General features: G+C 40.0%; 3 protein-coding genes across 3 annotated transcripts; all 3 read right to left on the reverse strand.

Moving 5' to 3' along the window:
• Positions 1–11,163: 11,163 nt before the first annotated feature.
• On the reverse strand, positions 11,164–19,501 carry LOC131197074 (vomeronasal type-2 receptor 26-like). The gene is made up of 5 exons (XM_058180703.1): positions 19,305–19,501; positions 18,446–18,737; positions 14,972–15,835; positions 12,197–12,323; positions 11,164–12,062 (listed from the first exon to the last, which is right to left on the reverse strand). The coding sequence occupies exons 1-5, from the start codon at positions 19,499–19,501 to the stop codon at positions 11,164–11,166; spliced, it is 2,379 nt and encodes a 792-aa protein (XP_058036686.1).
• Positions 19,502–24,303: 4,802 nt separating this feature from the next.
• LOC131197075 (vomeronasal type-2 receptor 26-like) lies at positions 24,304–32,905 on the reverse strand. The gene is made up of 5 exons (XM_058180704.1): positions 32,709–32,905; positions 30,372–30,663; positions 27,220–28,083; positions 25,337–25,463; positions 24,304–25,202 (listed from the first exon to the last, which is right to left on the reverse strand). Exons 1-5 carry the CDS (start codon positions 32,903–32,905, stop codon positions 24,304–24,306), a joined length of 2,379 nt encoding a protein of 792 aa, XP_058036687.1.
• Positions 32,906–44,187: 11,282 nt separating this feature from the next.
• On the reverse strand, positions 44,188–56,831 carry LOC131197076 (vomeronasal type-2 receptor 26-like). The gene is made up of 7 exons (XM_058180705.1): positions 56,611–56,831; positions 55,178–55,469; positions 48,744–48,974; positions 47,183–48,046; positions 45,823–46,020; positions 45,221–45,347; positions 44,188–45,086 (listed from the first exon to the last, which is right to left on the reverse strand). The coding sequence occupies exons 1-7, from the start codon at positions 56,829–56,831 to the stop codon at positions 44,188–44,190; spliced, it is 2,832 nt and encodes a 943-aa protein (XP_058036688.1).
• Between the last annotated feature and the right edge of the window lie 10,507 nt (positions 56,832–67,338).

Raw genomic sequence — 67,338 nt, forward strand, 5'->3', positions numbered from 1 at the left:
AGGAAAATAGAGGGAGGAAAGTTGTAGCAATGACTCAGAGTCAGAGTTATTATCCTTGTGGCAAACTCCCTGGAGTTCAAGATACATTGATTGTTGTTGAATTGAAATAACCTTCTGTGCAGTCTTTCATGTTTTTTTCTAGTGAAGAAAATATGGTGATTCCTGTAGGAGATAATTACTCTGTTTTTGAGGAAAGAATAAATTTCTGATGTTCAAATGCTTTTTGAAATGCACAATTGCTAATAAAATGTACTGGGGAAATTTTTAGTACAAAATACACTTCTTTTATGAAATTTATGTTGTTTTTACTATGAAGGATAATTGCAGTTCACCTTCCTTTGTATAGTATTAATGTGCATAGATATTTTGGTATTCTTTCATTTTAAGAAGTTTTCCATTAGAATAGAATAGAATAGAATAGAATAGAATAGAATAGAATAGAATAGAATAGAATAGAATAGAATAGAATAGAATTTTTTATTGGCCAAGTGTGATTGGACACATAAGGAATTTGTCTTGGTGCATATGCTCTCAGTGTACATAAAAGAAAAGATACGTTCATCAAGGTACAACATTTACAACACAAATGATGGTAAATATATCAATATAAATCATAAGGATTGCCAGCAACAAAGCTACAGTCATACAGTCATAAGTGGAAAGAGATTGGTGATGGGAATGATGAGAATTAATCATAATTAATAGTAGTGCAGATTCAGTAAATAGTTTGTCAGTGTTGAGGGAATTATTTGTTTAGCAGACTGACGGCCTTCGGGAAAAAACTGTTCTTGTGTCTAGTTGTTTCCAGATCTCCAGATTTCCAGATCTCCCTAGAAGGGAAGGGGATACCTCTTTTGTTTCCAGAATGTACTTCTTGAGATCTTTCTAAGATTTTTTTCTTTGAAATCTCTGTCCCTTACTTTAATTTTCTATATATTACAGCAGAGGCAATTTCTGTGCTGCTATGAAAACCGTTAAGGAGCTCAGTAGTACATTCAGAGCATGATTAAATAGACAGATAGCTAATTCTGGAATATATGATGAAGCTAATCATTTGCCATGTGCGAGGGAGCAAAATATCAGGAAGAGCCACTTTTCATTTGCTTCCCTGTTCTAGGCTAATTTTATGAGTAGCTAAGTACCAATGAGACAGCAAAATGCAGAGAGGAATTCCAATATGGGAAGGAAGCCATCTTCTATAATATCTACTCTTTCCTCAGAGATGAATTGTGAACTCAAAAGCTCAACTTCCAAACAATTTATCCTGATAGGTTGTGAATATTGAAAATTTCCTCAGAGATCCAGATGGGACTGTTAAAATGGCTGCGGAACCATAATTTTGTTTTGCTACATGCATGGTTTTCAGCTGTCATGAAGGAAGGGAGGGAGGGAGGGAGGGAGGGAGGGAGGAAGGAAGGAAGGAAGGAAGGAAGGAAAGAAAGAAAGAAAGAAAGAAAGAAAGAAAGAAAGAAAGAAAGAAAGAAAGAAAGAAAGAAAGAAAGAAGCTCTAAATTAATTCAGGTTCTTGTTTGAACCTTGCATTCCTAGAGCTTCTTTTTATATCATTGGGCTTATGCAAATATCACCATGAAGTACTCCCCTTTAAAAGGAGAGTCCTGATTTTGGACTTTACATTTTCTTCAAATTGCATATGTCAAGTTGCAGGAAATTCATTTAAAGATACACTTTGAAATTCTTGCTGTTTTTCTTTTCTCTGATAGCCATGCCAAAATGTGCAGACATAATTGTAAAGATTTCATTTCCCAATGTATGCCAATTCTAATTTTATTCTAATTTTCTTCTTTAGGGTTCCTTTCTGATGTACAACTTCTTTCATCCGGGCTGGCAAAAATCTCAATTTGTTCTGTAAGGTTATTGTTATCTCCATCACTAAGAGTAACTATGGTTGGGACTGGATCCATCAGTCTCCAGGAAACTTTTATTTATTTATTTTATTTATAATCCAATTTCTATACCACCCTTCTCCCGAAGGACTCAGGGCAGTTTACAGCCGTATTAAAAACACAAGAGTACACATAATATAAATAACAAATTTAAAACACATTTAAAACGAATATTTAATTGGCCAATTTACTAAAACAGTCAAGACCGACATAAAACCCTTTAAAATTTAAAAACTATAAATAAAATGCATTTAGGCTAGTCCCGCACGATTAAATAATAAAGTTTTCAATTCGCGCTTGAAGGTTCGGAGGTTGGGGAGTTGGCGTAACCCCGGAGGTTACTCGTTCCAAAGGGCCGGTGCTGCCACAGAGAAGGCTCTCCCTCTGGGGTCCGCCAACCGACATTGTTTGGTCGATAGCACCCTGAGCAGGCCCACTCTGTGGGAGCGCACAGGTCGTTGGGAGGCTATCGGTGGCAGAAGGCGGTCTCGTAGATAACCCGATCCTAAGCCATGGAGCTCTTTGAAGGTGGTCACTAAACTGGATTAGCAAAATCCATCCCTCTATGATGGTAGCAAATGGTATTCATCGTCTCTTCAAAGCCACGGGACCATTGCTTTAGACAATGCCAAGAATGAGTTTTCCCTTCAGTTGAATGTGTCAGCTGCTGACGCTGCCCTATATTATTGTATCAGAGAACAACACAGACTAATTTTACCTGATCTTCTGAGCAAAACCAGGAAGCTGATTCTGACAGAGAATTTTTGTTCCATCCACCTGATCAAAATTCAGATAATGAAATCAGTAAACCCCTGGAGGACTGTATCTCCCAGAAGACTATCAGAAAAGAGTGTGTCAGGGTTCCAAGCAACATACCCAACGCAGTCAAAACTCCAAGGCCAAGGTGCTCCTCAAAGTCCAAATTTATTAGGCATGTCATATTGGCACATTAAGGGACACGGTGGCTCAGGGGCTAGGACGTTGAGCTTGTCGATCAAAAGGTCGGCAGCTCAGCAGTTCGAATCCCTAGTGCTGCCGTGTAACGGGGTGAGCTCCCATTACTTGTCCTAGCTTCTGCCAACCTCGCAGTTTCGAAAGCACGTAAAAATGCAAATAGAAAAAATAAGGACCACCTCCGGTGGGAAGGTAACAGCATTCCGTGTGCCTTTGGTGTTGAGTCATGCCGGCCACATGACCACGGAGACGTCTTCGGACAGCGCTGGCACTTCGGCTTTGAAATGGAGATGAGCACCACCCCCTAGAGTCAGCAACAATTAGCATGTATGTGCGAGGGGAACCTTTACGTTTACCTTTATTGGCACATTTATTTATTTATTATTTAAATTTCTATACCGCCCTTCTCCCGAAGGACTCAGGGCGGTTCACAGCCAAATAAAATACACAATAATGTTACAATATAAACACAATTAAAATACAATTAAAAAACTTATTCAATTGGGCCGAAATTAAAAATTTAGAATAAATAATAAAAACCCAATTAAAACCCATAAATTTAAGAAACTAACCCAGTCCTGCGCAGATGAATAAATGCGTTTTAAGCTCGCGACGAAAGGTTCGGAGGTCCGAAAGTTGACGGAGTCCCGGGGGGAGTTCGTTCCAGAGGGCGGGAGCCCCCACAGAGAAGGCCCTTCCCCTGGGCGTCGCCAGACGACACTGACGCGCCGACGGCACCCTGAGGAGTCCCTCTCTGTGAGAGCGCACGGGTCGGTGGGAGGTATTCGGTAGCAGTAGGCGGTCCCGTAAATAGCCTGGCCCTATGCTATGGAGCGCTTTGAAGACGTTCACCAAAACCTTGAATGTTTCACCAAAACATTTGGTGAAAACCCGACTCTGGAACTCCAGTGGTTTTCCCCACCCAAATTAAAAGTCAAAATTCTTTCCCCCATCCCACATATCCATCGCATGGTCTAATCCAGTCACTATCCCAACTCCAGTTGCTTTCAATCCAAGCCTCCCCAGCACCTGGTGAGAAGGTCCTTGGTTCCCAGGAGAAAGGGAACCAAGGCTACAAACCCCCAGCTATCTCTATCTCCCCCTTCCCGTTCCAACAGCTCTAGCCAGCTCTACTGTGGCAGCCCTGAAGAAGCTCCAAAATGGCTTCACGGTTTACAGAGTGGACCCAGCCAAGAAGTTCAAGTCAAGTCAAGGAGAGGTTAAAAAAAACCCAACCTTCTTCTGAATTGATCCAGCTGGCTGTGTCCACTCTAAAGAATTTAGGTTGATTATTCATGGGAATTTTAATAAAGCATAACAGTCAACCTATTATTGATGGCATGGAAATGACCTCCTTTTGTGCAGTTCAATATGTAGTTAACAATTGGATTGAATTTATATCACAATGCCATCACACACGTTCCATCTTCTAATCCTTCTCACTTGTCACATCAGATTTATTTTATTTTACTTGATTTTTATTTTACTTTTTTTTATTTTACTTTTTTTTTACATTATATTTCACCTTTATTATTTCTACAGAATACCAGAGTTGGAAGGGACCTTGGAGGTCTTCTAGTCCAACCCCCTGCTCAGGCAGGAAGCCCTATACCATTTCAGACAAATGGTTGTCCAATCTCTTCTTATAAACTTATTTATTTATTTATTTATTTATTTAATTAATTAAACTTTTATACGGCCCTTCTCCCGAAGGACTCAGGGCGGTGTACAGCCTGCATTAAAACAATTTATATACACATTAAAATAACAATTAAAAAACTTATTCCATAAAGGCCGAAATTAAAACCGTCCAATTGACCATATAAAATACCCAATAAAATACAATTAAAATTTAAAATTTAAAAATTTAAAAAAATTAACATTTAAAAATCAGGCTACTCCCGCTTGAATAAATAAATAAGTTTTCAGTTCCCGGCGAAAGGTCCGAAGGTCAGGCAATTGGCATAAACTGGGGGGAAGTTTGTTCCAGAAAGTAGGTGCTCCCACAGAGAAGGCCCTTCCCCTGGGGGCCGCCAGCCGACCCTGCTTGGCGGACGGCACCCTGAGAAGACCCTCTCTGTGAGAGCGCATGGGTCGGTGGGAGGCATGTGGTAACAGCAGGCGGTCCCGTAAGTACCCGGGCCCTAAGCCATGGAGCGCTTTGAAGGTGGTAACCAAAACCTTGAAACGCACCCAGAAGACCACAGGTAGCCAGTGCAGACTGCGCAGGAGTGGTGTTACCCGGGAGCAACGTGGTGCTCCCTCAATCACCCGCGCAGCTGCATTCTGGACTAGCTGAAGTCTCCGAGTGCACCTCAGGGGTAGCCCCATGTAGAGAGTATTGCAATAATCCAGGCGAGAAGTGACGAGAGCATGAGTGACCGTGCATAAGGCATCCCGGTCCAGAAAGGGGCGCAACTGGAGAACCAGGCGAACCTGGTAAAAAGCTCTCCTGGAGACGGCCGCCACATGGTCTTCAAATGACAGCCGTCCATCCAGGAGAACGCCCAAGTTGCGCACCCTTTCCGTCGGGGCCAGTGACTCGCCCCCAACAGTCAGCTGCGGTTGCAGCTGACTGTACCAAGATGCCGGCATCCACAGCCACTCCGTCTTGGATGGATTGAGTCTGAGTCTGTTTCTCCCCATCCAGACCCATACGGCCTCCAGACAATGGGACAGCACTTCGACAGCTTCGCTGGGGTGGCCTGGGGTGGAAAAGTACAGCTGAGTATCATCAGCGTACAGATGATAACTCACCCCAAAGCCACTGATGACCTCGCCCAACAGCTTCATATAGATGTTGAACAGGAGAGGTGAGAGAATCGACCCCTGCGGCACCCCACAAGTGAGGTGCCTCGCGGTCGATCTCTGCCCCCCTGTCAACACCGTCTGCGACCGGTCAGAGAGGTAGGAGGAGAACCACCGATAAACGTACCTCCCACTCCCAACCCCTCCAACCGGCGCAGCAAGATACCATGGTCGATGGTATCAAAAGCCGATGAGAGATCTAACAGGACCAAGGCAGAGGAACAACCCCTGTCCCTGGCCCTCCAGAGGTCATCCACCAACGCGACCAAAGCTGTCTCCGTGCTATGCCCGGGCCGGAAGCCGGACTGGAATGGGTCTAGATAGATAGCTTCCTCCAGGTACTGAGGAAACTGCCATGCCACCACACTCTCTACAACCTTCGCCACAAAGCGAAGGTTGGAGACTAAACGGTAATTACCCAAAATAGCTGGGTCCAGGGAAGGCTTCTTGAGGAGGGGTCTCACCACCGCCTCTTTCAAGGCGGCAGGGAAGATCCCCTCCATCAAAGAAGCATTTATAATCCCCCGGAGCCAGCCTCGTGTCACCTCCTGAGTGGCCAGCACCAGCCAGGAGGGGCACAGGTCCAGTAAACATGTAGTGGCATGCAGCCTCCCCAGCAACCTGTCCACATCCTCGGGAGTCACAGAATCAAACTCATCCCAAACGGTATCAACAAGACGCGCCTCAGTCATCTCATCCGGATCATCGCAATCTTGGTCCAAGCTATCCCGGAGCTGAGCGATTTTATCGTATAGATAACCGCTAAACTCCTCGGCACATCCCTGTAAGGGGTCATCCCGCTCCCCCTGGTGAAGGAGGGAACGGGTTACCCGAAACAGGGCGGCCGGGTGGTTATCTGCCGACGCAATGAGGGAGGAAGCGTAGGAACGCCTCGCCACCCTCAGTGCCACTAGGTAGGTCTTTGAAAAAGACCTAACTAGTGTCCGATCAGCTTCGGAATGGCTGGACCTCCAAACACTCTCTAGGCGTCTTCTCCGGCGTTTCATCTCTCTCAGCTCCTCAGAGAACCAAAGAGCTAATTGAGATCTGCGCCGGGTCAGAGGCCGCAAAGGCACGACACGTTCCAAAGCCCCAGCCGCGGCCTGTTCCCAGGCCGCAACTAGTTTTTCAGTCGTGCCGTGGGCAAGATCCTCAGGAAACGGCCCAAGCTCCATCTGGAACCTCTCAGGGTCCATCAGGTGCCTGGGACGGAACCAACTTATTGGTTCTGTCTCCCTGCGGTGGTGAGTAGCTTCCAGGGTTGGAGCACTCAACATTTCTGGAGGCAGGTCGTTCCACTGATTAATTGTTCTAACTGTCATGAAATTTCTCTTTAGTTCTAGTTTTATCTTCTCCTTTATTAGTTTCCATCCATTGCTTCTTGTCCTACACTCAGGTGCTTTGGAGAATAGCCCCCCCCCTTCTTTATGGCAACCCCTTTTGTATTGGGACACTCCTGTAATGTCACTCCTAGTCCTTCTTTTTATCAAACTAGACATACCCGATTCCAGCAACCATTTCTCATGCCTTTTTCTTTAGTCATCATGGCAATGCTAATAAACTTCTCCTCTCAAAGATTAGGGTAGTACTATTCTGTCCTTTGCTTTAAAAGCCCTACTCAAATGAAAATGAGGATATGTAGTCTGATGGGGCTTCTTGGCGGTGGTCCCTGGTTGCCCCTAAACACTGTTTGAGGATTTTCTGTGTTTTGATTCAGGTAAATAAGTACTGTGGTGTCTCTTAACTGACATGGGGTACTATATCTAAGCGGGTATTTTAGCTCCACCCCACAGGACTGGGTCTATGGCAAAGATGTGGTCTTTATGTGGGGAAAAGACTGCTTCTTCTTCTCTCCAAAAACATCTAGAAAATCTGTGTATTTAACTGGTAACTTGGTTCTTTCCCATTTGGGGTGTTCTGCCAGTTACTGTAAGGGTTCTTCTGGTCTGCTTGTACTTAGAGAAGCTGGTAAGTTGGAGCTATAAAAAACAGAGTTCCAGTCTCCATTTTTTAATGGGATTTGAAGTTTCAGCCACTTTGTTCCCATGATCCGAAAGGGAAGGTGGCTGGTGACATACAGGGTAAACTGTTGAATATGATGGCCTACTGCTATTTGCTATCCTATTTATAATTGGACCAACTTTTAAATTTTGTGATGTATTGTTTCTACTTGCATTGGAGTATCTAGAAGGACTGTAGGGATTTATAAAATGTTAACCATCGTGAAGTCTATACAGTCAATTCTTGCCCCAGAATCCACTAACACTGCAGTCCCTTATTTCTATTTGTTTGAGAGGGTCAAGGCGATATAAATTTCCAGCAACGTGTATTCATTTAGATGGTGTTGCTCTCTCTTTAATGTTTGAATAGACCCTTTTGTGACCTCTTGTGAGAAGAGCGGTTCTGTGTTCAGCACAGTGCTCTCCATGCTCTGGCTGAGAGGTCTTTCTCCTCTTCTAGAGGCTCTGGTTAGACACACTCTCAATACATGCCCTGACCCTCCAGAGTTAAAAACAGAATGCCAGGACTCTGCACCTCTGTCTTTCTTCAGCTGCCACTCATCTCTTTATGGGGCTATTCTCAGGGCTTGGTCTCCCCTTGGGTGAGTCCTTTTCTCAGGGCTTGGTCTCCCCTTGGGTGAATCCTTTTCAGTAATAAGGGAGCTAATTAATTTAGTAATAAGGGAGCTTCTGCGCCAACTCAGTAAGCTCAAACTGCCCAAGGAGCTGCTGATTCAGTTCTACAGAGGAATTATTGAGTCTGTCATTTGCACCTCTATAACTGTCTGGTTCGGTTCTGCAACCCAACAAGAAAGACACAGACTTCAGAGTTCTAATTAGAACTGCAGAAAAAATAATTGCTACCAACCTGCCTTTCATTGAGGACCTGTATACTGCATGAATCAAGAAGAGGGCCGTGAAAATATTTACAGATCCCTCACATCCAGGACATAAACTGTTTCAACTCCTACCCTCAAAACGACACTATAAAGCACTGCACACCAGAACAACTAGACACAAGAACAGTTTTTTCCCGAAGGCCATCACTCTGCTAAACAAATAATTCCATCAACACTGTCAAACTATTTACTGAATCTGCACTACTATTAATATTCTCATTGTTCCCATCACCAATCTCTTTCCATTTATGACTGTATGACTGTAACTTTGTTGCTGGCAATCCTTATGATTTATATTGATATATTGACCATCATTTGTGTTGTAAATGTTGTACCTTGATGAACATATCTTTTCTTTTATGTACACTGAGAGCATATGCACCAAGACAAATTCCTTGTGTGTCCAATCACACTTGGCCAATAAAAAATTCTATTCTATTCTATTCTATTCTATTCTATTCTATTCTATTCTATTCTATTCTATTCTATTCTATTCTATGATATCAGCTGTCTCTGACATCGTGAATTGGCTTTGAATCACTTCCAAGCATGAGTGTATGATAATAGAAATGCAGTAGATTTGGTCCACTATCTGTTGATGTCCTTGCCTTATGATTTCAGTGCCAATTTGGTTATTCAGTCCCTATCTTTAAAATAAAGCAATTACAATTACCTTATTGTACTCTAGACCTGCTGTGATTAACTTGTATTTGGTATGTGCAGTCTGACCTTTCTATTACCCTGCTCGAACTAATGGAATTTGCACATTATTATACTCTGCGTATCGGATTTTCGAAGTGGCCTCTGAAGGTGTCTATAAAGCTGTGATAGTGATCCATAACTGAGGCATTATCTAAGTGATGTAAGTGCTAAATGAGCTGCTGAGGCCATCAATAGACTCAGAATGAAGGAGACTCATGACTGATGGATCGGGAATTCGACTGCTCAGTTTCCCACAAGCAACCCTCCTTGTGCTTTGAAGGTTCTCATCCATTATGATTCTCCTCTGAATCTTTCTGGTGAGCTTCCATGATTCCTTTGCAACGTGGATTATAGTTCTGAGGCTGCTGCTGGTGTCAGAGGATCAAAGAGTGCAAGTTGCACCAAATTATGCATTAATTAAACAGTTGGAGAAAAGTTGCACAAATTGAACACACAGTGCAGGAGAGTGTCCACTGTCCTGTAGTCAGACACTGCTTCTGCTTGTAGGTCAGATGTCTTCTCGTCTGGATTATTGCAATGCTCTCTACATGGGGCTACCCCTGAAGTGCACTCGGAGGCTTCAGTTAGTCCAGAATGCAGCTGCACGGGTGATTGAGGGAGCCACACATTGTTCCCGGGTAACACCGCCACTGCGCAGTCTGCACTGGCTACCGGTGGTCTTTCGGGTGCGCTTCAAGGTGTTGGTTATCACCTTTAAAGTGCTCCATGGCTTAGGGCCCAGGTACTTACGGGACTGCCTGCTGTTACCTTATGCCTCTCACTGACCCGTACGCTCACACAGAGAGGGTCTTCTCAGGGTGCCGTCCGCCAAGCAATGTCGGCTGGCAGCCCCCAGGGGAAGGGCCTTCTCTGTTGGAGCACCTACCCTCTGAAACGAACTTCCCCCTGGTTTGGGTCAATTACCTGACCTTCGGACCTTTCGCCGTGAATTGAAAACGTACCTATTTATCCAAGCAGGACTGGCTTAATTTTTAAAGTTTTAAATTTTTAAATTTTTTCGAATTTTAATAATTTTAATTGGGGTATTTTGTTCATGGGTCAAATTTGACGGTTTTAATTTTCGGCCATTATAGAATATGTTATTTTAACTGTGGTTTTAATTTGTATATTGTACTGTTTTAATCTGGCTGTACACTGCCCTGAGTTCTTCGGGAGAAGGGCGGTATAAAAATCTAAATAATAAATAAATAAATAAATAGATGTAATGTTGGTTGCTTCTGTTACTCCCCAAAAATTTTTCTGGGAGTGGAAATCAATGTCAGACAGCAAAAAAACAGCTCCACACATCAAGGTTTAAATAACCTAGTTTATTGCTTAAAGTCTATGCAGAGGAATATACTCAAATAATGGTCATCCTTTTCTAAAATGCAGTTAAGCTTACAAGAATCACAAACTCAATGTATTTTACATTTGAAAGAACACTAACAAATCCAAAATTAATATGCTTTGATACTGTGTTAAGTACGTTTTTAAATTGGAAACCAGTTTTTTACTGTATTTATGTAATGCTTTAGGAATTCAAAGTATAAGATCCATGAAATGTCTTTGCAAACATGAGACGTCATTTGAGCCAATTTCTGAAATATCCTAACAGGGAATAAGAAAGATGGATGACCAAAATCAAATTCAATGGATATGTTGAAAAGGAGAAGGGATTAGGTTAAAGAATCTTGGAAAATGGTGAACAGCAGCATGAGCACAGATTTTGGAATGGGCAATCATAATAAACCTTAATAATCATAAATATCCTACACAAATCTGTCTTTGACAGAAATAAAAACTGCTATGTTCCTGTCACTTCTGTTTTATATAGATAATAGTCTTTCTATTCATTTTTTCAACAATTTCTCTAAGACAGAAAAATCCCAGGATGTGCTAATTTCTCTTTATGAGTTTCACCCTGTGGTTGAAGTCAGGTCGGAAAACAATGATGTAGCACTTTGGCAGAAATATGCATCCCAGTAATGCAGCACTGGAGGCCAAGATGGAGAAGACCTCCACAGCTACCATGGCTTTGCCTTTTGTGCTCAGATAGGCTGGAAAGAAGGAGAGCCACACACTGCAGAAGGCCAACATGCTGAAGGTGATGAACTTGGCTTCATTAAAGCTGTCAGGTAATTTACGGGCAAGGAAAGCCACAATAAAGCTGGCAATGGCCAAGATACCCATGTAGCCCAAGACACAATAAAAGAAGAAAGCTGATCCCTCGTTGCATTGTAAAATCATTTCTTGGAGCTCTGAGTGCATGTCCAACTCAGGGAATGGAGGAGATGTCGACAACCAAAGAATACAAATACATACTTGGAAGAGAGAGCAAGAGAGGACAATAGAAAAGGCCAATCTTTTCCCCACCCATCTCCTCATCTGAGATCCTGGTTTAGTGGCCATGAAAGCCACAACCACAATTATGGTTTTGGCCAGTACACTAGAAATGGCCACTGAGAAAGTGATGCCAAAAGCTGATTGTCGGAGAAGGCAGGTAACCTTGCCAGGCTGGCTGAGGAAGAAGAAAGAGGAGAGGAAACAGAGCAGAAGAGAGACAAGCAGGGTGTAGGTGAGGGACCGGTTGTTGGCTTTGACAATGGGAGTATCCCTGTGCTTAATAAAAGTTCCAAGTACCCAAGATGTCAAGAAGAAGAAACAAAGAGCTGCTGAGGATAAACCAATTCCTAATGTTTCTTCAAAGGTTAGAAATACCACCAGTTTCAGGATACAACCTTTCTTTTCTTTATTTGGATAATGATCTTCTGAACATTCAAAACAATCTTCCATATCTGAAAGGAAAATCAAGGAGTTTTTTCACCTATGCATTCCATAATACTGAAAATCAGTTTATTAATTTTATACATCAAGTAATTTATTAAAGTTTGCTTAAGTCTAAGGAAAAATGGTCGAATTCCTACCCTACCATTTTGATTTGAAATCTTCCCTTCTGGGCAGGGAACACAGTCATAGCAGCAGAACTGATCCCCTTCAATCCCCTTCTTCCAGGATCCAGGGAAACAAGGGTCATTGCACTGAGAAAGTGGAGGAACCTGGTGATAATCATATCGATTTGAAAATGAATCAAATAAATTTGAAAATGGAGATATTTAAAACTGATCGTATTTTTCTTTATATAGGTAAATTATTTTTGACTTCCCAAAAGAATACTGAATTTATTAATTTCATCCACAACTTAAAAAGATGTAGAAACTTCATTGATGTAGAAAAGATCCTGTTTGAAGGGCAGGGAGAGTAAATAATTACACAGGGTGGCAATTTCATGAAAAAATGGACACTCTTGTGATTTTAAATGGAAATGCAAACCAAATGTCTAAATATGTCTTTTGTATTGTAATATCATTTTGTCACATTGATGAGTGCTGGATCATCAACAGCATTTGAAAAGAATGTGCCACTCTTTATTTTAAAAAAACAGAAATGATATTTCAAAATGAATTGTGTTCAATATTGGATCATATTGGATTAAAATATATTTGATACAATAATTCATAAACCTGATTAAAATTTGGGTTCCAGAAGATCACATCTTCATCAATGAATAATTCCTTCCCTTTCAGAGTCTCTAGATCCAGCTTTCCAACTCTAAGTCTCTGAAGGGATCTGTTTGGAAAAATGATCAGGTTGGTGATGTCGAATCCACCTGTTGCTTCTCTTTTCTCATTCAGGAACACTCTCTCCCCAGCTGAATTGTTAAAAGAAATGCCTTGAAGGAATGGATGGAGCTAATTGAAAGAGATGAAATAGACAGTTGAAAGCAATATAACAGAGAAGAGAACAACATATTCAAGTTTCATTCACTCATTTTTCATGTTCAGATAACTATTATTAAATATGTATGCTTAGAAATTTGATCATCAATATTGCGTGGAAATGTACATGTCCACTCCATTATTTATTTATTTTTTATTTTTTATTTTTTTATTTGCATTTATATCCCACCCTTCTCCGAAGACTCAGGGCGGCTTACACTATGTTAGCAATAATCATCATCCTATTTGTATATTTATATACAAAGTCAACTTATTGCCCCCAACAATCTGGGTCCTCATTTTACCTACCTTATAAGGGATGGAAGGCTGAGTCAACCTTTGGCCTGGTGGGACTAGAACCTGCAGTAATTGCATGCAGCTGTGTTAATAACAGACTGTCTTACCAATCTGAACCACAGAGGCCCTTTGATTAATTTAATTTTTAATTTAATTTTAATTTTATTTGCATTTATATCCCGCCCTTCTCCGAAGACTCAGGGCGGCTTACACTATGTCAAGCAATAGTCTTTATCCATTTGTATATTATATACAAAGTCAACTTATTGCCCCCAACAATCTGGTTCCTCATTTTACCTACCTTATAAGGGATGGAAGGCTGAGTCAACCTTGATAATAATTTAGAATAGAATAGAATTTTTAGAATAGAATTTTTATTGGCCAAGTGTGATTGGACACACAAGGAATTTGTCTTGGTGCATATGCTCTCAGTGTACATAAAAAAAAAATTATTTGAAATAAATAATTTGGGGCCGGTTTAGCTCAGGCTGGTAAAGCCTGTTATTAAGAACACAAAGCCTGCAATTACTGCAGGTTCAAGCCCGGCCCAAGGTTGACTCAGCCTTCCATCCTTTATAAGGTAGGTAAAATGAGGACCCAGATTGTTGGGGGGGCAATAAGTTGACTTTGTAAAAATATACAAATAGAATGAGACTATTGCCTTATACACTGTAAGCCGCCCTGAGTCTTCGGAGAAGGGTGGGGTATAAATGTAAACAAAAAAAAAATTGATATTATTATAAGGAAAGATACAGGAATAAACTGAAGAACAATGAAAATAGGCTTTTGGAATTTTTTCAGGTCCTTCAATTATGTTTTATGTCCACTACTTAAACAAGTAATTTAAAGATAAATCATATCTAATCTTTCCTCACTGGTACAAAGCTATTTGCGGGTCCAATTAATTTCTTTTAGCCAGATTTTGGAATCTGAGACTTAAGCATTCTTTGATAGATAAGTGGGAAACAGAGACTATAGAGTTGTTTCAAACTATGGATGTCACATCTAAGGAGGACCACCACTTTATTGCTCTAAATCTCTGATAGAGACAGAAATCTCAGCATGTCACTCATGAAAAGTTCATGAGCACACAAAAGTTCTTGGAGAATTGATTACCTTTTGGAAAAATCAATGAAAGGTAATGTAAATTATCATTTTAACTAACTCTTATTGTCCAATCTATGGAGATTTATTAAATAACTCCTACTGCTACCTAAATCATGATTTTTACAGCCAGTTCTGGGTGATCACAATAGAAGAATATGTGAGCGGCAAAATAAGAACACATACCAGTTTTTCTCTATCTGTTTTATACAACACAACAGAGTTGGAAGGGACTTTGGGGGTCTTCTAGCACACCATCCCCCTCAAGGAGAATAACCTACAATGATATAGACAAATGCCTCTCCAATCATTTCATTAAAATCTCCAGATATGTAGCACTCAGGATTTCTGAAGGCAAATTTTTGAATTGTTCTATCAAGAAATTCTTCCATACTTCTATGTTTTTCACATACTTAACTTGATTCTACATGCAGAAAATATCAAAACTTTCCAGAATGGGTTTAAAACATAATTCTACATCAAACTGCTTACTGAAATAAAAGAAGAGTCCAATTCAAATAGAATACCTGCCAAGCCTGCAGATGTGGAAGATCAGTCTTTTTACCCATCATAGTTTCCTTCCTATTGAAACCCAACATGTATAGAGCCTGCAAAGCATGAGCCACAGCAGAAACAGCATTGTAGACACTGTAGCTGTGCCCAGTCATTTCCATTTCAAACACGGCCCCAGGAAGATCCTCCAGCTTCATCTCCTCAGTGCACAGTCTACTGTCTGTTTCTTGTAATTCTGGTTTTGGAAAAGTACATTCAAATGATTGTTCCCAAACATTCTGCCGAAACCCATCTCTGTAGTCTGAAAGAAGATTTGTGGTCTGAAGAAACTCCTTGAAACCTACAACTTCTGTTGAGTGAACAGTGAAGGAAATAGCCCCATTGTACATCTTCAGATCCCATCTGATATGAGTGCCTGGTAATACAAAATCAATCTGTGCAGTCATGATCCACACCTTTCTTAATGATGCAGTTTCCTTGCTTTCAGGATCTACCAGAAATGTTATAAATCTTAGCCATATAATCGTCCTGGCTCCTCCGTAGACAAGAAACACATTGGCTTTGCTATTCATCATATTAAAGGAAATAATGGAGATCATTTGAGAAAGTTCTGAGAATCTTTCCAAGTGGAGTTGTTGAGCAAGGCTTTCTATAAACGCTACACAGATTCCGTTCTCTGAAAATAAAGGCCCCATTTTCTGTAAGAAATTTTCTCCATTATTGTTATCAATAGAAAATATCCCAATCCACGTCCACCTGAAATGACGAAGCAGTTGGATAATCCCAATGTATTGATGGTCCTCTTTGAGGACCATGAAATATAGTGAAGAGAGCTTACTAGTCTGAAATTCCTCTTGTGCTAATGAGCCATATGTCAGCTGAAAGAAAATTTAGTAGTATTCTTTAGAGTCTTTAGAGTAAATTTAATTTAATTTTTCTATCTTGTTTTCGTATACAATATATCCAAAGAACAAGGTCAAGCAAGCAAAATGTTGGATAGCCATTTGTCTGAAATGGTGTAGGGTTTCCTGCCTTGGCAGGGGGTTGGACTAGAAGACCTCCAAGGTCCCTTCCAACTCTGTTATTATGTTATGTTATAGTGAGTGCCATACCAAGTGTACTAATCAAACAAGTTAGTGCTCTTGGTATAGCCAGCACTCCAGAAGATAGGCTCAAGATACAGAAGGATATTGATAGACTTGAACATTTGGCGCTAATTAACCAAATGAAATTCAACAGTGAAAAAAGTAAGGTTCTACATTTAGGCAAAAAAACAAAACGCACAGGTACCGTATATGTGGTACCTTGCTCAATAGTAGTAACTGTGAGAGGGATCTTGGAGTCCTAGTGGATAACCATTTAGATATGAGCCAGCAGTGTGCAGCAGCTGCTAAAAAAGCCAACACAGTTCTGGGCTGCATAAACAGAGGGATAGAATCAAGATCATGTGAAGTGTTAATACCACTTTATAATGCCTTAGTAAGGCCACACTTGGAATATTTCATTCAGTTTTGGTCGCCACGATGTAAAAAAGATGTTGAGACTCTAGAAAGAGTGCAGAGAAGAGCAACAAAGGTGATTAGGGGACTGGAGGCTAAAACATATGAAGAATGGTTGCAGGAACTCTGAATGTCTAGTTTAATGAAAAGAAGGATTAGGGGAGACATGATAGTAGTGTTCCAATATCTCAGGGGTTGCCACAAAGGAGGGGGAGTCGGGCTGTTCTCCAAAGCACCTGAGGGTAGAACAAGGAGCAATGGGTGGAAACTAATCAAGGAGAGAAGCAACTTAGAACTAAGGAGAAATTTCCTGACAGTTAGAACAATCAATAAGTGGAACAACTTGCCTCCAGAAGATGTGAATGCTCCAACACTGGAATTTTTAAAGAAAATGTTGGATAACCATCTGTCTGAGATGGTATAGAGTTTCCTGCCTGGGCAGGGGGTTGGAGTAGAAGACCTTCAAGGTCCCTTCCAACTCTGTTATTATGTTATGTTATGTTAAGTGGCAAGAAAATAGGGGCATTTAGGTACAACACAGGTTATATAGTCAGTAAACACAGGATCAATCAAAATGGATTCAAATATCTATACACCAATGCCCAGAGTATGAAGAATAAACAAGATGAATTAGAAATTCAAGTAAATGAGATATGATATTGTTGCCATTACAGAAACTTGGTGGGTGAAACCCACAAATGGAATAAATGAAGCAGACAACTTTGTTTCCCAAAAGGTAGAGAAGGAACAAGGGGATCAGCCAAAATAGACTTAATTCTCTCTAACGGAGATGAAATGATAGAAGGTGTTGAAGCTACAGGAACCTTGGGGGAAAGTGATCATGCAATATTGGGATTCAATATTATGCAAGCATAAGTAGTAGAACACAGTCAAACTAGAGTCTTGGACTTTAAGAGTGCTAATTTCAATGAATTTAAAGATCTTGGGAAGAATTCAATGGATGACAATCCTAAGGGGGAAAACAATTCAAGAAGCTTGGAAAATTTTGAAAAGTGAGATTATAAAAGCCCAATCTAGCACAATACCAGTGAAGAAGAAAAATAACAGCTCTCAAAAGAAATCAGCATGACTGCATAAAGAACTCTCTGACAAATTGAAAGACAAGAAGGACAAGTATACAAATGGATAGAGGGGCAAATAACTAAGACAGAATATCAACAAATAGCCCGACCCTGTAAAGATTAAGTGAGGAAAGCTAAGGATCGCAATGTACAAAGGCTAGTGACAAAGTAAAAATATAACAAACAAAAAAAAAATCTTCTTCCAACATGTTAAAACCAAGAAAAAAGTCACGGAAACAATTGGTCCATTGCTGGGAGAAAGTGGCAAGAAGGTGACAAACAACAGAGAGAAAGAACTACTTAACTCGTTTCTTGCATCTGTCTTTACAGAAAAGGAAAAAAACAGCACCAAAAACAAGATTAGAAACACAAGTTAAAATCGTGAAGAAAATAGTAAGTGAACACCTGTCTACCCTAGACAAGTTCAAATCACAAAGAACCAGATGGATTACACCTCAAAGTTCTGAAGGAACTGGCAGATGAACCACTGAACTATATCTTGCAAATATCCTGGAGCACAGCGGACTTGCAGAGGACTAGAAAAGAGCTGATATAATTCCCATCTTCAAAAAAGGGGAAAAACAACAACTAGGAAATTACATACCTATCGGCCTGACCTCAATACTGGGGAAGTAATAACCAAAAACCAACATGGGTTTGTCCAAAACAGATCATGCCAAGGAAATCTTATTGCATTCTTTGACAAAGTGATAAAATTAGTGAACCAGAGGAATGCTGTGGATGAAATTTACTTGGACTTCAGTAAGGCATCTCCCAGAATGCTAAGTAGACTATAAGAAATGCAGAACATCTTAGCAGAAAATTAAGCTTAACCTTTGAAGATCATTAATTATTCCATAACAACCATAAGAATAAGAATTTTCTGCTCAACCCTTTCAGAACTTACTTGTGGAATCTTGAAGAATCCTATAATTTCAGCTATATAAGATGATGTGACAAAATTCAGTCCCCCAATGATAGCCATGAGATTCTTCTGACGATCACAATTGTAGTTAGGGACAAATTCCTGGGATTTGAAAAGCAGGTCCAGGGTGGTGCGATAGGTCATCCTTGAATCATAGTAACTGTCATACATGTGGAACCCAAGAGTGACATTAGGTAAGATCCTGGAGTCCTCATTGATCTCCTTCACAGCAAAAACCAAGGCAAGGATGTGCTGGTAGAATTTGATTAATACACTGCAAATGAGTTAAATAGCCCAGTTGAAAAAGGAAGTTCGCAAATTCTCATAAGGTGGCATCATTTCTATATGAAATAGCAAACATTTCTTTCTCTGATGAAGGTAAGAAAGTAATAGATTTTCTAAAATACTGAATAAATTGTACACAGTTCGAATTTGCTTTTCTAAAGCAATAGCATGATTTGCAACAAATATACTCTACAATAAAATAAAAAATAGTGCTTTTTTCATGGAATTAGATTTAGTTTCTAATTTCCCCCCAAAATGGAGTATATACAATTTCAGCATTTATCTGTCCTTTATTGCATGTATGTTTTGTTCAGAGTGAAAATACTCTGAATCCCAATAAGCTTACTAAATGTTCTTCAAAAGATGTTTTCATATATTATAAGACAAACACTTCACCACAAAGTAAAGAAAAAGGTTTATTCTATAACTAAAAACATTTGAAAGTTAGACTTAGATTAATATAAAGACTACATTTATACTAAGAACTTTTTACTCACATAAGGAATTTTTGGGAAACTGATTAACATTAGAAAAAGAAAACAAAAGGAATCCTTACTTTGGTGTGTTATAAGATGTTTTATAAGGATGTTCCTTAAAATTAATTTCATGAAGGTTGTAATAGGTGTGGGACACTATCCCACCAACGATGAGGTCACCAGGTTGGTACCACTCATGTGGAACAAGGAAAGCATCACTTGCAGGGCAGCTCAGTGTCACTACTTTCTTCACGAGAAACATTAGAAGGAGCAACATCTTCACTCTTGAAAATGTCTCCGTCTCTCATCCTAACCTAGAATAAAGGTTGCGTTATTCCAATAGCTAATCCAGTGATTAATTCAAGCTTTATATCTGAGAGTGCATCTAATCAGAGTGCCCACCATTGGGTATTTGGATATCCATGAGAATGAAAATTCATGTATAATCAGCGTTTGAACAGATACTGTGGCAGAGGAGAATAGAGGGAAGAAAGTGGTAGCAATGACTCTGACACACAGTCATTATTATCCTTGTTTCAATCTCCCTGGGGTTCAAGATACATTGATTGTGGTTGGATTGAAATAACCTTCTGTGCAGTCTTCCATGTTTTGATGGCAAGTGAAGAAAATATGGTGATTCCCGTAGGAGGTAATTATGTTCTTTCTGTTGACAGAGTAAGTGGCTGAAGTGTAAATGCTTTTTTAAATGCACAATTGCTATTACAATGTATGGAGGGGAATTTGCAATACCGAATACACTTGATTTTTGGAATTTATTTAATTTTTTTTACAATGAATAATAAGTACAGTTCCCCTTTCTTTGAATAGCGTTAAGATGCATAGATATTTTGGCATTCCTTCATCTTAAGAAGTTTCCATGGTTTCCTTCCAGATCCCCCTAGAAAGGAGGGGATACTTCTACTAGTTGCACAATGTTAGCTTGGGTGACAATTTTTTTAAAGCTAGCCATGAGGAGGACGTCTACTTTTTTTTCTTTTTGGAATTGGGAAGGATTTTCATTGGTCTGATATTTGTAATAAAGACGCTTTGGTGTAAAGTGGGTTTGAAAATGCATTTTTTTCTTTTATATGTAATGCTTAAGTAATTCTTAAAGTTTCTAAAATATTACTGAAAGTGTATTTGAATTATCTACATTAAGAAAAGTTAAAGAAAACGATGTATTGGTTTGAAATAAAGTTACGAGTTTTAAAAAGGAAGCATACAAGAAGAAACCTATTATTTTATAGGATAACTTGGAGGGAATGATCTAAATTTAATAAGTTAATTGGAATTACTTGGAATGTTATTGGTTTGACTGAAAGAGAACTTTAAAGTTTGTATGTTGAGAGGAAGTTTTTTAAAAAGATGTATTAGAACTTTCTGCTTTTAGATTTTTAAAAAAAAAAGTTTAGTGTTTTCAAATAGATAAAAAGTATTTTTCCCTTTAAGATTAAAGAATTTGAAAGAATACAGTGATTTTTTTTCTATGATTAGCAGTAATTCATAAAGATAATGAAGTGCAAACAGAAATATATCTTATTTTCAAAGCAAGGAAGAAAAAGCAGAAATGGTTAAATTGGTTGCTTGATTCAAAGATGAGAATATACTTAATCATGTTTTTATTTGGAAATTATTTCTTGATTTTGTGCTTTTGATGAAAGAAATGAAACGTTGATTTTGGTTTTACTGATTAGATAGATTGTTGTTATAGAAATGGCCAGTATATATTCATGTGTAAAAGTAAAAAATTGAGCTTTTAACAGTATTTTTTACTGTGCTGAAAAGAGTTGGAAGTTAATTCTTGGTTCTTTTTTCTTGTAATGTTTTATACATTCTATGAAAAAAAAACTTTAGCAATAGCACTATAGCACTTAAACTTCTATACAGCTTCATAGTGCTTTTACAGTCCTCTCTAAGTGGTTTAGAGAATCAGCATATTGCCCCCAACAATCTGGGTCCTCATTTTACCCACCTCAGAAGGATGGAAGGCTTAGTCTACCTTGACCCAGTCAGATTTGAACTGCGGAATTGCAGCTAGCAGTCGGCCGAAGCAGTCTGAAGTGCTGCACTATAACCACTGCACCATCTTGGCTTTAACATAATCTAAAGAATGTTCTTTCTTCTCCCACTACAAGAAACATTTGAACCACAGAGAAGTAATAGATTAAAAGCCTACATTTATGCTGAAACACTTTTTATTCGTATAAGCAATTTTGAGCACCAAAGAACGCTTTCTCCTGGGGAAAAAAGCAATGGCAAATCTAGACAGCATACTAAAAAGTAGAGACATCACCCTGCCAACAAAAGTGCATATAGTTAAGGCTATGGTTTTCCCAGTTGCAATGGATGGCTGTGAAAATTAGACCATGACAAAGGCTGAGCGTCAAAAAATTGAGGCCTTTGAACTAGGGTGTTGAAGAAGACTTCTGCTAGTCCCTTTGACTGCAAGGCGATCAAACAGTTCAGTCGTAGGGGAGATCAACCTGGACTGCTCTTTAGCAGGCCAGATTCTGAAGATGAAACTCAAATACTTTGGCCACCTAATGAGAAGGAAGGACTCACTGGAGAAGAGCCTAATGCTGGGAATGATTGAGGGCAAAAGAAGAAGGGGATGACAGACAACGAGGTGGCTGGATGGAGTCAGTGTGAGCTTGAATGGACTCCGAGGGATGATAGAGGAGAGGAAGAACTGGAGAAACATTGTCCATGGGGTTTGGATGGGTTGGAGATGACTTTGTGACTAACAACAACAAGCAACTTTGGGGGAACTGGCTGAGGTTATATTAAAAAAAAAACACTTTTACAATGGGACATCAATTGGTTTTATACTGTGGTGTTCCTTAAATTTCAGTTCACAAAAGTAAAAAAAAAAAAAACTATTTGTGACACTAATTAATAAATCTCTAGTCTGCACGAAAATCTACATGGGGCTGCCCTTGAAAAATACTCAGAACCTCCACTTAGTTCAAAATGCAGCCAGCTGTATGGTTTTGTGTAGACCCAGGTGTGCACAGGTGTCACCTTTCCTGTGGAAGTTGCATTGGCTAACAATTTGCTTCTGGATACAATTCAAGGTGTTGGTTGGCACCTTTAAACCTTACATGGCTTGGGACCAGGTTATTTGAAGAATTGTCTCTTCCTGATGACATCCATGTGATCCACTAGAGCAAGAAGGCAGGGAATATTGTGGATCCCCTCTCTTAAGTCAGGACATCCGTTGGGACCCAGAAGAAGTAGCTTCTTTGTGATGGCTCCCTCCCTCTGGAACATCATCTATGCTAAGATTAGATTGGTCCGCATTTTGATCCTTTTTGCAAGCCCTGAGCGCCTGGTTTTATCAATAGGTGTCAGCCAGCCTGTTGCTTGATGCCATAGAATAAGGGGGAGGGAATAGGGGAAGGTTACATTGCAGTTTTGCAGCTGCTGTTATCTTCAAGGTCAAGTCTATTGGCTCTGGTATGCGTTTGCCTAGCTACAAGGGGTTTGAGCTCTAAATGTAATACTCCGTGAGTCTTCGCACCACCTGATATCGGGTCAATGCTTGGACTTCAGGACCCCGGACAGCACCCCGTAGCTCAGGGGATCTGCCTTAGGTTGAAAGGGGATTCGGGTTAATGTTAGGGTTCCAAGTAATACCCCCCAAAAAATCAAACTCCAAGGCTTGAAGTTCCTCAAAGCTAACTTTTATTAGAGATGTCATCTTGGCAAATCTGGGAAAACCCGAATCCGAAAGCTTCCGGGTTTTCCACACCCAAAAGAAAGTTCAAGACCTTGCCCCTCACCCACATGTCCCCATACGGCCAATCAGGTAACCTCCAGACCGGAAGATACCTCCTCATTTTTCTCAGCACAGCTGCAGGGCACCACTGCCTTGACTTTTTAGAAATAATTTTATTTTGACTACATGTCTTCTTCACTCTATTAAATCCCCCCTCACATTTTCCCACAGTAGAATTTGTGGCAGGTGTGAAGCCTGAAGGCACAAAGGTAGAAAGATGGCTTCCAGGTCTGACGTTCTGCTGTGTTTGAAGTTGCTGCGCTGGCGCTGTTTTGCCTCATAGCTTGCTTGAAATTGTCTGCTTTCAGTTTCTTCCTAGTAAAAGTACTTTTCTCCAAATCTATGGAGCCAAGGATTTTTCTTTCTTAGGAAATGAACAGAAGCAGCCCTGACATTACTCCCATGAAACCCAGAGTGGGTAGGAACCGATGAAGTGGCTCAACTGATTGACTGTTATCTACAGGGGGGTGTTTTTATTCTTTATATTTTATATATTTTATATATTTTATAATTTTTTCAGCAGCTCAGGGACACCGACAGGGAATGGGTGGCTGTATAAATTCTCTGAAATAAATAGATAAATAAAACTCCTCACACTGGTAAGTCATAAGGTTTTATTCAAGGAGGTTTCTTACATTTCAATTTATAAGATGGTAAACTAAAAAGGCAGAGAAGTCCAGAGTAACAGGTTTCTATCTGAATTAAGTTTGCAATTTCATTATAATTTGGGCCATTTACTTCATACATAGTATCTATCACCTGTCTATTATCTATCTCTCTGTCATCTACCTATCATATATATATATCATCTATCTATCTATCTATCTATCTATCTATCTATCTATCTATCTATCTATCTATCTATCTATCTATCTATCTATCTACCCATCCATCCATCCATCCATCCATCCATCCATCCTCTGTTTATCATTTATGTATTATCTATCTATCTATCTATCTATCTATCTATCTATCTATCTATCTATCTATCTATCTATCTATCTATCTATCTATCTATCTTTCTGTCTGTCTATCTATCTATCTATCATCATCTCTCTCTCTCTCTCTCTCTGATAGACTGTCTGCGTATCTACCTTTCAAATTGAAAAATGGTAAAATGCAGCAAAACGACCACTTCTTTTGGAATGGGCAATCATATTAAAAGTTAACAATCATAAATATTCTACATTAACTGTTCTTTAACAGAAATAAAAATTTATGTTTCGATAGGTTTATTATAAGTTTCTTGTAGAAAGCATTCTTTCAAACTTTCTGCTGAGCCAGAAAGATCACAGGAGGAACTAATCTCTCTTTGTGAGTTGCTCCCGGCGGTTCAGGTCAGGCCGCAAAACAATGATGTGGCATTTTGGCAGGAATATGCATCCCAGTAGTGCAGCACTGGAGGCCAAGATGGAGAAGACCTCCACAGCTACCATGGCTTTGCCTTTTGTGCTCAGATAGGCTGGAAAGAAGGAGAGCCACACACTGCAGAAGGCCAACATGCTGAAGGTGATGAACTTGGCTTCATTAAAGCTGTCAGGTAATTTACGGGCAAGGAAAGCCACAATAAAGCTGGCAATGGCCAAGATACCCATGTAGCCCAAGACACAATAAAAGAAGAAAACTGACCCCTCATTGCATTGTAAAATCATTTCTTGGAGCTCTGAGTGCATGTCCAACTCAGGGAATGGGGGAGATGTTGACAACCAAAGAATACAAATACATACTTGGATGAGAGAGCAAGAAAGGACAATAGAAAAGGCCAATCTTTTCCCCACCCATCTCCTCATCTGAGATCCTGGTTTAGTGGCCATGAAAGCCACAACCACAGTGATGGTTTTGGCCAATACACTAGAAATGGCCACAGAGAAAGTGACCCCAAACATTGATTGTCGGAGAAGGCAGGTCACTTTGCCAGGCTGGCTGAGGAAGAGCAAAGAGGAGAGAAAACAGAGGAGAAGAGAGGCAAGGAGGGTATAAGTTAAGGACCGGTTGTTGGCTTTGACAATGGGAGTATCCCTGTGCTTAATAAAAGTTCCAAGTACCCAAGATGTCAAGAAGAAGAAACCAAGAGCTGCTGACGATAAACCAATTCCTAAGGTTTCTTGAACAGATAGAAAGACCAGAAGTTTCAGGATACATCCTTTCTTTTCTTGATTTGGATAATGATCTTCTGAACACTCAAAGCAATCTTCTGTATCTATAAAAAAATTCAAGGAGTTTTTTCACCTATGCATTCCATAATACTGAAAATCACCTTATTAATTTTATGCATCAAGTAGTTTATTAATGTTTGCTTAAGTCTAAGGAAAAATTGTAGAATTCGTACCCTACCGTTTTGATTTGAAATCTTTCCTTCTGGGCAGGGAACACAGTCATAGCAGCAGAACTGATCCCCTTCAATCCCTTTCTTCCAGGATCCAGGGAAACAGGGGTCATTGCATCGAGAAATTGGAGGAATCTAGTGATAATCATAAAAGGATTTGAAAAGTGAGATATTTAAAACTGCTTGTATTTTTTCATCCGTTATATAGGGAAATTATTTTTGACTTCCCAAAAGAATACTGAATTTATTAATTTCATCCACAACTTAAAAAGATGTAGAAACTTCATTGATGTAGAAAAGGTCCTGATTGAAGGGCAGGGAGACTAAATAGTTACACAGGGCGACAATTTCATGGAAACATGACCACTCTTGTGATTTTAAATGGGAATGCAAATCAAATATGAATTTTGTAATTGTGATATCATTTTGTCACATTGTTGAGTACTGGATCATAAACAACATTTGAAAAGAATGTGCCACTCTTTATTTTGAAAAACCACAAATGAGATTTCAAAATGGATTGTGTTCAATATCGGGACATAATGGATTACAGTACATTTGATACAACAATTTATAAACCTGGTTAAAATTGGGATTCCAGAAAATCACATCTTCATCAATGAATAATTCCTTCCCTTTCAGAGTCTCTAGATCCAGCTTTCCAACTCTAAGTCTCTGAAGGGATCTGTTTGAAAAAATGATCAAGTTGGTGATGTCGAATCCACCTGTTGCTTCTCTTTTCTCATTCAGGAACACTCTCTCCCCAGCTGAATTGTTAAAAGAAATGCCTTGAAGAAATGGATGGAGCTACTTGAAAGAGAAGAGATAGACAGTTGAAAGCAATATAACAGAGAAGAGAACAACATATTCAAGTTTCATTCACACATTCTTCCTATTCAAATAACTATTATTAAATATGTATGCTTAGAAATTTGATCATCAATATTGCGTGGAAATGTACATGTCCATTCCATTATTTATTTGATATTATTTTAAGGAAAGGTATAGGAATAAACTGAAGCACAATGAAAATAGACTTTTGGAATTTTGTCAAGTCCTTCAATTGTGTTTTATGTCCACTACTTAAACAAGTAATTTAAGACAAATCATATGTAATCTTTCCTCACTGGTACAAAGCTATTCGGGAGTCCAATTAATTTCTTTTAGCCAGATTTTGGAATCTGAGACTTAAGCATTCTTTGATAGAAAAGTGAGAAACAGAGACTATAGAGTTCTTTCAAACTATGGATGTCACATCTAAGGAGGACCACCACTTTATTGCTCTAAATCTCTGACAGAGACAGAAAGCTCAGCTTGTCACTCATGAAAAGTTCATGAGCCACACAAAAGCTCTTGGAGAATTGATTACTTTTTGGAAAAATCAATGAAAGGTAATGTAAATTATCATTTTAACTAACTCTTATTGTGCAATCTATGGAGATTTATTAAATAACTCCTACTGCTACTTAAATCATGATTTTTACAACTGTTTCTGAGTGCTCAGAATACAAGAATACGTGAATGGCAAAATAAGAACAGAAACAGTTTTTCTCTATCTGTTTTATACAGCACAACAGAGTTGGAAGGCATTTTGGAGGTTTTCTAGTACACCACCCTGCTCAAGGAGAAGACTCTACAATGATTTAGACAAATGTCTCTCCAATCGCTTTATTAAAATCTCCAGATATGTAGCACGCATGATTTCTGAAGGCAAGTGTTTGCATATATTCATTGTTCTATCAAGAAATTCTTCCTTGTTTCTATGTTTTTCTCATACTTAAGATGATTCTACATGCAGAAAATATTAAGGCTTTGCAGAATGGGTTCAAAACATCATTCTACATCAAACTGCTCACTGAAATAAAAGAAGAGTCCAATTCAAAGAGAATACCTGCCAAGCCTGCAGATTTGGAAGATCAGTCTTTTTACCCATCATAGTTTTCTTCCTATTGAAACCCAACAGGTGTAGAGCCTGCAAAGCATGAGCCACAGCAGAAACAGCATTGTAGACACTATAGCTGTGCCCAGTCATTTCCATTTCAAATATAGATGCGGGAAGATCCTCCAGCTTCATTTCCTCAGTGCACTGCCTACTGTCTGTTTCTTGTAATTCTGGTTTTGGAAAGGAACAATCAAATGATTGTTCCCAAACATTCTGCCGAAACCCATCTCTGTAGTCCGAAAGAAGATTTGTCGTCTGAAGAAACTCCTTGAAACCTACAACTTCTGTTGAGTGAACAGTGAAGGAAAGAGCCCCATTGTACATCTTCAGATCCCATCTGATATGAGTGCCTGGTAATACAAAATCAATTTGTGCAGTCATGATCCACACCTTTGTTAATAATGCAGTTTCCTTGTTTTCAGGATCTAGCAGAAATGTTATGTATCTTAGCCATATAATTGTCCAGGCTTCTCCATAGACAAGAAACACATTGGCTTTGCTATTCATCATATTAAAGGAAATAGTGGAGATCATTTGAGAAAGTTCAAAGAATCTTTCTAAGTGGAGCTGTTGAGCAAGGCTTTCTATAAATGCTGCACAGATTCCATTCTCTGAAAGTAAAGGTTGCATTTTCTGTAAGAAATTTTCTCCATTGTTGTTATCAACAGAAAATATCCCAATCCATGTCCATCTGAAATGACGAAGTAGTTGGATAATCCCAATGTACTGATGGTCCTCTTTGGGGACCATGAAATAAAGTGAAGAGAGCTTACTGGTCTGAAATTCCTCTTGGGCTGATGAGCCGTATGTCAGCTAAAAGAAAGTTCAGTAATATTCTTTAGAGTCTTTAGATTAAATTAAATTTAATTTTTCTATATTGTTTTCATGTAAAATATAACCAAGGAACAAGATAATGCAAGTAAAATCCAGCATTTAATAGTGAGTGCCATACCAAGTGCACTAAGCAAACAGGTGGCAAGAAAATAAGGGCAGTCAGGCACAACACAGGTTATGTAGTCATATCACAAGAAGAGTCCTCCACTCCTCTGTTTACAACAAAATACCTTATGCCACCAGACTTGAAATCCTGGGTTTAGAAAATTTAGAACTCCGCCGCCATCGGCATGACCTGAGTATAACTCATAAAATCATCTGCTACAATGTCCTTCTTGTCGAAGACTGCTTCAGCTTCAACCACAACAATACACGAGCACACAATAGATTTAAACTTAAAGTGAACTGCTCCAATTTTGATTGTAGAAAATATGACTTCAGTAACAGAGTTGTTAATGCCTGGAATGCACTATCTGACTCCGTGGTCTCATCCCAAAATCCCCAAAGCTTTAACCAAAGACTATCTACTGTTGATTTCACCCCATTCCTAAGAGGTCTTTAAGGGACGTGCATAAGAGCACCAGCATGTCTACCATTTCTGTCCTAATGTTCCCTTAAGTTGTATTCAATTTGTATGGTTATTTCATGCTTATACTTATATATATTGTTGTGTTTGACAAAATTAATTAATTAATTAATTAAAAATGTAGTCATTAAACACAGGCTCAATCAAAATGGACTCAAAAGTCTATACCCTAATGCCCAGAGTATGAGGAATAAGCAGGGTGAATTAGAAATTCAAGTAAATGAAGGCAGATATGATATTGTTGCTGTTACAGAAACTTGGTGGGATGAAACCCACAAATGGAATAAACCTAGCAGACAACTTTGTTTCCCAAAAGGTAGAGAAGGGAACAAGGGGATCAGCCAAAATGGACTTAATTCTCACTAACAGAGATGAAGTGATAGAAGGTGTTGAAGCTACAGGAACCTTGGGGGCAAGTGATCATGCAATATTGGAATTCAACGTTATGCTAGCACAAGGAGTAGAACACAGTCAAACTAAAGTCTACTTTCAATGAACTTGGAGAGCTTGGAAGGATTCCATGGATGAGAATCCTGAAAGGGAAAACAACTCGGGAAACTTGGGAAATTTTGAAAAGTGAGATTATAAAAGCCCATTCTAGTACAATACCAATGAAGAAGAAAAATAACAGCTCTCAAAAGAAACCAGCATAGCTACATAAATAACTCTCTGACAAATTGAAAGGCAAGAAGGAGAAGTATAAATTTGAAAGAGGGGCAAATAACTAAGGCAAAATATCAGCGAATAGACCAAGAGTGTAAAGATGAATGAGGAAAGCTAAGGCTCATAATGAACAAAGGCTTGCGACAAACGTAAAAAATAACAACAATAACAAAAACCTTCTTCCAACAGGTTATAAACAAGAAAAAAGTCAAGGAAACAATTGGCCCGTTGCTGGGAGAAAGTGGCAATAAGGTGACAAGCAACAGGGATAAAGAACTACTTAATTCATTTTTTGCATCTGTCTTTACACAAAAAGAAAAAACCCCTGTCCAACCTATCAAAAGCTGCACCAGATTAGAATCCAAAGTTAAAATAGGGAAGAAAATAATAAGTGAACATCTGTCTAACCTACAGAAGTTCAAATCACCAAAACCCAGATGTATTACACCCCAACTTCCAGGTTCGGAAGGAACTGGCAGACAAACCATTGAACTATATCATTTAAAAATCCTGTAGCACAGCGGACTTCCCGAGGACTAGAAGAGAACTGATGTAGTTCCATCTTCAAAAAAGAGAGAAAAAAACAACTACGAAACTACAGACCTATCGGCCTGACCTCAATACCAGGTAAAATTCTGGAAAAGAAAATCAAGGAACAAATCAGTGAACAACTAGAAGCAAACAAAGTAATAACCGAAAGCCAACATGGGTTTGTCCAAAACAGATCATGCCAAGGAAATCTTATTGCATTCTTTGACAAAGTGATAAAATTAGTGGACCAGAGAAATGCTGTGGATAAAATTTACTTGGAATTCAGTAAGGCATCTCCCAGATATGGCATGACTCCTGATATTCACTTTCTGTAATTGGCATTGTAGTTTAAGAAAAGAATGTGAAGTAGACTATAAGCAATGCAGAACATCTTAGCAGAAAAACAAGCTTAATCTTTGATGCCCATTAATTATTCCATAACAACCATAAGAATAATAATTTTCTGCTCAGCCCCTTCAGAACTTACTTGTGGAATCTTGAAGAATCCTATAATTTCAGCTATATAAAATGATGTGACAAAATCCAATCCCCCAACAATAGCCATGAGATTCTTCTGGCGATCACACTTGTAGTTAGGGACAAATTCCTGGGATTTGAAAAGAAGGTCCAGAGTGGTGCGATAAGTCATCCTTGAATCATAGTAACTGTCATAGATGTGGAACCCAAGAGTGACATTGGGTAAGATCTGGGAGTTCTCATTGATCTCCTTTACAGCCAAAACCAAGGCAAGGATGTGCTGGTAGAATTTGATTAATACGCTGCAAATGAGTTAAATAGCCCAGTTGAAAAAGGAAGTTGGCAAATTCTCATAAGGTGGCATCATTTCTATATGAAATAGCAAACATTTCTTTCTCTGATGAAGGTAAGAAAGTAATAGATTTTTCTAAAATACAGAATAAATTGTACACAGTTCATATTTGCTTTTCTACAGTAATAGCATGATTTGCAACAAATATCCTCTACAATAAAATAAAAAATAATGCTTTTTTCATGGAACTCCATTTAGTTTCTAATTTCCCCCCAAAATGGAATATGTACAATTTCAGCATATATCTGTCATTTATTGTATGTATGTTTTGTTCAAAGTGACAATACAGATCTTTTTTTAAAAAAAGATGTTCTCTTAAGTTTACTAAAACGTCTTCAAAAGATGTTTTGCACCCTACACCATCTCAGAAAGATGGTTATCCAACATTTTCTTAAAAATTTCCAGTGTTGGAGCATTCACAACTTCTGAAGGCAAGTCGTTCCACTTATTAATTGTTCTAACTGTCAGGAAATTTCTCCTTAGTTCTAAGTTGCTTCTTTCCATGATCAGTTTCCACCCATTGTTTCTTGTTCTACCCACAGGTGCTTTGGAGAACAGCCACAAAGAAGACTCCCTCTTCTTTGTGGCAACCTCTGAGATATTGGAACACAGCTATCATGTCTCCACTAGTCCTTCTTTTTATTAAACTAGACATACCCAGTTCCTGCAACCGTTCTTCATATGTTTTAGCCTCCAGTCCCCTAATCACCTTTGTTGCTCTTCTCTGCACTCTTTCTAGAGTCTCAGCATCTTTTTTACATCGCGGCGACCAAAACTGAATGCAGTATTCCAAGTGTGGCCTTACCAAGGCATTATAAAGTGGCACTAACACTTCACGTGATCTTGATTCTATCCCTCTGTTTATGCAGCCCAGAACTGTGTTGGCTTTTTTAGCAGCTGCTGCACACTGCTGGCTCATATCTAAATGGTTGTCCACTAGGACTCCAAGATCCCTCTCACAGGTACTACTATTGAGCAAGGTACCACATATACGGTACCTGTGCATTTTGGTTTTTTGCCTAAATATAGAACCTTACTTTTTTCACTGTTGAATTTCATTTTGTTAGATAGCGCCCAATGTTCAAGTCTGTCAACATCTTTCTGTAACTTGAGCCTATCTTCTGGAGTGTTGGCTATTCCTGCCAGCTTGGTGTCATCTGCAAATTTGATGAATTCCCCATCTATCCCCTAGTCCAAGTCATTGATGAAGATGTTGAAGAGTACTGGGCCTAAAACAGAGCCTTGGGGTACTCCACTGCATACTTCCCTCCATGTGGATGTAGTTCCATTGAGGACTACACGTTGAGTGCGGTTGGTCAGCCAGTTACGAATCCATCTGGTGGTGGTGCTGTCTAACCCACATTTTTCTACTTTATCTAGTAGTAGGTTAAGGTCTACTTTATCAAATGCTTTACTGAAATCCAAGTAAATTATACTGACAGCATTCCTCTGGTCTACTAATTTTGTCACTTTGTCAAAGAATGTAATAAAATTAGTCTGGCATGATCTGTTTTTGACAAACCCATGTTGGCTTTTGGTTATTATTTTGTTTCCTTCTATGTGTCCGGTGATTCGTTGCTTGATTATCTTTTCCAGAATCTTCCCCGGTATTGAGGTCAGGCTGATAGGTCTGTAGTTTCCTGGATCTGTTTTTTTCCTTTCTTGAAGATGGGAACTACATCAGCTCTTTTCCAGTCCTCTGGCAGTTCCCCTTTGCTCCAGGATCTTTGAAAGATATAGTTCAGTGGCTCTGAGATCTCATCTGCCAGTTCCTTCAGAACCTTTGGGTATAATCCATCTGGTCGATTTGAACTCGTCTAGGGTAGACAGGTGTTCACTTACCAATAAACCATAAAAAGATTTATTCCATAATTAAAAATATTTGAAAAATAGATTTGGATTAGGTATAAAGACTACATTTATACTGAGAACCTTTTACTCTCATAAGCAATTTTTGGGATTAACCTTAGAAAAAGAAAAAAAAAGAATCCTTACCTTGGTGTGCCATAAGATGTTTTATAAGAATGCTCCTTAAAATTAATTTCATGAAGGTTGTAATAGGTGTGGGACATCATCCCACCAACGATGAGGTCCCCAGGTTGGTACCACTCATGTGGAACAAGGAAAGCATCACTTGCAGGGCAGCTCAGAGTCACTATTTTCTTCACCAGAAACACTAGAAGGAGCAACATCTTCACTCTTGAAAATGTCTCCGTCTCTCATTCTAACCTACAATAAAGGTTGCATTATTCCAATAGCTAATCCAGTGATTAATTCAAGCTTTATTTCTGAGAGTGAGTCTAATCAGAGTGCCCACCGTTGGGTATTTGCATATCCATGAGAGTGAAAATTCATGTCTTCAATAGAATCAGCATTTGAACAGATACTCTGGCAGAGGAGAATAGAGGGAGGAAAGTGGTAGCAATGACTCTGACACACAGCCATTATTATCCTTGTTTCAATCTCTCTGGGGTTCAAGATACATTGATTGTGTTTGAATTGAAATAACCTTCTGTGCAGTCTTTCATGTTTTGATGGCGAATGAAGAAAATATGGTGATTCCCGTAGGAGATAATTATGTTGTTTCTGTTGAGGGAGTACGTGGCTGAAGTTTAAATGCTTTTCTAAATGCACAATTGCTATTACAATGTACTGAGGCAAATTTGCAATACCGAATACACTTGATTTTTGGAATTTATTTTATTTTTTTACAATAAATAATAAGTACAATTCCCCTTTCTTTGAATAGCATTAAAATTCATAGATATTTTGATGTTTCTTCATGTTAAGAAGTTTCCATGGTTTCCTTCCAGATCCTCCTAGAAAGGAGGGGCTACTTCTACTAGTTCCACAATGTTAGTTTGGGTGACAATTTTTTTAAAGCTAGCCATGAGGAGGACGTCTACTTTTTTTTCTTTTTGGAATTGGGAAGGATTTTCATTGGTCTGATATTTGTAATAAAGACGCTTTGATGTAAAGTGGGTTTGAAAATGCATTTTTTTCTTTTATATGTAATGCTTAAGTAATTCTTAAAGTTTCTAAAGTATTACTGAAAGTGTATTTGAAGTATCTACGTTAAGAAAAGTTAAAGAAAACGATGTATTGGTTTGAAATAAAGTTACGAGTTTTAAAAAGGAAGCATACAAGAAAAAACCTATTATTTTATAGGATAACTTGAAGGGAATGATCTAAATTTAATGAGTTAATTGGAATTACTTGGAATGTTATTGGTTTGACTGAAAGAGAACTTTAAAGTTTGTATCTTGAGAGGAAATTTTTTTAAAAAATGTATTAGAACATTTTGCTTTTAGATTCTTTTAAAAAAAGTTTAGTGTTTTAAAATGGATAAAAAGTATTTTTCCCTTTAAGATTAAAGAATTTGAAAAAATACACTGATTTTTGTTTCTATGATTAGCAGTAATTTATAAAGATAATGAAGTGCAAACAGAAATATATCTTATTTTCAAAGCAAGGAAGAAAAAGCAGAAATGGTTAAATTAGTTGCTTGATTCAAAGATGAGAATATACTTAATCATGTTTTTTATTTGGAAATTATTTCTTGATTTTGTGCTTTTGATGAAAGAAATGCAACATTGATTTTGGTTTTGCTGATTAGATAGATTGTTGTTATAGAAATGGCAAGTATATATTCATGTGTAAAAATAAAAAATTGAGCTTTTAACTGTATTTTTTACTGTGCTGAAAAGAGTTGGAAGTTAATTCGTTGTTCTTTTTTCTTGTTAACGTTTTATACATTCTATGAAAAAAAACTTTAGCAATAGCACTATAGCACTTAAACTTCTATACAGCTTCATAGTGCTTTTACAGCCCTCTCTAAGCAGTTTAGAGAATCAGCATATTGCCCCCAATAATCTGGGCCTAATTTTGCCCACCTCGGAAGGATGGAAGGCTGAATCAACCTTGACCCGGTCAGATTTGAACTGCGGAATTGCAGCTAGCAGTCGGCTGAAGCAGTCCGAAGTGCTGCACTGTAACCACTGCACCATCTTGGCTTTAACATAATCTAAAGAATGTTCTTTCTTCTCCCACTACAAGCAACATTTGAACCACAGAGAAGTAATAGATTAAAAGCCTACATTTATGCTGAAACACTTTTTATTCGTATAAGCAATTTTGAGCACCAAAGAACGCTTGCTCCTGGGGAGGAAAGCAATGGCAAATCTAGACAGCATACTAAAAAGTAGAGACATCACCCTGCCAACGAAAGTGCATATAGTCAAGGCTATGGTTTTCCCAGTTGCAATGTACGGCTGTGAAAATTAGACCATAACAAAGGCTAAGCGTCCAAAAATTGAGGCCTTTGAACTAGGGTGTTGAAGAAAACTCCTGCGAGTCCCTTGGACTGCAAGGCGATCAAACAGTTCAGTCGTAGGGGAGATCAACCTAGATTGCTCTTTAGCAGGCCAGATCCTGAAAATGAAACTCAAATCCTTTGGCCACCTAATGAGAAGGAAGGACTCACTGGAGAAGAGCTGGGTACGATCGAGGGCAAAAGAAGAAGGGGATGACAGAGAATGGGGTGGCTGGATGGAGTCGGTGTGAGCTTGAATGGACTCCGAGGGATGATAGAGGAGAGGAAGAACTGGAGTAACATTGTCCATGGGGTTGTGATGGGTTGGACATGACTTTGTGACTAACAACAACAAGCAATTTTGGGGGAACTGGCTGAGGTTATATTAAAAAATAAACACCTTTACAATGGGACATCAATTGGTTTTATACAGTGGTGTTCCTTAAATTTCAGTTCACAAAAGTGATAAACTATGAGTGACACTAATTAATAAGTCTCTAGTCTGCATGGAAATCTACATGGGGCTGCCCTTGAAAAATACTCGGAACCTCCATTTAGTTCAAAAGGCAGCCAGCTGTATGGTTTTGTGTAGACCCAGGTGTGCACAGGTGTTACCTTTCCTGGAAGTTGCATTGGCTGACAATTTGCTTCTGGATAAAATTCAAGGTGCTGGTTGGCACCTTTAAACCTTACATGGCTTGGGACCAGGTTATTTGAAGAACTTTCTCGTCCTGATGATATCCATGTGATCCACTAGAGCAGGGAGGAAGGGAATATTGTGGGTCCCCTCTCTTAAGTCAGGACATACAGTGGGACCCAGAAGAAGTAGCTTCTTTGTGATGGCTCCCTCTTTCTGGAACATCATCTATGCTAAGATTAGATTGGTCCGCATTTTGATCCTTTTTGCAAGCCCTGAGCACCTGGTTTTATCAATAGGTGTCAGCCAGCCTGTTGCTTGATGCCATAGAATAAGGGGGAGGGAATAGGGGAAGCTTACATTGCAGCTTTGCAGCTGCTGTTATCTTCAAGGTCAAGTCTATTGGCTCTGGTTTGCGGTTGCCTAGCTACAAGGGGTTTGAGCTCTAAATGTAATACTCCGTGAGTCTTCGCACCACCTGATATCGGGTCAATGCTTGGACTTCAGGACCCCGGACAGCACCCCGTAGCTCAGGGGATCTGCCTTAGGTTGAAAGGGGATTCGGGTTAATGTTAGGGTTCCAAGTAATACCCCCCAAAAAATCAAACTCCAAGGCTTGAAGTTCCTCAAAGCTAATTCTCCGTTATGGTGGAGACAGCAGTCAGAGTAGGGGTGGAGCTCCTCTGTTCAGATTGGATAACTGAGTCTGTTGAAGCTGAAAGTCCCGCCCCTTGCTGCTGGGAACCCCAGATTTTGACTCAGTTGTTCAGCCTGGACGGTTGCGTTGTGGATTTCTCCCTGCCTGACTTGCAGGATACATACTTGTGAGTAACGTTTTTCTTATTTTTTCTCCGCTGGTTGCAGAAGTGATTATTACTTCTGCTTCAATCCTGTTGAGCTGCAGGCATTCCAGGATATTTTTGGTGGGGTTTTTAGCGCCCCCGAAGCCAGCAGGGATTGGATGAGTGGAGTTATTCACTCCCAGTATCGTTGGGGCAGCTTCTAGCACTGCCGAGGGCTTGCTGGGCGGTATAGAAATTGTTTGGATTAGTTTGCCGCCCGGCTTTAATTATGATCGCTGAGGAGTTTGGTTTCCACTCCCACAGGGTAGCCTGCAATTTACCCAGCCCTCCGTCTCCTATTTCGCGCGATCTGATTTTTCCCGCCCAAAACAGTTTAAATGGATCGCTTATTGCAGCTGCGGAAGGAGACGCTTAGAGCTTAGTGCTCACTCCGCCCCTCCCCTATCCAAACTCTGGCGGCTATTTTGAGCACATTTGGAGTGAGTCTTCAGAAGATTAGTCCTGAAGTTTACATTAGGCGGAGTTAGGGGCTAATTTGGGCATGGAGCTTTGTGCTCTCATTATTTCAGCTGCAGTTCTCCTCCAGTTCGGACTTTAATAGTCAGTTTCTCCCTCTCTCTATTGGCGGCCGCCATTTTGAATTAAAAAAAAAAAGAGAAGTGATTCTTTGGCCTTATTGAGGTCTAGAAACTTAATATTTCATCATGCCTAAGGCCTTGGCAAAATCCAACAAACGCCAGGGGTCTCCATTGCCGGAGGAGCAAGGTCCATCAGGAGGGGTCTCTCCCAAGGCCCCTATTGCAAAGTGCAGCCGTGTTTCCAAGCAGAAAACCAAGGCCCCACCTACTTCAGGCCGCAGTAAGTCGTCTAAAGCATCTCTGAGGGATGAGCAGAGAAGAGATGAAGCAATACAGAGAATATGTAGTAGGGCAGTCTCTAATTTACCCTCTTCTTCAATGGCCAATCCAGAACCCAGTACTTCTGCTGGGTCTCTTATTCGAGAGGGTATTATTTCTACCTCTCCTGGTCAAGCTTCCTTACAATGTTGCCCAGTGGATATTCCTACAGACGCATTATGGGGGGGATCCCTTCCTCCAGTTTCTCATACAGTTGATGCACCAGTTATTGAGTCTCCTGAGGAGTTTTCTCAGATAGTTCCTTCTACTGCAACCCACGTTGTTGGTCAGGGGGCAGAGCCTCTTTTGCCTGTTTCGCCACATATTCAGGCAATCATTGAACAGACGATTCAAAGGACCCTTTTATCGGGCATGCAGATATCTGAGAGGGCTTCCTTGTCCCATTCAAGGCTATCAGTGAGGAGGAGGATCCTGAAGAGGAGGAAATGCAGTCACAGCTGGGTACAGTCTCGCCTACCCACTCAGTAACTAGCCATCCCTCTCTTTTGGAGGGATTAGAAAGGGGAGATCCTGACCTGTCTGAAGATGAAGGGTTATTACCTGACCAGCCGGCATTTACTGGTCTTTTTCCTCCTAGTCTTTTTAAGTCCTTGCTTTTCAAGGCAAAGAATGTGGCTCAATTGAGTTCTTCCTCGGATCAACCTGTGGCATCATCCTCCAAGGGTGCATCTGACATTCTTTTTTCTGAACCTGACCGAGTTCCGGATTCTATTCCAGCACCCCCACTTTTCATGGACGTAATCAAACGCCAGTGGACAGCCCCTGGTTCTTCTACCGTTCCTTCCTCAGCAGACAAACATTTCTTCAATGTGGACCCCAAATTAGCTTCAGCTCTACAGACACCCACTGTAGATGGTCCAGTTGCAGCTCTGGCATCTTCCTCATCCATTCCGGGCCAGCCTGAAGAGAACCTTCGTCCAGAGGATAGACGGGCAGAGCAAGTCCTGCAGAGAGCTCATCTAGGTGCAGCTTGGGCAATCCGGTCGGTTTCTTCAGCATCTTTCTTTAATAGGTCCACCTTGTTGTGGCTCAGACAATTACAGGATAAACTTCCAGCAGAGGATACTCGTATCCACCAGGACCTGAATAAGATAATTGCAGCTGTTCAATTTTCGGCGGATGCCACTTTACATGCCATACGTTTTGTTTCCAAATCCATGGCTTCAGCTTTGACGGCTCGACGCTTACTCTGGCTTAGACATTGGCAGGCGGATGCCCGCCACAAATGGAGGCTGGCATCAGCTCCCTTCGCAGGGGAGCTACTTTTTGGTGCTGCGTTGGACCCTCTATTGGTCGAGACTAAAGACAAAAGAAAGATATTACCTTCAGTCTATCACAGAGGGGAAGCCAGATTTACTCCCTTTTCTCGTCAATCTTCCTTTCGAGGTTCCGAATGGGGGGCTGGTTCTTCCAAGTTCCAGGGGTCCTGGGCTCCTAGACAAAGAGGAGGTCATGATAGAGTTTCACAGGGTAGGCCCTTTCCTTCCAAGTGGCCCTTTCGTGGAGAAGGAAGTCGTCCATTCCGGCATCATCGATAGGTGCATTGCTAGTCCTCCCATAGGGGGCAGATTTGCCCATTTTGCGGATCAATGGGAGTTCACTACTTCTGATAATTGGGTTAAGAATACAATTCGATACGGTTTGTCTCTGGAATTTGTTTCCTTTCCAAAAGATTTTTTCATTCGCTGTCCGGTATCTAGTAACAGGGATAAACGGGGGCGGCAGCAGTTAAGCATTTAATGGAGATTAGGGCTATTCAACCAGTTCCCGTAAGGCAAAGGGGACATGGGTTTTATTCTCTTTTGTTCCTAGTTCCCAAATCTTCGGGGGGCTGGAGGCCCATTTTAGACCTCAAGAGACTAAATCGTTTTATTGTTTATCATAAGTTTAAAATGCACTCTCTTCGTTCGATTCTAGATGGCGTTCGGAAGGGCGACTTCCTCACTTCCATAGACCTCACTGAAGCTTATCTTCATATCCCTATTTTCCCGGATCATAGGAAGTTTCTCCGGTTTTGTTATAAGGGGGTTCACTATCAATATAGGGCACTGCCCTTTGGGTTGTCTTCTGCCCTGAGGGTTTTCACCAAGATCTTGGCTGCTATGGCAGCTCATCTTAGGTCCATACCTATTCGACTTTATTGTTATTTGGATGATATTTTAATTTTATCATCGTCAGAGTCAATGGCCAGAAGGGATTTACAGATTGTAGTTCAGACTCTTTCTTTACATGGCTTCTCTATTAATATAGAGAAAAGTCATTTGACCCCCTCAACCTGTTTACTTCACTTAGGAGCAAATATTGATTCCATATTAGGTAGAGTCTCTTTATCTCAGGAGAGACAGAGTAGTTTAAGATCTTTAGCTGGTTCTTTAATAAAGGAAAGCAGAGTTTCCTTGCTGTCATTATCCCAACTCCTGGGAAAGATGATTTCAACCATTTCCATCGTTCCATGGGCGAGATTTCATACTAGAGACCTCCAGTGGTTCCTGTTGCCATTCCAAAGAGCGGGCACAGGCAATTCCACTTCCAAAGTCCTACTGCCCAAGGAGGTTCGCAAGTCCTTCTTCTGGTGGTTGTCATCGGCGATTTCCAAGGGATCTCCTTTGCACGAGCCTCATCATTTGGTGGTAACTACGGATGCCAGTCTTTTCGGTTGGGGTGCACACCTCAAATCGCTGCTGGCTCAAGGGAGCTGGTCCATCACTGAATGCCGTTTTCCTATCAACTGGCTAGAGCTACCGGCTATTTATCTAGCTCTTTGTTTTTTCCAGAACCATCTATTAGGCAAGCATGTACTGGTTCTCACGGACAATATCACAGCCAAGGCTCATGTCAACCGACAAGGGGGCACCAGATCCAAGTCCTTGATGAAGGAAGCAAGGACCCTATTCCTGTGGGCAGAACGGAATCTTCTGTCCTTGACTGCAGAACACATCTCAGGGGTGTCCAATATTCAGGCAGACTGGCTCAGTCGTCAAGTCATCGACCAGGCGGAGTGGCGTCTGCATCCAGATCTGTTCAACGACCTCTCATGTCGATTTGGCACTCCAGTGGTGGACATGTTCGCAACACGGCAGAACACGCAGCTTCCTCGTTTCTTTGCCAGGTTTCCAGATCATCTAGCAGAGGGAGTCGATGCTCTTCGCAGTCCATGGCCAGAGGGGTTACTCTACGCGTTCCCATCTCTCTCAATCATTCCGAGAGTGGTCCGTCGGATTCTGGAGGAACAGGCAGAGGTCATCTTAATCACCCCTCACTGGCCTCGGAGGTCTTGGTTCGCAGATCTCAAGTCGCTGTCAGTGGCTCCCCCCTGGAGGATTCCTCCCAGCAGAGTGTCGTTATCTCAAGGGGCTCTGGTTCATCCAGATCCTCTATGGCTCCAGTTGACCGCCTGGCGCTTGAGCGGGGCGCCATGAGAAGAGACAATATGTCTGCCAGGCTTATCCGGACTATGTTAGCGTCCCGGAGGCCTTCCACTGAGCGCATTTACTCAGCCTCTTGGCGGGCTTTTTGTTCCTGGTGTCAAAGGGTGGGGGTTTCTCCACTCCGGGTTTCCATTTTGCATATATTGGAATTTTTGCAGGAAGGGTTAGACAAGGGGTTAGCTCTCAACACACTTCGTAGACAGGTAGCAGCTATTTCCACGGTTTTATCCTGTGATCCACTGACTTCCTTGTCTCAACATCCTTCTATCAGGAGGTTTTTCAAAGGGGCCAAAAATTTATGTCCTCCTGTGGTCCACAGATATCCCACTTGGGATCTTTCGCTGGTCCTAAATTCCCTAACAGGGCCTCCTTATGAGCCATTGAGGTCTACTTCTCTGAGGCTATTAACTTGTAAGGTTGCCTTTTTGGTGGCTATCACCTCTGCCAGAAGGATTTCAGAATTAGCTGCCCTCTCCGTCCGCAGTGATCTTTTCGTTTTCCATCCAGATCGAGTAGTGCTCCATTTGGATCCTTCATTCATTCCTAAAGTAAATTCAGTTTTCCATCGCATGCAGGAACTTAATTTGCCTAATTTTTGCCCTCACCCAGTTCACGGGTTAGAGCGCCGTTGGCATACTTTAGATGTTCGAAGAGCTTTGAGAATTTACATTAAGAGAACAGCAGAGTTAAAGAGAACAGAGTCCTTGTTTGTGTCTTTCCTTCCTGTTTCTTTAGGGCGTAAGGTGACATCGTCCACTATAGGCAGATGGATTAGGCATACGATAGCTAAGGCTTACGAGATGAGATCCCTGCCTAGGCCCCTGCGTTTAACAGCGCATTCCACTCGCAGTGCAGCTACCTCAGCGGCCTGGTCTACTCAGGCATCCTTGCCAGAGATATGCAGGGCAGCCACCTGGTCGTCGCCCTCTCCGTTTATTAGACACTACAGAGTGGACAAGTATGCTTCGGCTGAAGCTGCCTTTGGCCGTAGGGTGCTGCAGCAGGTACTTGTATCTGAGGTTGAATCTGTCCAGACCGATCCCTCCCATAGTTAGGGACACTAGGCTTTGGTATGTCCCACTCTGACTGCTGTCTCCACCATAACGGAGAAGGGGCGTTGGTACTTACCTGAGACGCACCTTCTAGTTCAGTGGAGACAGCAGTCAGCCCCTCCCTATTTCGGTCTGGATCCTCTTTTGTTTGTTTGTTTTGGATAATAAAATTTGTTTCTCTATTTTCCACGACGCATTGAGTCTGGTTTTTCTCGCCTTCATCAAAATCTGGGGTTCCCAGCAGCAAGGGGCGGGACTTTCAGCTTCAACAGACTCAGTTATCCAATCTGAACAGAGGAGCTCCACCCCCACTCTGACTGCTGTCTCCACTGAACTAGAAGGTGCGTCTCAGGTAAGTACCAACGCCCCCTTTCATTAGAGATGTCATCTTGGCAAATCTGGGAAAACCTGAATCCGAAAGCTTCCGGGTTTTCCACACCCAAAAGAAAGTTCAAGACCTTGCCCTTCACCCACATGTCCCCACACGGCCAATCAGGTAACCTCCAGACCAGAAGATACCTCCTCATTCTTCTCAGCACAGCTGCAGGGCACCACGGCCTTGACTTTCTAGAAATAATTTTATTTTGGCTACATGTCTTCTTCACTCTATTCAATCCCCTCTCCCATTTTCCCACAGTAGAATTTGTGGCAGGTGTGAAGTCTGAAGGCACAAAGGTAGAAAGATGGCTTTCAGGTCTGATGTTCTGCTGTGTTTGAAGTTGCTGCACTCGCACTGTTTTGCCTCATAGCTTGCTTGAAATCGTCTGCTTTCAGTTTCTTCCTAGTAAAAGTACTTTTCTCCAAATCTATGGAGCCAAGGATTTTTCTTTCTTAGGCAATGAACAGAAGCAGCCCTGACATTATGCCTGTGAAACCTAGAGTTGGTAGGAACCCATGAAGTGGCTCAATTGATTGACTGTTATCCCCAGGGGTGTGTTTTTATTCTTTGTATATTTTATAATTTTTTCAGCAGCTCAAGGACACTGACAGTGAGTGGATGGCTGTATAAATTCTCTTAAATAAATAGATAAATAAAACTCCTCACACTGTAGGTAATAAGGTTTTATTCAAGGAGGTTTCCTACATTTCAATTTATAAAATGGTAAACTAAAAAGGCAGAGAAGTCCAGAGTAACAGGTTTCTATCTGAATTAAGTTTGCAATTTCATTATAATTTGGGCCATTTACTTCATACATAGTATCTATCATCTGTCTATTATCTATCTCTCTGTCATCTACCTATCATATATATATATATATATATATATATATATATATATATATATATATATATATATATATATATATATATATATATATATATATATATATATATATATATATATATATATATAATCTATCTATCTATCTATCCATCCATCCATCCATCCATCCATCCATCCATCCATCCATCCATCCTCTGTTTATCATATATGTATTATCTATCTATCTATCTATCTATCTATCTATCTATCTATCTATCTATCTATCTATCTATCTATCTATCTATCTATCTATCTATCTATCTATCTTTCTTTCTGTCTGTCTATCTATCATCTCTCTCTCTCTCTCTCTCTCTCTCTCTCTCTCTGATAGACTGTCTGCATATCTATCCTTCAGTATTGAAAAATGGTAAAATGCAGCAAAACGACCACTTCTTTTGGCCACCTAATGAGAAGGAAGGACTCAATCATATTAAAAGTTAACAATCATAAATATTCTACATAAACTGTTCTTTATTTATTTATTTATTTATTTATTTATTTATTTATTTATTTAATCATATTTATATACCGCCCTATCTCCCGAAGGACTCAGGGCGGTTTACAGGCACTTAAAAACACATAAATACAGTATAAAAACAATTAAAAAACTTATTCAAAAAGCCCGTTAATTAAAACATACAAATAAAACCCAATTAAAACCCATAAATTTAAAATCTAGCTCAGTCCTGCACAATTAAATAAGTGTGTTTTAAGCCCGCGGCGGAAGGTCCGAAGGTCCGGAAGCTGACGGAGTCCGGGGGGTAGTTCGTTCCAAAGGGTGGGAGCCCCCACAGAGAAGGCCCTTCCCCTGGGCGTCGCCAGACGACATTGCCTCGCTGACGGCACCCTGAGGAGACCCTCTCTGTGAGAGCGCACGGGTCGGTGAGAGGTATTCGGTAGCAGTAGGCGGTCCCTACTTCATACATAGTATCTATCATCTGTCTATTATCAAATGATAGATACTATTTCTTTAACAGAAATAAAAATTTATGTTTCTATAGGTTTATTATAAGTTTCTTGTAGAAAGCATTCTTTCAAACTTTCTGCTGAGCCATGAGGAACTAATTTTTCTTTATGAGTTGCTCCCTGTGGTTCAGTTCTGGTCTGAAAACAATGATATAGCATTTTGGGAGGAATATGCATCCCAGAAGTGCAGCACTGGAAGCCAAGATGGAGAAGACCTCCACAGCTACCATGGCTTTGCCTTTTGTGCTCAGATAGGCTGGAAAGAAGGAGATCCACACACTGCAAAAGGCCAACATGCTGAAGGTGATGAACTTGGCTTCATTAAAGCTGTCAGGTAATTTACGGGCAAGAAAAGCCACAATAAAGCTGGCAATGGCCAAGATACCCATGTAGCTCAAGACACAATAAAAGAAGAAAGTTGAACCCTCGTTGCATTGTAAAATCATTTCTTGGAGCTCTGAGTGCATGTCCAACTCAGGGAATGGGGGAGATGTTGACAACCAAACAATACAAATCCATACTTCAAAGAGGGAGCTTGAGAGGACAATAGAAAGAGACAATCTTCTCCCCACCCATCTCCTCATCTGAGATCCTGGTTTAGTGGCCATGAAAGCCACAACCACAGTGATGGTTTTGGCCAGTACACTAGAAATTGCCACTGAGAAGGTGATGCCAAACATTGGTTGCTGGAGAAGGCAGGTCACTTCTCCAGGTTGGCTGAGGAAGAGCAAAGAGGAGAGAAAACAGAGGAGAAGAGAGGCAAGGAGGGTATAAGTTAAGGACCGGTTGTTGGCTTTGACAATGGGAGTATCCCTGTGCTTAATAAAAGTTCCAAGTACCCAAGATGTCAAGAAGAAGAAACCAAGAGCTGCTGAGGATAAACCAATTCCTAAGGTTTCTTCAAAAGATAGAAAGAGCAGCTGTTTCAGGATACATCCTTTCTTTTCTTGATTTGGAAAATGATCTTCTGGACATTCAAAGCAATCTTCCGTATCTATAAGAAAAGTCAAGGAGTTTTTTCACCTATGCATTCCATAATACTGAAAATCACCTTATTAATTTTATGCATCAAGTAGTTTATTAATGTTTGCTTAAGTCTAAGGAAAAATTTTAGAATTCCTACCCTACCATTTTGATTTGAAATCTTTCCTTCTGGGCAGGGAAGACAGTCATAGCAGCAGAACTGATCCCCTTCAATCCCTTTCTTCCAGGATCCAGGGAAACAAGGGTCATTGCATCGAGAAAGTGGAGGAACCTGGTGATAATCATAAAAGGATTTGAAAAGTGAGATATTTAAAACTGGTTGTATTTTTTCATCCTTTATATAGGGAAATTATTTTTGACTTCCCAAAAGAATATTGAATTTATTAATTTCATCCACAACTTAAAAAGATGTAGAAACTAAACTGAAGTAGAAAAGGTCCTGCTTGAAGGGCAGGGAGAGTAAATAATTACACAGGGTGGCAATTTCATGGAAAAATGGCCACTCTTTCGATTTCAAATGGAAATGCAAACCAAATGTCCAAATATGTCTTTTGTATTGTAATATCCTTTTGTCACATTGATGAGATCATCAACAACATTTGAAAAGAATGTACCAGTCTTTATTTTAAAAAACCAGAAATGATCTTTCAAAATGGATTGTGTTCAATATCGGATCATAATGGATTAAAGTATATTTGATACAATAATTCGTAAACCTGGTTAAAATTTGGGTTCCAGAAAATCACATCTTCATCAATGAATAATTCCTTCCCTTTCAGAGTCTCTAGTTCCAGCTTTCCAACTCTAAGTCTCTGAAGGGATCTGTTTGGAAAAATGATCAAGCTGGTGATGTCGAATCCACCTGTTGCTTCTCCTTTGTCATTCAGGAACACTCTCTCCCCAGCTGAATTGTTAAAAGAAATGCCTTGAAGAAATGGATGGAGCTAGTTGAAAGAGACGAGATAGACAGTTGAAAGCAATATAACAGAGAAGAGAACAACATATTCAAGTTTCATTCACTCATTCTTCATATTCAAATAATTATTATTAAATATGTATGCTTAGAAATTTAATCATCAATATTGCGTGGAAATGTACATGTCCACTCCATTATTTGTTTGATATTATTTTATGGAAAGATATAGGAATAAACTGAAGCACAATGAAAATAGGCTTTTGGAATTTTGTCATGTCCTTCAATTATGTTTTATGTCCACTTCTTAAACAAGTAATTTAAGATAAATCATATCTAATTTTTCCTCACTGGTACAAAGCTATTTGGGAGTCCAATTAATTTCTTTTAGCCAGATTTTGGAATCTGAGGCTTCAGCATTCTTTGGTAGATAAATGAGAAACAGAGACTATAGCAAACATAGAGTTTTTTCGAACTATGCATGCCACATCTAAGGAGGACCACCACTTTATTGCTCTAAATCTGTAATAGAGACAGAAAGCTCAGCTTGTCACTCATGAAAAGTTCATGAGCCACACAAAAGCTCTTGGAGAATTGATTACTTTTTGGAAAAATCAATGAAAGGTAATGGAAATTATCATTTTAACTAACTCTTAGTGTGCAATCTATGGAGATTAAATAACTCCTACTGCTACTTAAATCATGATTTTTACAGTTGCTTCTGAGTGCTCAGAATAGAAGAATACGTGAATGGCAAAAGAAGAACACAAACGGTTTTTCTCTATCTGTTTTATACAACACAACAGAGTTGGAAGGGACTTTGGAGGTTTTCTAGTACAACCACCCTGCTCAAGGAGAAGACTCTACAATGATTTAGACAAATGTCTCCCCAATCGCTTTATTAAAATCTCCAGATATGTAGCACTCAGGATTTCTGAAGGCAAGTTTTTGCATTTATTCATTGTTCTATCAAGAAATTCTTCCTTGTTTCTATGTTTTTCTCATACTTAAAATGATTCTACATGCAGAAAATATTAAGGCTTTGCAGAATAGGTTCAAAACATAATTCTAATAATAATAATAATAATATTTTTTTATACCGCCCTTCTCCCGAAGGACTCAGGATGATGTAGAAGGATTCTACATCAAACTGTTCATTGAAATAAAAGAAGAGTCCAATTCAAAGAGAATACCTGCCAAGGCTGCAGATGTGGAAGATCAGTCTTTTTACCCATCATAGTTTTCTTCCTATTGAAACCCAACAGGTATAGAGCCTGCAAAGCATGAGCCACAGCATAAACAGCATTGTAGACACTGTAGCTGTGCCCAGTCATTTCCATTTCAAATATAGATGCAGGAAGATCCTCCAGCTTCATCTCCTCAGTGCACTGCCTACTGTCTGTTTCTTGTAATTCTGGTTTTGGAAAGGAACAATCAAAAGCTTGTTCCCAAACATTCTGCTGAAACCCATCTCTGTAGTCTGAAAGAAGATTTGTGGTCTGAAGAAATTCCTTGAAACCTACAACTTCTGTTGAGTGAACAGTGAAGGAAAGAGCCCCATTGTACATCTTCAGATCCCATCTGATATGAGTGCCTGGTAACACAAAATCAATTTGTGCAGTCATGATCCACACCTTTCTTAATAATGCAGTTTCCTTGCTTTCAGGATCTACCAGAAATGTTATACATCTTAGCCATATAATGGTCCCGGCTTCTCCGTAGACAAGAAACACATTGGCTTTGCTATTCATCATATTAAAGGAAATAGTGGAGATCATTTGAGAAAGTTCTGAGAATCTTTCTAAGTGGAGTTGTTGAGCAAGTCTTTCTATAAATGCTGTGCAGATTCCGTTCTCTGAAAGTAAAGATTGCATTTTCAGTAAGAAATTTTCTCCATTGTTGTTATCAATAGAAAGTATCCCAATCCATGTCCATCTGAAATGACGAAGTAGTTGGATAATCCCAATGTACTGATGGTCCTCTTTGGGGACCATGAAATATAGTGAGGAGAGCTTATTGGCCTGAAATTCCTCTTGGGGTAATGAGCCGTATGTCAGCTGAAAGAAAGTTCAGTAGTATTCTTTAGAGTCTTTAGATTAAATTTAATTTAATTTTTCTATCTTGTTCTCACGTAAAATATAACCAAGGAACAAGGTCAGGCAAGAAAAATCAAGCATTTAATACTGAGTGCCATACCAAGTGCACTAAGCAAACAGGTGGCAAGAAAATAGGGGCAGTCAGGCACAACACAGGTTATGTAGTCATATCACAAGAAGAGTCCTCCACTCCTCTGTTTACAACAAAATACCTTATGCCACCAGACTTGAAATCCTGGGTTTAGAAAATTTAGAACTCCGCCGCCATCAGCATGACCTGAGTATAACTCATAAAATCATCTGCTACAATGTCCTTCTTGTCGAAGACTGCTTCAGCTTGAACCACAACAATACACGAGCACACAATAGATTTAAACTTAAAGTGAACCGCTCCAATCTTGATTGTAGAAAATATGACTTCAGTAACAGAGTTGTTAATGCCTGGAATGCAGTACCTGACTCCATGGTCTCATCCCAAGAACCCCAAACTTTAACCAAAGACTATCTACTGTTGACCTCACCCCATTTCTAAGGGGTCTGTAAGGGGTGTGCATAAGAGCACCAGCATGTCTACCATTGTAAAGTAGTCAAGTAAAGTAGTCACGAGCATGTGCAATATGGCGGCATAGAGGAGATAGCGATGGAGTGGTGGGCTTACCTGGGTCAGGATGACAGCGGGGGGCTTTTTGGTCAGCTTAGCCCTTCTCCCCAGCTGAAGAAATGTGTTGTTGGCTCGCAGAGGGGTTTTCCCCTCGGAAACGGGCCTACAGAGGTGAAGCGAGGCTGGAGCGAAGACAGAGCAACGGGGCTGTGCGGAGCGGCGCTCGGGCTTGTTTGGCTCTGTTTGGGGCGGCGCCCGGCCGACAGCGTTTTCTTTGCCCTCGCCCGGCTAACGGTGGGATGAGACAACAGAGTCAGGTACTGTATTCCAGGCATTAACAACTCTGTTTTCCTTGGGCCTTGCTGATGTGTCGCCGGCCCGCAGAGGGGTCTTTGTCCTCAGAGGCGGGCCGACGGAGGCGAGGCCAGAGTGAGGACAGCGAGGCCACAGTGAGGACGAAGACTGCTGGAGGGGGTCGTTTGGGGTGGTGCCCGGGCTTGTTTGGGACGGCGCCCGGCCTGCCGGCATTTTCCTTGGCTGTGCTGATGCCCTGGCCACCGGTGTTTTTTTCGTGGCCGCTCCAGTGCTGTTCTGGTGGATGTCCAGGGCAGCGGGAGCGGAAGAGGCAGCAGGTTGCTGTGCAGGCAAGACGGTGTCTGTGGTGGCTGCGGACTCGGCTGGCCTGCCTGGATTGGTCTGCCACCGTTTTTTTCTGGATGGCTGGGATGGCGCCCCCCCCCTCTCCTGCAATGTGTGGAGCCTTTAAGGAGTTGATGTCTGATGGAGTGGAGGTGTTAAGGGAACTGATGGAGCTTTATAGACTCTTCCCCCTGGTACCGCGGAGCCTGGTTTTGGGTGGGGGTGCGGTTGTTTTGGCCGCCTGTGACGTTGTTTCCACTCTTCCCCCACCTTGTAAGGCTCTGTGGTGTCTTGGGGGTCTCCTGATGGTCCCTGGTGATGGCGTTGACGACGGAGATGCTTTTTCCTCCCCCGTTTTAGAACCACAGTTTGAGCCCAGGAGACTGTCTGGGGACGGCCGGTTGGACCTGTCCTGGATGAGGTTTTCCCGACAATGGATGATGCAGTTGACACGGCTTTGGCCGAAGGAGGCTGCAATGATGATCTTCCCCCCATGTCAATATACCACCTTTTTAATTTCACCCGGGCTCCTACCGTCTTCTTGACTACTCAGTACTTGTTAACACCTTTAAGAACTTTTCGGTTCCATCTGGTGGTTTACCTAACTGTCGTCAGCCTGATAAACCAGGATTCCACCACTCCACAGGACTCCTTTGATGTATTTGCCGTACCAACTTCTTGCACTGTGAGATGCCCCCCTCTCGCGGGCGTGGCCCTCCGCTCTATCGAGGGCCTACCTTGATGACGGATTTTGGAATCCTGAGAGGTAGCATGCTTCTAAGAGGGGCTTAAGGGGTTTTTTAAACAGATATTTTCAGAAATTTTTAACTAAATCATCAAATGGGTTTTTAAAGGGTGGGTTGGGTGTGGGAGGACACCCACAGGGGGTTAGGCTGGTCCCTTCCAAGGTTCCTGATTTGGAGGTTCTTGATACGGAGGTAGCTGAGGAGATTAAAGCTCGACTGTCTACAGGCGTTTCCATTGGCACGGTAAGAGGGAGGGGCAGGTATGGTGGAAGCAGGGGCTCATATCATGTTCGGGGAGCACGCTCTCGCTGCTTACGAGCGGTTGCGTGCTCTGGGCCCCCAGGCTTTTCGCGTTCCGTGAGTGGATATTCCTCCAGGAACCTGGACCTTCGGCTGATGCTGTGCAATGCCAGGTCCGTCGTGAATAAGCCCCCCCTCATAGCCGATCTTATTCAAGAGGGGTATGTGGACCTGATGGGCATTTTGGAGACCTGGTTGGGCACAGAGGGGGGGGGTTTCCCCTTACTGAAATGTGCCCACCGGGTTTCCGGGCATTTCATCAGCCGAGGGCCCAGGGTAGGGGTGGGGGGGTAGCGGTTGTTATACATGAGGGTCTGGAACCGAGGGAGGTCACTGTCCCGCAGATAGCCGGTTGTGAAACCCTCCTGGTAAAGTGGGGCCGTGGGGTACAAGTGGGCATGCTGGTTACGTACCTGGCTCCTTGCTACGTGGCAGCAGCCCTGCCCGAGTTGTTGGAGATGATAGCCGGGACGGCGGTTGAGACCCCCAGACTTATGGTTATGGGGGATTTCAACCTGCCGTCGGTGGACGAATCATCTACGGCAGCTCGGGAGTTCATTGCTTCCATGGCAGCTTTGGACCTGACCCATGTAGTTAATGGTCCCACCCACACTGGGGGTAACACTCTGGACCTGATTTTTGTCTCGGGACAGTGGCTTAATGATCTGGATTTAGGGGAATTACTTTTAAACCCTTGTCATGGTCAGATCATTTACTCCTTCAACTAGACTTTCGAACCGCTACACCCCACCGCAGGGAGACGGAGCCGATGCAATGGTTCTGTCCCAGGCGCCGGAAAGGTTTCTGACGGAGCTTGGGCTGTTTCCTGGGGAATTAGCCCACGACTCGGCCGAAAAACTGGTGGCCGCCTGGGAGGAGGCGGCCGCTGGGCTTTGGACCGTGTCGTGCCTTTGTGGCCTCTGACCTGGCACCAAACTCAACCAGCTCCTTGGTATAACGAGGAGCTGAGAGAGATGAAGCGCTGGAAAAGATGCCTAGAGAGTGTCTGGAGGTCCAGCCGCACTGAATCCGACCGAACACTAGTTAGGTCACATATTCAGACCTATCTAGTGGCGATAAGAACGGCGAAACATAATTATTTCTCCACGCTTATTGCATCAGCAGATAATTTCCCAGCCACCCTTTTTAGGGTGACCCGCTCCCTGCTCGCGCAGGAGGCTCGGGAGGACCCCTTGCAGGGTCGTGCTGAGGATTTTGTACAGTATCTGTCTGATAAAATCGCTTGGATCCGGAGTGGTCTGGACGCTGATTGGATAGATCTGGGCGAGATGATGGGGCTGAGTCTTGTGGACATTACCTGGGCTAAGTTTGATCCTGTGACTCCCGACGACATGGACAGGTTGTTGGGTAGGCTGAATCCCACCACATGTTTATTGGACCCGTGTCCCTCCTGTTTGGTACTGGCCATAGGGGAGGTGACACGAGTCTGGCTCCTGGGAGTTACCAACGCTTCCTTGTTGGAGGGTATTTTTCCCACCGCCTTGAAAGAGGCGGTGGTGAGGCCCCTCCTCAAGAAGCCTTCCCTGGACCCAGCTGTACTGACGAACTATTGTCCAGTCCCCAACCTTTGCTTTTTGGCGAAGGTTGTTGAGAGCGTGGTAGCATATCAGCTTCCCCAATACCTGGAGGAATCTGTCTTTCTAGACCCATTCCAGTCCAGCTTCAGACCTGGGTACAGCACTGAGACGGCTTTGGTCACATTGGTGGATGACCTCTGGAGGGCTCGGGACAGGGGATGTTCCTCTGTCCTGGTCCTTTTAGATCTCTCGGCGGCTTTTGATACCATCGACCATGGTATCCTGCTGTGACGGTTGGAGGGATTGGGGGTGGGAGGCACCGTTTATCGGTGGTTCTCCTCCTATCTCTCTGACCGTTCGCAGATGGTGTTGGCAGGGGGGCAGAGATCGACTTCTAGGTACCTCACTTGTGGGGTGCCTCAGGGGTCGGTTCTCTCACCTCTCCTGTTCAACATCTACATGAAGCTGCTGGGTGAGGTTATCCGTGGTTTTGGGGTGGACTATCACCTGTACGCTGATGATACTCAGCTGTACATTTCCACTCCAAACCATCCCAAGGAAGCTGTCGAGGTGATGGCCTGGTGTCTTGAGGCCATGGGGGTCTGGATGGGGAGGAACAGGCTCCAGCTCAACCCGATCAAGACAGAGTGGCTGTGAGTTCCGGCATCCCGGTACAGCCAGCTTTCACCATCACTGACTGTTGGGGGTGAAGTACTGGCCCCCAGGGGAAGGGTGCGCAACTTGGGCATCTTCCTGAACAATCGGCTGTCTTTAGAAGAACATCTGACGGCCGTCGCCAGGGGAGCATTTTATCAGGTTCGCCTGATTCGCCAGTTGCGCCCCTTCCTTGACCGGGACTCCTTACGCACGGTCACTCATGCCCTCGTTACCTCTCGCCTGGACTATTGCACTGCTCTCTACATGGGGGTCCCCTTGAAGAGCACCAGGAGGCTCCAGCTAGTCCAGAATGCGGCTGCGCGGGTAATAGAGGGAGCGCCACATTGCTCCCATATAACACCTATCCTGCGTGGCTTGCACTGGCTGCCGGTAGCCTTCCGGGTGCAATTCAAGGTGTTAATGACCACCTTCAAAGCGCTCCATGGCTTAGGACTGGGGTATCTACGAGACCGCCTTCTGCCACCGATAGCCTCCCAATGACCTGTGTGCTCCCACAGAGTGGGCCTGCTCAGGGTGCCGTCGACCAAACAACGGAGAGCCTTCTCTGTGGCACCTCCGGCCCTTTGGAATGAGTTGCCTCCAGGGTTACGCCAACTCCCCGACCTCCGGACCTTCAAGCGGGAATTAAAAACTTTATTATTTAATCATGCAGGACTAGCCTAATGTATTTTAAATGTATTTTAATTATAGCTTTTAAATTTTAAAAGGTTTTATGTCGGCTCTGGCCGTTTTAGCAATCTGGCCAATTAATATATTTGTTTTAAATGTTTTTTAAATCTGTTATTTATATTATGTGTATTTTTGTATTTTTAATATGGCTGTACACTACCCTGAGTCCTTCGGGAGAAGGGCAGTATAGAAATTGGATTAATAAATAAATAAATAAATAAATTCCTGTCCTAATGTTCCCTTTGGTTGTATTCAATTTGTATGGTTATTTCATGCTTATATATATTGTTGTGTTTGACAAAATAAATAAATAAATAAATAAATAAAAATAAATAAATAAAATGCAGTCATTAAACACAGGGTGAATCAAAAAAGTCTCAAAGTCTATACCCTAATGCCCAGAGTATGAGGAACAAACAGGGTGAATTAGAAATTCAAGTAAATGAAGGCAGATATGATATTGTTGCTGTTACAGAAACTTGGTGGGATGAAACCCACAAATGGGATAAATCTAGCAGACAACTTTGTTTCTCAAGAGGTAGAGAAGGGAACAAGGGGATCAGCCAAAATGGACTTAATTCTCACTAACAGAGATGAAATGATAGAAGGTGTTGAAGCTACAGGAACCTTGGGGGCAAGTGATCATGCAATATTGGAATTCAACATTATGCAAGCACAAGGAGTAGAACACAGTGAAACTAAAGTCTTGGACTTTAAGAGTGCTACTTTCAATGAACTTGGAGAGCTTGGAAGAAATCCATGGATGAGAATCCTCAAGTGGAAAACAACTCAGGAAGCTTGGGAAATTTTGAAAAGTGAGGTTAGAAAAGCCCATTCTAGCACAATACCAATGAAGAAGAAAAATAACAGCTCTCAAAGGAAACCAGCATGGCTGCATAAATAACTCTCTGACAAATTGAAAGACAAGAAGGACAAGTATAAAAATTGAAAGGGGGCAAATAACTAAGGCAAAATATCAGTGAATAGACCAAGATTGTAAAGATGAAGTGAGGAAAGCTAAGGCTCATAATGAACAAAGGTTTGCGACAAACATCAAAAATAACAACAACAACAAACACCTTCTTCCAACAGGTTAAAAACAAGAAAAAAGTCAAGGAAACAATTGGCCCATTGCTGGGAGAAAGTGGCAAGAAGATGACAAGTAAAAGGGATAAAGAACTACTTAATTCATTTTTTGCATCTGTCTTTGCACAAAAAGAAAAAAACACTGTCCAACCTATCAAAAACTGCATCAGATTAGAAACAAAAGTTAAAATAGGGAAGAAAATGATAAGTGAACATCTGTCTAACCTAGAGTAGTTCAAATCACCAAGACCCAGATGGATTACACCCCAACTTCCAGGTTCGGAAGGAACTGGAAGACGAACCACTGAACTATATCATTTAAAGATCCTGCAGCACAGGGGACTTCCCGAGGACTAGAAGAGAACTGATGTAGTTCCATCTTCAGAAAAGGGGGAAAAAAACAACTAGGAAACTACAGACCTATCGGCCTGACCTCAATACCAGGGAAGATTCTGGAAAAGGAAATCAAGGAACAAATCAGTGAACAACTAGAAGCAAACAAAGTAATAACCAAAACCCAACATGGGTTTGTCCAAAACAGATCATGCCAAGGAAATCTTATTGCATTCTTTGACAAAGTGAGAAAATTAGTGGAGCAGAGGAATGCTGTCGATAAAATTTGCTTGGACTTCAGTAAGGCATCTCCCAGATATGGCATGATTCCTGATATTCACTTTCTGTAATTGGCATTGTAGTGTAAGAAAAGAATGCGAAGTAGACTATAAGCAATGCAGAACATCTTAGCAGAAAATCAAGCTTAATCTTTGAAGATCATTAATCATTCCATAACAACCATAAGAATAAGAATTTTCTGCTCAGCCCCTTCAGAACTTACTTGTGGAAACTTGAAGAATCCTATAATTTTAGCTATATAAAATGATGTGAGAAAATCCAATCCCCCAACAATAGCCATGAGATTCTTCTGGCGATCACACTTGTAGTTAGGGACAAATTCCTGGGATTTGAAAAGTAGATCCAGAGTGTTGCGATAGGTCATCCTTGCATCATAGTAACTTTCATAGATGTGGAACCCAAGAGTGACATTAGGTAAGATCCTGGAGTCCTCATTGATCTCCTTCACAGCAAAAACCAAGGCAAGGATGTGCTGGTAGAATTTGATTAATACACTGCAAATGAGTTAAATAGCCCAGTTGAAAAAGGAAGTTGGCAAATTCTCATAAGGTGGCATCATTTCTATATGAAATAGCAAACATTTCTTTCTCTGATGAAGGTAAGAAAGTAATAGATTTTCTAAAATACTGAATAATTTGTAAACAGTTTAAATTTGCTTTTCTACAGTAATAGCATGATTTGCAACAAATATCCTCTACAATAAAATAAAAAATAATGCTTTTTTCATGGAACTCCATTTAATTTCTAATTTCCCCCCAAAATGGAATATGTACAATTTCAGCATATATCTGTCATTTATTGTATGTATGTTATGTTCAGAGTGACAATACAGATTTTTTTTAAAAAAATATTCTCTTAAGTTTACTAAATCTTCTTCAAAAGATGTTTTGCACCAAAGTTTCATACATTATATGAGAAACACTTCACCTAAATTAAAAGGTATATTCCATAACTGAAATAATTTGAAAGATAGACTTGGATTAGATATAAAGACTACATTTATACTGAGAACTTTTTACTCTTTTTTTTAAATTGATTTTCTCACAACAGTATATACAATCATCAACATAAACAATAACTCATCATGAGAGAAAAATTATATATAAGTAAAAGTATGCAACAACTATGTTAATTTGATATAATGAAGGGAACAATAGGACAGGAACGGTAGGCACTTTTGTGCTCTTACGCACGCTCCTTATAGTCCTCTTAGGAATGGGATGAAGTCAATAGTAAACAGTTTTTGGTTGAAGATTTTGGGGTTTTGAGTAGAGACTATAGAGTCAGGTAGTGAGTTCCAAGCGTTAACAGAAGTCGTATTTTCTGCAATCAAGTTTGAAGCGGTTGACATTAAGTTTGAATCTATTGTTTGCTTTTGTATTACTGTGATTGAAGCTGAAGTAGTCTTTTACAGGAAGGATATTACAATAGATGATTCTGTGTGTTAAACACAGATCATGTCGGAGTCGGTGGAGTTCTAAGTTTTCTAAACCCAGGATTTCAAGCCTGGTGGCATAAGGTATTTTGTTGTTTTCGGAGGAGCGAAGAACTCTCATAAGCTCTCATAATTGCTCTCATAAGCAATTTTTGGGAAACTGATTTAACATTAGAAAAAGAAAAAAAAAGAATTCTTACTTTGGTGTCTCATAAGATGTTTTATAAGGATGTTCCTTAAATTTAATTTCATGAAGGTTGTAATAGGTGTGGGACATCATCCCACCAACGATGAGGTCCCCAGGTTGGTACCACTCATGTGGAACAAGGAAAGCATCACTTGCAGGGCAGCTCAGAGTCACTATTTTCTTCACCTGAAACACTAGAAGGAGCAACATCTTCACTCTTGAAAATGTCTCCATCTCTCATTCTAACCTACAATAAAGGTTGCATTATTCCAATAGCTAATCCAGTGATTAATTCAAGCTTTATATCTGAGAGTGAGTCTAATCAGAGTGCCCACCGTTGGGTATTTAGATATCCATGAGAGTGAAAATTCATGTCTTCAATAGAATCAGCATTTGAACAGATACTCTGGCAGAGGAGAATAGAGGGAGGAAAGTGGTAGCAATGACTCTGACACAAAGCCATTATGATCCTTGTTTCAATCTCCCTGGGGTTCAAGATACATTGATTGTGGTTGAATTGAAAAAACCTTCTGTGGAGTCTTTGATGTTTTGATGGCGAGTGAAGAAAATATGGTGATTCCCGTAGGAGATAATTATGTTGTTTCTGTTGAGAGAGTAAGTGGCTGAAGTTTAAATGCTTTTTTAAATGCACAATTTCTACTACAATGTACTGAGGTGAATTTGCAATACTGAATACACTTGATTTTTGGAATTTATTTTATTTTTTTACAATTTGAACAATTTTTTTTGAACCAACCGATGTTCAACCAACCAACCTTCAACCACCTGGGCAAAATCTCCAACCATCCAATGCTCAACCATCCATTGTTCAACCAAATGTTGAACAACCATCCAACCTCCAACCACTCCCACCCATCGTACATAACCCCCAACCAACTATCATTCAAAACTAGATATGCACGCCCCTTACTTCTTCTACACCAAACACTACAAATCTTAAATGCAAATTGATAAATGCAAGAAGCATTGTAAATAAATTGCCTGAATTTATCCTCTTGTTAAACATTGGTACATTTGATATTATATTTCTTTGCGAAACATGGCTGAACTCATCCCTCCCTGACTCCATTATTTCAAACAAAGAGTATCGTGTTTTTCGGTCAGATAGCAAAACCCGCAGAGGAGGTGAAGTGGCTATCTTTTACAAAAGGTCACTGAATCTAAAAAATATTCAAGTTACACATAAACTTTCTCTTCCTGAGACTATTGTATGCGACCTGTCACTTAACATCACACTTCAATTTTTACTATGCTACAGAGCCCCTGACTACGACATCGCTCATGCAAACAAGTTAATCACACTACTAACATGGGCTACTTCTTGCCCATATCCTCTCATCTTTCTGGGTGACCTTAATCTACCTTCTATTAACTGGATAACAAATGAATGTACAACTGAACCCATCCATACTACCCTGTACAACCCTGTTACAAACCTTGGTCTAGAACAACTAGTAACTAACAATACAAGACTCAACAACTGCCTTGACCTCATCTTTTGCAATAACACAAACTCAATTTATGGACTACAAATAAAAGAACCCTTTTCCAACATCGACCACAGCATGATAGACTTTTGTCTCAATATACGCCCTTACATAAATCGTCATAATAATGGTATTCCAAACTACAATTTCAAAAAAGCCAACTATGACCTTATAAACTACAAGCTCTCATTTCTTGACTGGCAAAATCTGTTTTCAACCTTCATCACTACAGAAGACCACTATAAAATTTTTCTACTTGAAGTCAATAGAGTCGTTAATCTCTACATACCACAAACCACCACCAAAACCAGAAAAAAAAAATTACCCATATCAATAAAAAAGCTGCAATCCCCCCCCCCCCAAAAAAAAATCCCTCTGGAGAAGAAACAAAAAGGGCTATGTAGCAAATTTCAAAAAATGCTACAAAACTATATGCAATCAAATAAAAACTGAATGCACCAATTACCACACCAAGCAAGAAGAAAACCTCTTGCTCACAAATTCCAATCGTGCTTTTTATAATTTTGTAAACAACAAACTTAAGGACTCGAGATCCATCCCACCACTGAAAGATTCTAATGACAAAGAATATAATGATGAAACAGTTAAAGCAAACCTCTTCAACACATTCTTTGGCACAGTCTTTGTTAACAGTAATGACTTATACCCGACATTCCCCAGTTGTACCAACAATAAGTGCAATGACCTAACCCACAGATTTCAAAGAAGATAATGTTGAAAAAGGACCTCGCAAACTGAAACCATCCCTATCTATTGGACCAGATGGACTATGTGCATACTTCTTAAAGAAGATTTCCACTAAAGTAGCAGAACCCCTAAGCATAATTTTTGAAAAAGCTTTCACGACCAGTTCACTTCCCAAACTTTGGTCACTTGCCACGGTCATCCCTATCTTCCAAAAAGGAGACCCCAGCCTAGTTGAAAATTACAGACCTATCTCTCTTTGCTGCATCACCTGCAAAGTAATGGAATCTATCATCAACCAATCCATTACCCTCCATCTAAAAACAAACAACCTACTCTCTAATAAACAGTTTGGTTTCAGAAAAAAATTATCATGTAATTTACAACTTCTTCACTGCAAAAATATATGGACTACAAATCTTGATCAGGGCAAAGCAATAGATGCAATCTACATAGACTTCTGTAAAGCTTTCGATTCAATAGTACATGATAAACTTCTCCTAAAACTAAAATCCTACGGCATCTCAGGACCCCTCCACAATTGGATAACTGCTTTTCTATCAAAGGGCCTCTGGTGGCTCAGACTGCTAAGACAGTCTGTTATTAACAGCAGCTGCTTACAATTACTGCAGGTTCAAGTCCCACCAGGCCCAAGGTTGACTCAGCCTTCCATCCTTTATAAGGTAGGTAAAATGAGGACCCAGATTGTTGGGGGCAATAAAGTTGACTTTGTATATAATATACAAATGGATGAAGACTATTGCTTGACATAGTATAAGCCACCCTGAGTCTTCGGAGAAGGGCGGGATATAAATGCAAATAAAATAAAATAAATAAATAAAAATAAAACAGACAACAACTGGTCAAAATTGACAATTCTGTATCAAATCCTTTTCCTGTTAAAAGTGGTGGTCCCCAAGGCAGCGTTCTTATTTATTTATTTATTTATTGTTTCAATTTCTATACAGCCCTTCTCCCAAAGGGCGGTTTACAGCCAAAGTAAAGACAGTTAGTACAATTTTTTTTTAATTCAAAAAGTTTTACAGAAAAATTTTTTCCCCTTTCCCCCCACCTCCCCTCCCCCCTCCCTTCACAACCCCCCTCCCCCCCCGACTTCCCGGAACGAGCACAAGGTATAGTTAAAAATAAAACAAACATATGCTAAAAAAATTTCGTCCCAACTTAATTATACCCCTACAATCATCAATTCCTAACTTCCCCCGAAAACAATCAAAAATAATACATCATAATCATTCAAAAACAGTCTGATAACTCTTAGTCTGATATCTACGTTGAATATAGTCAATCCATTTTTTCCATTCCTTTAAGTATCTTTCTTGCATATTGTCTTTCAAAAAGGCTGATATCTTCACCATCTCAGCCAAATTGGCAACTTTCAATATCCATTCTTCTATTGTAGGTACTTCTTTTTTCTTCCAATATTGTCCTATTAGTAATCTTGCTGCAGTTATTAGATTTTAAATCAATTTAGTCTCAATTACTGTACAATCCGTAATAATTCCCAACAAAAAAAATTGCGGCAGGAACTTTATCTTCTTTTTCAAAACATTTTGTAAAATCCACCAAATTTTTATCCAAAAGGCCTTTATATCCTTACAAGTCCACCAAATATGAAAATATGTAGCATCATCACAATTACATCTCCAACATTTTGCTTGCATATCTGGATACATACGATAATTTTTAGGATCTAGATGCCATCTATAAAACATTTTATAAAAATTTTCCTCAGATTCTGTGCCTCGTGAATTTAACATTTCTAACCCAAATTTTTCCCAAGTTTCCAATAATATTGGCTCCTGAAAATTTTGTGCCCACTTTATCATACAGTCCTTTACCAAGTCCCTTTCAGAATCTATTTCAAGTAACACATTATACAATCTCTTTATATGCTCCTGAGACTGATTTCTAATTTGCTTTACCAAATTTCCCTCGTTCTGCTCTATACCAATTTTCTGATCTTCCTTCTATCTAGCACGTAGTTGCTCATATTGAAACCAAGAATAATTTTTCCCTTCTTTTAATACGCAGAGATTTTAATTGCAAATTACCTCTTTCAGTATACAAAAGATCTTTATATGTAATCATTTCCTGATTTTGTTCTATATTTATATTCTCTATTGTATGTCTAGGACTTGCCCATATAGGAACCTTATAATTTAGTTTGTAAGAGTATTTTTTCCAGAAGAGCAGTTCTTAACACCTGATTTTTAAAGGCCTTATCCACTTTTTTGTCATAAATTAAATATGCATGCCATCCATATAGCAAATCATAACCTTCTATATTCAAAATTCTTTCCTCCGTTAAATTAAACCAATCACTTATTGCAGAGAGAGCAGCTGCTTCATAGTATAATTTAAAATTAGGCATTTTTAAACCTCCCCTTTCCCGGGAATCTTGAATTATTTTCATTTTAACCCTAGCTTTTTTACCTTCCCATATAAATTTATTAATTCCCTTCTGCCATTCCTCAAGATTCTTATCTCTCTTAATTATTGGTATCATCTGAAAGAGGAATAAAATTCTAGGTAAAACATTCATTTTAATAGCAGCTATTCTCCCCAGCAAGGATAATTGCAATTTTTTCCAAACAATCAACTCCTTCTGAACTTTTTGCCATAAAACCTCATAGTTATTCTTATACAATTTCACATTTGACGATGTAATATAGACCCCTAAATATTTAACCTTCTTTACAATTTCAAATCCTGTTATTTCCTCTAATTTTTCTTTCTGTTGTCTGGCCATATTTTTTATTATCACTTTTGTCTTTTTCTGGTTTACCTTAAACCCTGAAACCTTCCCATATTGATCAATTATTTGCAACAAAGATTTACTAGAGTTTATAGGGTTTGTTAAAGTAATCACCAGGTCATCTGCAAAAGCTCTCAGCTTATATTCATGTTATCTAACTTTAATTCCCTCTATCTCCTTTACTTCTCGTATTTTATCCAATAATGGTTCTAGAGTTAAAATAAACAATAATGGTGATAAAGGACATCCCTGTCTTGTTCCTTTCGCAATCTTAAAAGGTTCTGTTAAACTACCATTAATTATAATCTGTGCTGTTTGCTCTCCATAAATTGCCCTAATTATTCTTGTAAAACCATCTCCAAATTGCATCTTTTCTATTAATTTAAATAAAAATCCCAATGCAATCGATCAAAAGCTTTCTCTGCATCAAGAAAAATAAATGCTGCTGAATAAAATTTTCTTTTCTAAATACTCTAGTAAATTAACAATCTGCCTAACATTATTCCTCATCTGTCTCCCTTTTATAAATCCAGATTGATCATTATGAATTCTTGCTGCAAAATCAACATTAATCTATTAGCTATTATTTTAACAAAATCTTATAATCATTATTTAAAAGCGAGATTGGCCTATAATTCCCAGGTTTAGAACAATCCTGTTCCTCTTTGGTATCAATGAAATAAAAGAGGTTCTCCATGAGGGGAATTCTCCTAGTTTGTATCTGATTAAATAATTCCTTAAGTGGACCTAACATCTCATCCTGTAAATTCCTATAATAACTAACTGTAAGCCCATCCGTCCAGGAGTTTTCCCATTTTTAATTGTTTAATTACCAAAATAATTTCTTCAAGGTTATAGGCCGATTCAGTTCATCCGATTGTTCTAAAGTTAAATTTTTAACCTTATATTCCTTCAAATAATTATCAATATCCCTGTTCAATATATTATCTTTAAGATATAAATTTGTATAATATTCTAAAAAAGCTTTTTTAATTTTATCTCTCTTTACCTTTATATTCTATTTTTTCTATAGTACGTTGTTTTTGTCTTTTCCTTAAAGTATATGCTAACCATCTACCAGGTCTATTTGCATTACAAAAAGTATTATGTTTGGCATATTGAATATTTGTTGCCACCTGATCAGCTATTATCATATTAAATTGATTCTGTAATAACTTTATTGCATCTTTAAGTTTTTGATCATGCGGGTTATGTATTAATAATTGTTGTTTCTTATAAATTTCCTCTTCTAAATACCTACGCTGTCTTTGTTGCTTATTTCTCTGTCTATTATTAATATATATTAATACACCTCTCATAAAAGCTTTACTGAGTCCCAAACCATTTCTATCGATGTTTCGTTATTCAAATTATAATCAAAAAATTCTTTCATCTGCTTTTTACATTGATTTACATTATCCTGATATCTAAACAAATTTTCATTTAATCTCCAAGTTCTTCTACCTTCTTTTCCATATTGCAATTCCATCCAAACAGGACTATGATCAGACAAACATCTTGGAAATATCTTAGTTTTCTTCACCTTAAAAAGCAAATCATTAGAAATTAAAATAAAATCAATACGTGAAAAAGATTGATGCCTATCAGAGAAAAAAGTATAGTCTCTTTCCTCCAAATTCCGCAGTCTCCATACATGTCTCAACTCAAAATCTTCTATCATATCAAAAAAGGATTTAGGCAGCTTTGCATGTGCAGGTATCTTCTTAGAAAAAGTTCTCTTGTCTTTTCGTGTATCTATTACTCCATTCCAATCTCCCAATATAATACACGATTTATAATCCCATAGAATCAATTTATCATACAACATTCTATAAAATTTTTCTTGTTGCTGATTGGGTGCATATATACCAAACAAAAGGGTCTTTTTTGTTTCTATTGTAAGTTCAATAGCAATATATCTTCCGTGAATATCTGCCTCTATTAACTTGGCTGGTATATCTTTTCTCAAATAAACCACTATGCCATGTTTTTTCTCCAAAGCTGAAGCAACAAAATGTTTACCTAACTTTGAGTTTATTAAGTACTTTTGATCTGATAGTTTAATATGCGTTTCTTGTAAGCAAATTACATCATTTCTAAATTGTTTCAAATAATGAAATATTTTTCTTCTCTTCTGAGCTGAATTCAAACCATTGACATTCCAGGTCAAGATTTTATTTGCCATTACTGGCCTGCTGAAGCTTTTGAGCGATCAGCTGAAGATCGTCCTCCCGTATCTTCGGCCGTGCTCCTCCCACCACTTCTGTAGCAGAATCCTGAACTTTACTTTGAGTTTGTTGCTCCTTTTCTTTACGCTTAAAGGCTCCCCTCGTCAGTCTTTGTTCTTGTGGTTGTTCCTCAGATGGTAACATCACTGGAGTCACCTCAGCTTCCACACCCATTTGAGTCTCTTGAATTCTTTTTTCTATTATTTCTACTTCAAGTTTCAGCACGGTGGAAAGAAAATCTTTGGCCTTAAGCACTGTATCAATGCGATATCTCCTTCCTTGATAATACACTGTCAAACCAACTGGAACCTCCCATCTAAATTGAATCTGGTATTTCTTAAGTTCTTGTGTAAAAAATGTAAAGTCCTTTCTATCCCTTAACATCTTGGGAGGAATCTCTTTCAAAACCTTCAGCTCCTGTTCTCCTATTTTCAAGTTTTTCTGAAATGCAACTTGCAAAATTTGATTCCTCACTGTTCTTTTCAAAAATAAACCACAATGTCTCTAGGAAGTTTCTTCTGCCTAGCAATCCAGAATTAACTCTATAAATTTTGTCAATTTGATAAGCAACCTCTTGTGGATCAAGTTCAATAAATTCAGCCAGAGCTTCTGATAAAATTTTTAAATCTTCCCTTTCTCCTCATTCAAGCCCCTAATTCTTAGAGCTCCTTCCATCATTCTATACTGCATCACCACCACTTGATCTTCATTTTGTCCAGTTTAATTTGCATTCCCCATTCTATTTTCTATTTGTTGATTTGACTGAGCAATTTCTTGCACCTCCTCCTCCACCACCTCCAGTCTTTTGCCAAGCCTTGAAAGCCATCAAAATATCTTCTCTTATTTTTTTATTATTCTCTTTTATTTCCTCTCTTATTTTCTCATTATTATCCATTATCTCCTTAAACTTTTCTTCAAAGACTTTCCCTTGTTCTTTAATCAAATCTTCTAAAGCTGGTTCAGAACCCCTTCTACCCCCAGTCTTAGGTGGTTTAGTAGCCATTTCAGTTTTTAAAATTCACAAAATATAAGTCTAGAAACTTCTCTTTTCCCCTTTAAGTATAGGAGAGCTCACTTCACTTCATTAAAATCCACACATAACATTTCTTAGCTTCTTAGTTACACAGGCTGTTTAGAATTCCATTCGTCACTTTCACTCCCTTTCAGGCGCCATCTTAAAGAATCAGTTGAAACAAAGAAAAAAAAGTTTCTCTTTTTAAAAGGGTAGAAGTCAGGAAATCAAAAATACGTGCAATCCAGTAATTGTTCGCTCGCACTCATTCCGTCTGCATTTAGGAATCCATAAAGATAAGACAGTTAGCAGAGATGGACACTTCCTTCTTTTCCTGCTTTTGCAGGCACGCACTGAAGTCGGAGCTTGGCAGGAATATTTATGGGACCCTCGACCCACAGGGCTCTGCTTAATTAAAAACAAAGCCCCTGGGGAGGTCTACCACACCCCCGCAGCTCTTATCTTTCTCTTTCATCCAGAGAAAGAGATTAAAGCCGGCGTTTTCCTGGCTTTTACGAAGTTCAGTACGGAGCTCCTTAATTAGGAGCTCAGTGAAGAAGGTGGCGCCAATGGAAGCCAGTTAGTACAATTTTTAAGACCAGTTTAAAAGGAAAATTTAGAGTTGGTTGAAGAACTTAAAACCAATAAAACCCCTTATTAAAACCCCACTAGGCCAGTCCTGCACAGTGAAACAAAAATGTTTTCAGCTCGCGTCGAAAGGTCCGAAAATCAGGGAGTTGACTGATACCTGATGGTAACTTGTTCCAGAGGGTTGTTCTTGGACCAACACTCTTCATATTATATATTAATGATCTCTGTGACCATGTTACAAGTAATTGTGTCAAACTAGTTAACACCACCAACAATACAGCTATCCTCCAAAAAGACCTTGACTTTTTATCTGAATGGTCTAAAACTTGGCAACTCAAAATCTCAACCAGCGAATGCTCAGTCTTACATATTGGAAAAAAGAACCTAAACATTAAGTACAAGCTTGATAGACATTACCTTACTGATGACTCCCACCCTATTAAAGATCTTGGAGTTTTCATATCAAATGATCTAAGTGCCAAAGCCCACTGTAACTACATGGCAAAAAAGGTGTTAAAAGTTGTAAACGTAATCTTGCGTAGCTTCTTCTCCAAAAACACTACACTACTAACCAGAGCATATAAAACATTTGCTAGACCAATTCTTGAATACAGCTCGACTGTTTGGAACCCATACCACATTTCTGACACCAATACAATTGAACGTGTCCAGAAATATTTTACAAGAAGAGTACTCCACTCCTCCGAATACAACAAAATACCTTATGCCACCAGACTTGAAATCCTGGGTTTAGAAAATTTAGAACTACACCACCTTCGATATGACCTGAGTTTAACTCATAGAATCATCTATTACAATGTCCTTCCTGTCAAAGACTATTTCAGCTTCAATTGCAGCAATACACAAGCACACAATAGATTTAAACTTAATGTAAACCGCTCCAATCTTGATTGCAGAAAATATGACTTCAGTAACAGAGTTGTTAATGCTTGGAATACACTACCTGACTCTGTGGTCATTCCCAAAATCCCCAAAGCTTTAACCAAAGACTATCTACTATTGACCTCACCCCATTCCTAAGAGGTCTGTAAGGGGCATGCATAAGAGCACAAGCGTGCCTACCATTCCTGTCCTATTGTTTCCTCTTGTTATCCAATTAATATAGTTATTACATACTCATACATATGCTTATATATTGTATAATTATTTCATGCTTATGCTTATATATACTGTGTGACAAAATAAATGAATGAATGAATAATAAGTACAGTTCTCCTTTCTTTGAATAGCATTAAAATTTATAGATATTTTGGCATTCATGTTAAGAAGTTTTCATGGTTTCCAGATACCCCTAGAAAGGAGGGGATAAATTCTGCTATTTCCCCAATGTTAGTTTGGGTGACATTTTTTCTTAAACTAGCTATGAGGAAGATGTCTACTTTTTCTTCTTTTTGGAATTGGGAAGGATTTTCATTGGTCTCATATTTGTAATATGAGTCCTTCGGGAGAAGGGCAGTATACAAATGTAATAAATAAATAAATAAAATAAATAAATAAAGACACTTTAGTGTAAAGTGGGTTTGAAAATCCATAAAGGATAACTTAATTATCTACATTAAGAAAACTTAAAGAAAAAGATGTATTAGCTTAAAGAAGTGCTGTCCCGGTGTCTGGAAGCCGTACGGGTCTGGATGGGGAGAAACAGGCTCAAGCTCAATCCCTCCAAGACAGAGTGGCTGTGGATGCCGGCATCCCGGTACAGTCAGCTGAGTTCACGGCTGACTGTCGGAGGCGAGTCATTGGCCCCGATGGAGAGGGTGCGCAACTTGGGCATCCTCCTGGATGAACGGCTGTCTTTTGAAGATCATTTGACGGCCGTCTCCAGGAGAGCTTTTTACCAGGTTCGCCTGGTGCACCAGTTGCGCCCCTTTCTAGACCGGGATGCCCTATGCACGGTCAC

The sequence above is a fragment of the Ahaetulla prasina genome, chromosome 4 (assembly GCF_028640845.1).
Source record: "Ahaetulla prasina isolate Xishuangbanna chromosome 4, ASM2864084v1, whole genome shotgun sequence".
NCBI lineage: Eukaryota > Metazoa > Chordata > Lepidosauria > Squamata > Colubridae > Ahaetulla > Ahaetulla prasina.

Coding starts and splice junctions, on each gene's coding strand:
- LOC131197074 (XM_058180703.1), bottom strand. CDS start 19,501: ATGTTGCTCCTTCTAATGTTTCTCGTGAAGAAAGTAGTGACACTGAGC. Junction 15,836..18,445: donor GATTCTTCAAGATTCCACAA/GTAAGTTCTGAA, acceptor ATTTTCTTTCAG/CTGACATATGGCTCATTAGC. Junction 12,324..14,971: donor CACATCTGCAGGCTTGGCAG/GTATTCTATTTG, acceptor GATTATCACCAG/GTTCCTCCACTTTCTCAGTG.
- LOC131197075 (XM_058180704.1), bottom strand. CDS start 32,905: ATGTTGCTCCTTCTAGTGTTTCTGGTGAAGAAAATAGTGACTCTGAGC. Junction 28,084..30,371: donor GATTCTTCAAGATTCCACAA/GTAAGTTCTGAA, acceptor ACTTTCTTTTAG/CTGACATACGGCTCATCAGC. Junction 25,203..25,336: donor AAAGATTTCAAATCAAAACG/GTAGGGTACGAA, acceptor ATTTTTTTATAG/ATACAGAAGATTGCTTTGAG.
- LOC131197076 (XM_058180705.1), bottom strand. CDS start 56,831: ATGGAGACATTTTCAAGAGTGAAGATGTTGCTCCTTCTAGTGTTTCAG. Junction 48,047..48,743: donor CCGCTGTCATCCTGACCCAG/GTAAGCCCACCA, acceptor ACTTTCTTTCAG/CTGACATACGGCTCATTACC. Junction 46,021..47,182: donor CACATCTGCAGCCTTGGCAG/GTATTCTCTTTG, acceptor TCTTTCAACTAG/CTCCATCCATTTCTTCAAGG.